Source organism: Vicia villosa, unplaced genomic scaffold (assembly GCF_029867415.1).
Source record: "Vicia villosa cultivar HV-30 ecotype Madison, WI unplaced genomic scaffold, Vvil1.0 ctg.006028F_1_1, whole genome shotgun sequence".
NCBI lineage: Eukaryota > Viridiplantae > Streptophyta > Magnoliopsida > Fabales > Fabaceae > Vicia > Vicia villosa.
Genome location: NW_026706718.1, coordinates 832 through 72920, shown reverse-complemented (window position 1 = coordinate 72920; position 72089 = coordinate 832). Strand labels below are relative to the sequence as shown.

General features: G+C 36.7%; 2 protein-coding genes and 1 non-coding gene across 3 annotated transcripts; all 3 read right to left on the bottom strand.

Moving 5' to 3' along the window:
* Positions 1-30188: 30188 nt before the first annotated feature.
* On the bottom strand, positions 30189-30270 carry TRNAS-CGA (transfer RNA serine (anticodon CGA)). Its single transcript has one exon. It is a non-coding gene; the product is annotated as a tRNA-Ser (tRNA).
* Positions 30271-30951: 681 nt separating this feature from the next.
* LOC131642887 (gamma-interferon-responsive lysosomal thiol protein-like) lies at positions 30952-33687 on the bottom strand. Its single transcript, XM_058913053.1, has 5 exons — positions 33389-33687; positions 33253-33318; positions 31843-31983; positions 31443-31535; positions 30952-31343 (listed from the first exon to the last, which is right to left on the bottom strand). Exons 1-5 carry the CDS (start codon positions 33632-33634, stop codon positions 31128-31130), a joined length of 762 nt encoding a protein of 253 aa, XP_058769036.1. The 5' UTR covers positions 33635-33687; the 3' UTR covers positions 30952-31127.
* Positions 33688-39165: 5478 nt separating this feature from the next.
* Positions 39166-41392, bottom strand: LOC131642888 (gamma-interferon-responsive lysosomal thiol protein-like). The gene is made up of 5 exons (XM_058913054.1): positions 41110-41392; positions 40955-41020; positions 40453-40593; positions 39726-39818; positions 39166-39506 (listed from the first exon to the last, which is right to left on the bottom strand). The coding sequence occupies exons 1-5, from the start codon at positions 41362-41364 to the stop codon at positions 39297-39299; spliced, it is 765 nt and encodes a 254-aa protein (XP_058769037.1). The 5' UTR covers positions 41365-41392; the 3' UTR covers positions 39166-39296.
* Between the last annotated feature and the right edge of the window lie 30697 nt (positions 41393-72089).

The following is a 72089-nucleotide window of genomic DNA, read 5'->3' as shown; positions in this document are numbered from 1 at the left end:
ACCCCCGGTGCTATCCCGACCAGACAGCAACGAGGTTCTCTATCTCTACTTGGCCGTTTCAGGCGAGGCGGCCAGCGCAGCCCTGATCCGAGAAACGGAAGACGGGCAGAAGCCAGTGTATTTCACTAGCAAAGCCCTACAAGGGCCCGAGGTCCGATATCAACAGATAGAAAAAATCGCACTGGCCCTAATAACGGCCGCCAGAAGACTGAGGTACTACTTCCTCGCCCACACTATCATCGTCCGGACAGACCAACCGATCAAGCAACTTCTCAGCCGACCAGACATGGCCGGGAGAATGCTGAAATGGTCTCTCGAACTGTCCGAATTTGATATACAATACGAGGGCAGGAAAGCGTTAAAAGCCCAAGCGCTCGCCGACTTCGTGGCCGAAATGACGACGATCTCCAACTCCCCAACACCCACCGAGAAAAAGTGGACCATCTACGTCGATGGCGCCTCAAGCCACGCGGGCAGCGGGGCCGGTATCATCTTGGAAAACGACGATGGACTCGTCATCGAAGTATCCTTAGTCCTATCCTTCACCACATCGAACAACCAGGCCGAGTACGAAGCCCTCCTAGCGGGCCTACGCCTCGCCGAGGACGTGGGCGCTCGGGAAGTCATGATTTATACCGACTCTCAACTGGTCGCGTCCCAAGTTAGCGGCGATTACCAAGCCAAAAACGACACGCTAGCCGAATATCTATCGCTCGTCAAAGAAAAGATGAAAGGATTCACAAAGGCAGGCGTCGCACACATCCCTCGGGAACACAACTCGAGGGCCGACCTCTTATCCAAGCTCGCAAGCACAAGAAAGAAGGGAGGGAACAAGTCGGTGATACAAGAAATCTTGTCCGATCCAAGCGTAGGCAAAAACGCGCAGACCATACAAGTATTTGCCATCGGAGACGCCCATTGCTGGATGACTCCGGTATACAAATACCTCATGAACGACGAGCTCCCCGATGATCCGAAGGAAGCTTCAGCCATTAAGAGGAGAGCCTGCTCGTACACGGTCATCGAAAATAAACTCTATCGGCGCGGCTTCTCCATTCCCCTTCTCAAATGCATCGACGGCTCGCAGGCAATGGAAGTACTGCAAGAGCTTCACGAAGGGATTAACGGCCAGCATCTCGGCGGCCGATCTCTGGCGAGGAAAGCCCTCAGAGCCGGCTATTATTGGCCGACCATGCAGCAGGACGCCAAGGAGCATGTTCAGAAATGCGACAGATGTCAGCGGCATGCCGACATGCACCTAGCTCCCCCCAACGAGCTAAAATCCCTCTCCTCCCCTTGGCCTTTCTCCACCTGGGGAATGGACCTCCTCGGACCGTTCCCGGTCGGCTCGTACCAAAATAAATATCTCGTGGTCGCCGTCGATTACTTCACGAAATGGATAGAAGCCGAGGCGCTTGCCAAGATCACATCTCAAAACGTGCTCCGTTTCTACAAACGAAACATACTTGCCCGGTTCGGGGTCCCTCAGGCCATAATCACCGACAATGGCACCCAGTTCACTGACAAAAAATTCCAAGAGTTTGTGGCCAAGCTTGGCACGAAGCAACACTTCACCTCAGTCGAGCACCCTCAGACGAACGGGCAGGCCGAGGCAGCCAACCGAGTCATCCTCCGAGGATTAAAGAGAATACTCGGCGAAGCCAAAAAAGCTTGGGTCGAAGAGCTACATAGTGTACTCTGGGCGTATAGGACGACGCCCCATTCGAGCACAGGCGAGACTCCTTTCCGACTAACCTACGGCACCGAAGCCGTAATTCCTGTAGAAATCCGAGAGCCTTCTCGGCGCACCGAATTCCCCCTCGAGGAAGAACTTAACGACGAGGCCATGAGGGAAGAACTCGATATGGTAGAAGAGATCCGAGCAGGGTCGGCCCTCCGAGAAGCTAAACTAAAACAGCAAATAGCTCTTCGCCATAACACCAAAGTTATAAAGCGCGAATTCGAAATCGGCGCCCTAGTGCTTCGCAGAAACATGAAAGACTCGCGCGAGGGCAAACTAGCCCCAAACTGGGAAGGCCCGTACCGAGTTTACGACAAAACCGAGAACGGCGCCTACTACCTCGAGAATCTTCTCGGGGAGAAACTTGCTCGACCCTGGAATGCTGAAAAACTCAGACGTTATTATAGCTAAACATAAGCTAAAACGCCCGACCTATGGCCCAAACTCAGGTAACAGACGGGCACGGATCCACGTCGTCGGTACGGACGTGAGTATTCCACGACAGCAACGGTCGATTCCTCCCGTCGGATGGATGGACCGACCCCTCGGCGGATTCTACACCTAGACCCCCCGAGGAAGTACCTGCATGGCAGAACCCCAGCTCGCGATGGGATCGTTCACGCCGCGAACGCTTGGCCACAACCGCGGTCTCGCGCTCGCTAAAAGCGCATACCTGCTCTGCGCACCCGGCCCGTACTCAACACGCCCGGGCAATCAATCTAGGCCGAGCACAGTCCACAAAATCAATAATATCACAAGTATACAGGTGACTATCCGGCGTACCCGAGCATAAGTCGTCAATTACCTAGAACAGTCGCAAAATACTCTAAGTATAGGGGAAATACCTCGTCATACGAGCACAGCAGGAAAGTTATCAAAAAGAACAAGCATACAACGATAACACCGAAAGTGCAGATAAACAGATATAAGCAAGCAGAATTATAAAACATTAAAATTGCCGACCAACTTGGTCGACGATATCCAAAGGTTACAAACAAAATGACGGGCACGCAGGCCCCCAAAAGTAATCCGGGCATAGCCCAACAAAAAGAATGGCACGCAGGCCGAGAAAGACGGACACACAGGCCCGGAACTACACTTTCTACTCTTCGCTCCCCGGGGACTCAGGCACCAACACGCCATCCACGATCCTCGAAGAGAGCCCGACATTATCCTCCTTCAGACCAGGGTTCAGAAGCCTCAGCTGGTTAAGAGCACGCTCGAAACCGACGTCGGCCATGTCGGCCAGGCTTATCTTCAGGCTTTCTATCTTCTCCACAAACTCAGCCCTAGACTTTAGAGCTGCCACATCCGGCGACTCGTCAGCCGAGGGAGCCCATTCAAGTCGAAGGTCAGCCAGCTTCTTCTTCTCAGCCGCAACCTCCGCGTCTTTCTGCTTCAGGGCCGCGTCGACCTTCTTCCTCAACTCCTTGCGCTCGGTCTCCATGGCCTTCACCTTGTCCTCGGCCACCTTCTTAGCCGCCTCGGCCTCCTTCAGGGCCTCGGTCGAGCCCGAACCTCCACTGGCCAACACTTGGGCCATCTCCAAGACCCTCACCACGGCGGCACTGTCGCACGCCAACTGTTTCTGAAGGGACGGGGGGTCCATATCACTGATCCGACGAGCTTCGTCCGGTGAGGTAACCAAGGGGAACTTCTCGAAATAGCCTCCATCCTTGTAGCAAGAAGGCAACACGAAGGCACGCCCGGGACCTAGGTTCGACTGATCTGGACGTCCCCCCTCGGAAGGACGAGATCTCTTGGATAACCTCTCGTCGACATGAATCTTGTGAGGAGAGCCTGCCGAGCCTGAGTTCTCTCCAGCTCCGGTTCCCTGGTTCTTCTTCTTCTGATTCTTCCTCGCATCCAATGCCTGTTTCAGGATATTATCCTCCTTCTCCGGCATAGCCTCTGCAAAGAAAAATAAACAAGTTAGCAAAATACCGGACAGAGATCACAAAGCAAGGGGAATGGACACAACCTAACAACGCCCAGGTCTCCTCGGGAGTCCGACAAGCTAGCAAAGCCTTGGTATTAATAGGCCGCTGCTCCGTGATCGGCACCCCGTCCTCGTTCAATATGGGATCTCCATTCCTCGTCACCCAACGAGACATGGTAAAGCTATCTACGTATTTGCAGAGGACTGAGTATGACTCCCGGTCTTGATCATCCAAATCATCGTCCTCCCAAGCGTAGTATTTCGGAGGAGACGCAAAATGACCCTTCCACCAGAAAAACGGAAACGTCGTGCAGAACTCCCTTACTTCCTGCCCATATTCATCCCTCACTATCTCCCCCTCGGCATCCCGCTCGGCCACCATATCCGACACCGAAGAGTAGGCCGTTGGACTTAGGGGGCGGACAACGAAGTATCGATCCTTAAAACCCTTCACGGAATCAGTATACATTCCGAAGAGTTTACGCTCGGCGTTCCTGAACGAAACCCAGCTGTACCGCCCGTTTGACGCCTGCCGTTGAACACGAAAACATCTTCCGAACAACGCAGACATTGCGCCTATACCCAAATAATCACAAACAATCTCAAATGCCCGCATAAAAGCAAAAGCATTCGGATGAATTTGGGACGGCGCCAGAGATAGAAACGCCATAACTGAAACCTGAAAATCAGAGAAAGGTAACCGGAAGCCGAGCTCCCTAAATACGTAATCGTACATCGCAAATCCGTCCCCGGCAAACCGAGAGCATATGCGTTCGTCCGGAGACGGGCAACCTATTTGATAATTGGGCGGATCTCCTTCCCCCAGAACCTCAATTTCTGTAAACGCCCCATCCAGAGACCCGGTGTACCGAGAAACAACGGACAGAGCCTCCTCGGCTATCCAATCGGGCGCAACGATATGTTCATAACTGAATAACGGCATAGGGGAAACCCCTCCCTCGGCATCCGAACCAGGAGATCCCGTGTGAGCGCCTTCGGCCGAGGGAGTGCCACCTTCCTCAATAATTTCGACGTCGGAACTAGTTGCCGTCGAGCTGTCGGAGTCACTGGTCGTCGAGTCGGTGTCCGAGCCGGATCTTGAGGTAGCACTCGAATCTGATTCACCTGCACGCAGAAGGGAGAAGTGAATTCGATAGTCCATCAAATCCACCCTTCCACCGCAAGGCAAGCGAAAGGGTAGAGCAGGAGCAGCAGAGCCCCCGGCCAAACCCCCATCGAGGAACAACGCTCGTCAGCCGAGGACTCACAGATGACACGACAACGGGAAAGCTTATCTTAAGCAGTTTAACGCCAACGTACTCCGGCCTGCCAACCCACGCTGACCCCCGGGCATCGCTTAGATAACCCGGGGAGGATGACGATGGCGAAGACCTCGAAAGCGAAACACAAATCCTATGAAAAATAGTAAAGCAACGACAGGCTAAACGAACTTACTTGCAGACATGATGTGGATGGCCGGGGAGAATCCTTCGCTAAGCAACGATCTTGATATGATGAACGAGCTGGGAAATTATTCTCCGAGGAACCCTTGATCGAAGCCGAGCAGATAAACAGAGAAAGGAAAACTCCCTTATGAGAGAATTCGCCCCCTTTTATAGGAAAAAGGCTCGGAAGGCGAAGCGTCACCTCTCCTGACAGGCGCCGCCTCCTAGACCCTAGGCCATCAATGCCTATGCCACGTCAGCGCGTGGTTCCCACGCGCTGACGTTTCGCCCACCACTGGATTTTCCTCCGAGCGCGTATATGTAACGAGGACCGATCCACCGAGCAACCACGAGAAATGGGGGTCCGAGCGTAGAAGCAAAGTCACAGCTTCTTAACCAGAAAACTCCGACTTGGGGGGCTCCTGTTCTGGACTGGGCCAAGGCTAGGCCCAACACCGCTTTCGGCCCAATAAGCCTCGGAGGCCCATGAATAGTTCATGGCCTTCCGACACGCCTTGCTCGGCACTAACACCCTACCCGGAGCAGACGACCGCGCTCGGCGTTAACTCTCCCCCGGACGTCATCCTTGCCGAGGACCCTGCTCCGCGCAGGGCTCTTTCATATCCAACCCTCCGAGTAACTAGGATCCCACGTGGCTCCTAAAAGACCGCGTCTTCCCTTGGACTTCGGAGCGGTTAACCAGGACAGAGGGCGTACACGCACCTCCGATATTTCCGCTCAGGAAACCTGGCAGTCTCCTAGTTGGGCTTGGGAATCCAACCCAATAGCGAGATCATGGCCCAGCGCTGGGGGCTATATATACCCTCTTTGACTAGAGGGTCAGGTATTCAATTCTTACTCACTCTTAGCTAATACTTGCGCTCCTTTGCTCGTCAACTTATTTTGGCATTGGAGTACCTTGCAGGTACACCCCCCCTCCTCCTCCTTCCTAGAAGATCCAGTCCGAGCAGCCTACGACGATTCTTCTGATCAGGTACGATCAATTCTATAGGAATGAAATTAGGTTAAGTTGCCAAGTTAAGGGATAAGGATGGACAAAATTTGCCAAAAGGATTGTGTTATCTCACATGTGCAATGTATTATCCTAGTACGTGTATTATCAAAGATAATATCCTTAATTCTTGGGCCAATGTTAATGAATAATTTTAAAAGTCCCAAGGACGGAAAATGAGAGCTTTTATAGCATGAGAAACCCCAATATTTATGAAACATGCATTGGAACGTTTCTAAGGTTTGAATGCTGGAAATTATGCAATGAAGAAGAAGAATATTAAACCAGAGCTCCTATTTCTATTTTCTTCCTCGAGTCAGCTCTGTAGGAATCCAAAGCTGAAAGATGTGATACTAAAGGTCATTTGCACTTGACAAATTGCAAGTGATTGGAGTGCTTCGTTAGTTTAAATTAAGATCTCAATTTTTTTATTTACTTTTCTTACTGTGAGCTAGATATTGCTTGTTGGATAATGTGAAATTTTATGAAATAATAGTCTTTTGAATTTTAATGAATGTAATGTTGTGTTATGTTTACTTCTTGTTATTTACTCTTTACTCTTATATGTTTAATTATGATATCGATCATGTTACAGTTAGATGCAAGTCTGTTAGGTTGCAGTAACATTTAACAAATATATTTTATGAACTAATGTGGTAAAGTAACAAGTAGACATGCAACGTTTATTTAGTCAATTTAGGTATGAAGGATTAAGGCCATATGGGTAAGCAAACAAAATTTGATATAAACAATACTGGTGTTATCGTGCGGCTTAGATATAAGATCTATATTTACTTACTACATATTATTATGTTATTGGAAAACACTATAAGATTTAATTATGACCTCACATGACACGACGCCACACTTCATATATCATTAAATGAATTTATGAAATGGATTATTGTCCAACCTATTCTCACACTTTATTTTACACCTCTGTTATAGCTCTCATATTTTTATAATTCCAACTATGTGATACACACTATAATTTATTAACATACTCCTTTAATGAATATGGACGAGAGGAAGAAATCAACAAAGTTTACCTCTCCTATAACTCACTACGAAGTAGATGAGGTAAACTTTGCAAGTTCAAAACAAATTAATATCAATAGATGTTGAAAGTACTATGTCGCCCTCGGATTTTTGCCATACCTCTCGCGGAGAGATACGCGAACTGACTCTTTTTTGTTTCTGCTTTTGTATTTTTGAAAATCAGAGAGTCGCCACCGACCTTTTATTTTATCCAATTAAGGAAAGGTTTATAAAAGAAACAGAAAAAAGACCTTTAAGAAATTCTGGGTAAGGGGGTAGGTTATACAAAGGGAAGGTGTTAGCACCCTTTGTATCCATGGTTATCCATGGGCTCTTTAATTTGCTTAGCTCATTTGTTTTCAATTACTTTTCTATTGCCTTGAAATGCTCGTATGTGGTTTCAAATACCTTTGTAAATTGACTTTGTAATGATCCTTGTGCGGATGTATACAAAGTGTTTTTATCTTTCAAAAGATGTTTTGAAAAAAGAACGTTAACTTCGTAATGATCCTTGTTTGGATATATACAAAGTATTGTCTTTTTGAAAGTTTTATTTTGAAAAACAATGATATATGAGAGATTTGTTTGTTTTGATTTGAGCAAGCAAATTAGGAGGTCTACCCTGAGTTGTAAGGTCTTTATCCTATTTCCTTTAAAAATCTATCCTTTCACCGGATATAAACAAAAGTTCGGTTTTGTACTCGAAACAGTAGAATTTGATTTTTTGATTTTGAAAAGAATGAGAAAAGGGATTACCTTAAGAGGTGCAAGTGTGATTGTGTTTAGATTCAGATATTTTATCTTTGAAGTTAGTGATCTAACGATTCAATTTTTATCTTTGACATACACGCAGTTTATATGTGCTGGAATTTAAAATGCGGAAATGTAAAATGCGGAAAGTAAATCTACGCTATTACATCGATTGTGCAGGAAATGTAAACTACGCTATTTACATGGATTTGACAACCTATACACTTGATCTAGGAATTTAAAGTGCAAGAAAATAAAGAAATGTTTTTTATTTTTTATGATTGATTTTAATTATAATTAATGCATGATTAATTTAATTAAAATGAGGAAAAGATGGAAATAAAATTTAAACCTAAAAAATTAAGTTCAAAATATGTTCAAAATGCTTGCTAATTAATTTTGAAACAAAACTAATTTTTTTGGAATTTTTGAAATTGATTTTGAAATTTATTAAGTTAATTAACACATAATTATACAAATAATTACAAAAATAATTAAAACTTAAAGAGAAAATTATTCTAAATATGTATAAAATTAGCCTATGATATATAAACTATATTTAATATAAAGAACAATTTTTTTTATAATTTTTTTGATTGGTTGAAATAATTAAATAGCAAACATATAAATATATATACTAATTAATTATGCAAAATAGCCTTAATTTAAATAAAATATTAATATTTTTATGTCTAAAAATAAATAAATATTTTATCAGATTAAAACTAAACAATAAAATATTTTTGGTGTTTTGTGATTTGTTGATTTTAATTAAAATGCAAAGTATAGAGATTATTAATTAAAATATGCAGGGGGGTGTATTAAGTGAATCTGAAAAAGAACTGAGTTTAGTTCAAAAGATGCATTTGGGCCAGAAACCAGGGGTGTAGAAATCACTTCGTATAGGCCCAGTCCACTTGTTTCTTTTTTTTTCTGAATTTGAATTATGTGGGGTCCACGTTTTTAAACCAAAACCAATCATGTTATAACATTTTGCCACGCGAGCCATAGACTTATTGACCAGCCAATAGGAGCGAGGGAGGAAGCCACGCATGCAGTCAACCATGCCCTAGCCTTGCTGACCACCGGAACAGTGTTTTCCGGTTGTCTTCTCCGGCGAGGTGGTTTTCAAAACCTGCGAAATCGTTAGTTTAAACACCAAATGAAGACCCTACCCCCCTAAATCGAGGTCTGGGAATCCAATGGTGAGGTTAGTTTGGACTGAAAGTGCTTGTGTTAAGAGATTCGAAGAGAAACATAAACTCACGGTTGACAATGGCAACCTACGTTCTGGACGTTAGAACTCTCATGCTAGGGTTCAAACCTGACCTAATGATTGTTACAAACTCAACCATAACCATTAGACATGATAACAACACATAAAATGAGAGTTTGAAATTAATGAAAGTTTACCAAATCGGAGAGTGAGAGAACTCGAGTTTCAGGCCTCTATGAACTTGGTTATGGATCTGAACTTGCTCAAATAAGTTCCAGGAAGTGATTTATGGACTTAGTTTGCTTTGAAACTAGCTGCAAATTTAAATACGAATTTTGAAGTTTCTTTGATTATTTTTGAAATGTGAAGTGAGTTTATGCTATATCTTGCTCTATTTCGTGTCTCTCTCTTACATTGATGAAGTATGCTACCTAATTTATAAGCTACATGGTGCTTAAAAACTAAGCTAAAAGCATTGATGAGCTTTGTTGAAACTTTGATTTTTAAATTTTAAAAATCTTTGAAAATTTGACCAAGTCTTGCTCCTCTTCACTTCTCTTGCCTTGTACTTCCTCTTGTTGCAGAAAGTTGAAGATTCTTTGGTGAGTCATGCTTAGAAATTAAGCTATGCATTATCCTTCCATTTTCCTTTTTCAATTTAATCTTAATTATGATAAAATTAAATCAAAAATGGAACAAAAATGATGTGGGCTTTGTATTGGTCGTGGGAGGCCCATTATATCATGGTAAACATGTTTGAACTATGAAAACTTGGCCCCATTTGGAAAAAATACATTTTTGATCAATGTTGGTTTTATGCATTTTCCCAAAATTTAGCCAACTTCAACAAGGTGTAAATCCCCCAATTTTTGTCATATGAAGGAGATCTTGCACTTTTTGGAAACCTCAAAGAGTCCTTTAACCAATGTCTTTGGTCTCATGTCAAAATGATTTTTGATGCTCCTTGTGTGTCCTTTTGAAAAAAAGTGTCTTTTTGTTGACTTTGAAAATGACCTGTAATGTTTTGGTTCATATTTTTCAAATGGTGAATTAAATGGTCATGGGACCAATTGCATTTGAAAGATAATTGAATTTCCTTCACAATGAGATTTGGTTTGAATTTTTTGGATGAAGGATGAGAGAGTTATGACCAGTCAAAGTTCAGTTGACTTTTTACGAGAAAACCCTAATTTTGAATCTTAGGGTTTTGTTGATTTTTGATCTTTTCTTGATGAATTATGATCATCCAATAATCAAATGATGAATCCTTTGACAAAATATGGATGTTGACAAAAAATTTCATTTTTGACTGTCTGTTGACTTTTTGGGTCAAACGGGTCGTCTGTTGACTGTTTGAGTTGCTGACTGTGCGTCTGAGCGAATTGAAGTTTGAAAATTTGTATGGTGGTACTTTGAGATATATGGAGGTCCATGAAATCCATTTGAGGTCTCAAAAACGTGTTTCTCCTGAAAAAACAATAAACCCTAATTAGGGACTGTTTGTGTATGAGACAGTTAAGCGTACCTGATTTTTGTGCAGTGTTGAGTCTCTGCTAATCATGTGATATTCATAAGACTTCTAGGACAAAAATCTTGGAATTTTGAAATGCAAAAGTTTGATTTGATTGATGGCACAAAACACGGAGAATTGCACTGTTAGTGGTTTGACTGTCAACTGACTGTTCAGGTATTAATGTAGCAGTTAGAGTGAAAAATAAACAGTCAAAGTTAATTTTCTTTTTGTTGTTTTTGTTTTATTTGAAAGATGAAAGTTTATTTACATGACTTGTTAAAAACACAGACATAATAAATAACTAATATTTACTGTACGCGAGCAAAATTACCGATAACCCTGAAAATCATTTAATGCACAGAAAAATAAATATTTGACTGGCAGAAAACACACAAAATATTATCTGAATAATTAAGCAACAGTATGACAAATAGTACAACATTTCATACTGACAGTACAAACATTACATACTATAATGAACGGTACGACGAGTAAACGGTACATTTAAGAAAATAAGAGATACGGCAAACTTTAAGAATGACGATTAATAACCAATGCTATGAACAATAACATGTAGATGATTGGGAGTGTCAACATCCCAGGTCCACATTTTTCAGGACTATGCAGACAGAAGAAGGACATGATCACCGTAGCAATGGTGATGACCATAAGAAAACACGTTTCCATCCGCTTCGCCATTTTGCCGGGGAAGAAGAGAGAATGAATATGAAGTAGAAATTTGAGAGATGAGTTAGAATTTGATGTGAGATTTTATGGAAAAAATGAGAGGTATTTATAGAATGAAAAGAAGGATAGAGACGTTGGGGAATGAAGTGATTCCGTACAAAAGGAAAATTTGAGTGGAAGTAAGATTTGAAAGAAAGTGTATGATAGTGTTGGGAAAAAGAGAGATGTATAGAATAAAGTTAAGATTTGATTTTTGAAAAAGAGATTTGAAAAGAGATTTTGAAAATAACGTAATATAGTACAAAAGTTAGTGGGAAACAAAAATTAATAATAATTTACTTGTTACCAGTACAGTCTGAATCCCGGAATCTGCGCCTGCAAAAGATTTATCTCTGTACCAATTGCGTCAGTACTACTTATCTGTAAATAAATATCAAATAAATAGCGTGTGTGAAGTAATAAACAGTAACTGGCGTTTGCGTAAGAATAAATTCAACAGCGAGCCAAAATAATGTATAAGAAAAATTCTAAAAATCAAGTATTCATAAATCAGGATGTGAAAATCCAAGATTATATGAAACTCTTAATTTTTAGATTGAAGTTTTCTTGAAAAAAGATGCGGGCAAATTTTGGGGTATAACAGTTGCCCCTATTCAATCTTCTTAAACCTGAAGAGATTGTCTGAAATCTAAAGGTGGAAGATGATTGAATATTTTAGATGCCCTGAAAATTTGCACTTACCTCCATCGGGAGTGATGCTGGAATTTGTCTTTGAATGTTGTCTGAGAAATGTGGTTGGAAGATTGAAACATTACCTGAGATGGGCTTTCAGATGCCATCTGGCAATTGTGTTGATGGTTTGTTCACCAGAATGAATCCATTGATTATATCTTGATGAAGGATTTGAGAACCTCTGCGTCGACCATTTCGGAACCGTCCAAGGTTACCGCTTTAAGTCTAGGAGGATGATCGTTACGGAACTGTCCAAAGTTTTTCCGCTTTAGATTTTGAAAGTTGATCGTTGTGGAACCGTCTGAGGTATCAGCTTTAGATATTTGATGGTCGATCGTTCTTGAACCGTCTGAGGTATCAGCTTTAGATCTTCGATGGTAGATCGTTCTGGAACCGTCTGAGGTATCAGCTTTAGATCTTTGTTGCTTGTTTTTGAGTTGATAAGTGATTTGAAAGGAGAGATCTCTTCAGAATGAATCCTTGGCTTGATTATATCTGAGAGGACTGCTTATTTGAATAGAGTTCAAGGGGAACACTGTATGTGATTGAGAACATCTTTGTTGAAGACATCTGTCTGCCTGAAAAATTAAGTTAGTGATATGCAATGGCATGATGTATGTAATGCATGATATTCTCTAACTAAAGGAGAAATATGCGTGTTATGTATGCGTTTGTCATGAAACATTATATGCTGTGTATGTATGACGTATGATGTATGATGTATGATGTATGATGTATGATGTATAATGTATGATGTATGATGTATGATGTATGATGTATGATGTATGGTTGGGAAAATAAATCCCAACCAGTCAGTCATCTGGAGATGAAGGTATTGTGATCTTTGATGATCTTTTGTCGTCTTGTTTGAGTACCCTCGGCTGGGAACCCTTTTTTGAGAACCATGGTACTCTGTTGAAGGATCTTTGACTACTGTTCGGGGATGAAAGGTAATTTGAAAGTTCTGATTTTGATGCCCTTTAAAGTGGGAATGAGGAAGATGCATAATCCTCCGATGCACTATCTGACCAAGTCCTGGTGTAGAGATCACACCTTCTGGGGATAACAATATGGAACAGCCCTGCTGGGGAATAAGATTTCTCGAATCACTTTGTTGGAGAGAAAAATCTTATTGAGGAATTTGCTGAGAAATGCATCTCTGTTGGAGATTTTTCTTCTGATGCGGTTTCGGGATGATGTCCAAATGATTGGGACATTACTTGAATGCTATTCCTATTTTTCCTGGTAAACATCAATCATATTCAAATGCACGTGTTCATTCAAAATTATCATTGGGACGTTTACGTATTCAAAACAGAAAAAGTGAAAATGTTGATTTTGAGCCTAAGTTGCATTGATTTTTGAAAAAGAGCCATGATAGGCTGATTAGTACAGGGAGACAACAATCCTAGTAGTAGGAAATTGTCATAAAGCTTTTGAAAAATATTTATAACGAAAATAGCTATGTGAAAACAATCCAGTCAAGTTTCAATTCTGCTATTGCCAATCTGTCTTCGAGCATCTCATCCCTCACTTGTTGGAAGAAAGTAATTGGACTGATCGGTGTCTTTGATGTGTTGAATCTTGAAGGTGAGTAGGCAACTGAACGGAACATAGTTGTACGCTTTATTCCCTAACTTTTGCCTAGGCTGCCTTTTCAGGTTTTCAGCCTACCGGGATAGTATTATTTAGTCTCTCATTTTTGCCTGGACCGCCCTTTCGGGTTTTCAATCCACCGAGACGCTCATTTTTTTTCCTAAGTTGCCCTTCCAGGTTTTCAACTTAGCGAGCTTTTCTTTTCAAGCGAAGTATTTTTTGACTATGTCCGCATTTACAGGGTGTGGGAAATCCTCGCCATCCATGGTGGTAAGCAACATGGCACCGCCGGAGAATATTTTCTTGATTACGAATGGTCCCTCATAAGTGGGAGTCCACTTGCCCCTGGGGTCACCTTGTGGTAAGATGATGCGTTTGACAACCAAGCCACTAGTTTGATATGCCTGACTTTTGACTTTCTTGTTGAAGGCTTTAATCATACGCTTTTGGTATAATTGACCATGACAAATAGCTGCGAGCCTTTTCTCATCAATCAAGTTTATCTGGTCCAACCGAGTCTGAATCCAATCGTCTTCGTCTAGATCGGCTTCTTTCATAATCCTTAGGGAAGGAATCTGAATTTCAATTGGAAGAACTGCCTCCATACCATAGACTAAGGAGAATGGAGTTGCCCCTGTTGAAGTACGCGTAGATGTGCGATAACCATGAAGAGCAAAAGGTAACATCTCATGCCAGTCTTTGTAGGTTACTGTCATCTTTTGTATGATTTTCTTGATGTTTTTATTGGCAGCTTCCACCGCGCCATTCATCTTTGGTCGATATGGAGAAGAATTATGATGTTTGATCTTGAACTGTGTGCAAAGTTCAGTAATCATTCTGTTGTTTAGATTTGTGCCATTGTCTGTGATGATCCGTTCAGGGATGCCATACCGACAAATGAGATTGTGCTTGATAAATCGGGCCACAACATTTTTGGTGACAGAAGCAAAAGAAGCTGCTTCTACCCATTTAGTGAAGTAATCAATAGCGACCAGGATAAAGCGATGTCCGTTGGAGGCAGTAGGCTTGATTTCTCCAATCATATCAATACCCCACATTGCAAAAGGCCAACGAGCCGTCAGGACGTTTAACGGAACTGGAGGTACATGTACCTTGTCAGCATATATCTGACATTTGTGATAGGTTCTGGAATGATGATGACAGTCTGTCTCCATGGTAGACCAGTAATAACTTGCTCTGAGGATCTTTTTAGCCATTGTGTGTCCACTTGAATGAGTACCAAAGGCATCATCATGTATGTATTCCATAATCTGTTCCGTTTCCTTCTTGTTTACACAACGAAGTAAAGTCGAGTCATGGTTGCGTTTGTATAGGGTTCCATTACTTAGGAAGAATTTGGCAGCAAACCTCCTTAGAAACTTTCTGTCGTTAATGGACGCCCCTTCAGGGTACTCCTGAGCTTCGAGATATCTTTTTACTTCATGGAACCATGGTTTTTCTTCCGTTCCTTCGGCATCGATCTCATTGCAATAGGATGGTTCATCTTGTCTGTAAATGGTGATCATCGGCGCCTCATTGTCCCACCTGACTTTGAACATGGATGACATGGTAGCTAAGGCATCAGCTAGTTGATTTTCCTCGCGTGGGATGTGTTCAAAAGTGATTTCTTCGAAATAAGGAATCAGAATCAGCACATATTCTTTGTAAGGAATTAGATTCGGGTGCTTCGTGTCCCATTCCTCTTTGACTTGGTAAATTACCAAGGCCGAGTCTCCGTAGACCTTCAGGAACTTGATTCTTAAATCAATTGCAGCTTTGAGACCCAGAATACATGCTTCGTACTCGGCTATATTGTTAGTGCAGTTGAAGCATAATCTGGCAGTGAATGGTGTATAACCTCCTGCAGAATAAATGATCACAGCTCCGATGCCATTGCCAAGCGCATTAGAAGCTCCATCAAAAACCATAGTCCATCGGGATCCTGGCTCGGATCCTTCTTCCGGTCTTGGTTGTTCATAGTCAGTGACTAGCATAATGTCTTCGTCTGGGAAGTCAAAGTTCAATGCTTGATAATCATCCACTGCTTGATGAGCCAGATGATCAGCTACCACACTTCCTTTGATTAATTTTTGTGAAGTGTACTGGATGTCATACTCTGTTAAGATCATTTGCCATCTTGCTATTCTTCCAGAGAGAGCAGGTTTTTCGAACACGTACTTGATAGGATCCATTTTCGAGATTAGGAAAGTGGTGTGATTTAGCATATACTGTCTTAGTCGGCGAGCCGCCCATGCTAAGGCACAGCAAGTTTTTTCGAGTAGTGAGTATCTTGTTTCACAATCAGTAAACTTTTTGCTAAGATAGTAGATTGCATGCTCCTTTCGGCCGGACTCGTCATGTTGCCCCAGTACACACCCCATTGAATCTTCTAACACAGTTAGGTACATTATCAGAGGTCTTCCTTCCACGGGTGGTAACAAGATTGGCGGTTTTTGGAGATACTCTTTGATTTTGTCAAAGGCTAACTGGCATTTGTCATTCCACCTTTCCACTTGATCTTTCTTCAACAGTTTGAAGATCGGCACACAAGTAGTAGTCATGTGGGCAATAAATCGGGCGATGTAATTCAGACGTCTCAAGAATCCTCTGACTTGTTTCTCGGTATGGGGTATAGGCATTTCTTGAATGGCTTTGACCTTGGCAGGATCAACCTCAATACCTTTGCTACTGACGATGAAACCTAAGAGTTTGCCGGATCTTACTCCAAAGGTACACTTATTTGGATTCAGTCGCAACCTGTATTTCTTGAGTCTGTCAAACAGCTTGTGTAGATGACCCAGATGTTCTTCTTCGGTGTTGGACTTTGCAATCATATCATCGACATACACCTCTATCTCCTGATGAATCATATCATGAAATAGAGCTACCATTGCACGTTGATAGGTTGCTCCTGCGTTTTTTAAACCAAAGGGCATTACTTTGTAACAAAAGGTTCCCCAGGGTGTTGTGAAGGTTGTTTTTTCCATGTCTTCGGGTGCCATCTTGATTTGATTGTACCCTGAGAATCCATCCATAAAGGAGAATACCTTGCATTGTGCGGTATTATCAACCAGTACATCGATGTGAGGTAAAGGGAAATCATCTTTGGGGCTTTCCCGGTTCAGATCTCTGTAGTCTACACACATTCCGACTTTCCCGTCTTTTTTATGTACGGGCACGATGTTAGCTATCCAAGGAGGATAACTTACAACTTTCAGGAAGCCGGCATTGAATTGCTTTTCAACCTCGTCTTTGATCTTTTTTGACATATCAGGCCTACTCCTTCGTAGTTTCTGCTTGACTGGAGTGCTACCTTCTTTGATTGGCAGGCGATGAACCACAATGTCTGTGTCAAGGCCAGGCATATCTTCATAGGACCAGGCGAATATCTCGACGTAGTTTTGCAACATTTGAATCAGTCTTTGCTTGACACTATTTTCTAAATCAGCCCCTATCTTGACTTCTTTCTTTTCTTCGTTGCTGCCCAAGTTGATAACCTCAATTGGTTCCTCATGAGGCTGTATAGCCTTCTCTTCTTGTTCTAGCAGCCTTGCAAGTTCTCTTGGTACTTCACAATCTTCCTCACTTTCGTCCTCAGTTTGGTAGATCGGATTTTCAAAGTCATGACGGGCAATAGCAGAATCGTTATTGATTGGATCCAAAGTGAATGTGAATCTGCATTTTATTTATGTGAGTGTGTGTGAGAAAACATAGCTATTTGAAAAGCAAAGAAAGAAAGAAAAAGGATCACAAAATTTGAATATGCAAACGTCCCATGATTTTATTGAATGCACATGCTCATGATATGATAAACCCTTATAAAAGGACCAGTGTGCTTCGGGCAAGGCACACGGCTTTCAAGCTCATGGTTCGATAGTACAGGAACCATTTTTATCTTTGCACAATATACACAAAGAAAACAGGGAATTGCATTTACTCCTGATCAAAGGAGATCACATCCTCAGCTTTCCAGTTGTTCAATCCATTGTTGTGAGCCGGGAGTATCCAGCTGCTCCAGTTGCAGTTGTCTTCTTCATCTCCCACAGCATTGATTTCCTTAGTGGGGAAATGAGCCGGTGATCTTTCGGGATAAGTGATATACTCTGCTGGATACGAGAGCCCAGGCTGAGATATCTCTGTTGGCTGAGCGAGATGCTCGATAAGGCCGTCCCATCCAGTCGGGATGATGTTTTGGATAGAGACTTGTGTATCCTGGTGAGGGGTGTATTCTGACAGAAAGTAACCCTCGTTATTTGGTGTTTCCCTGGTGTTTTCAGGAGTAAAATTGTCGTCATAATGTTCATCCCATCCAGTTGGGACAATGTCTTCCATGGCGATTTGTGAGCTCGGAGGAGCGGAATATTTCACCATAAAGTCATATTTGCCACTTGGCTCTCCTAGCGTATCCCAAACTTCTTTAGGTGAATTTTGATATTGTTGAGTGCTGGGACTTGTGAGACTTTTGTCATTTTCAAATTGATCACCCCATCCAGTCGGGGTAATATCTTCCATAGCAATAAAAGAATTCTGAGGTGCGGTATATTGATAATTATACCCGCTGCTTGGTTCTCCCAAAGTATCCCACATTCCCATGGGAAGGGGTGGAATTTCATCTGGATATGGCTGAATGATATGGTTCAAGAACACTCCATCGTCTTCAATAGCATTCACTCCTTGGCTGATGAAATGTGACATTAGTCCTCTAGAACAAGGACTTTGATCATTCTTTTGATTTCCACTATCATAGCCCAGGCCTAGCTTGTCGGACTTGTAAGGTATATCGAGGAGCTGTCCCCATACTGTGCAATCACCTTTTTCGATCACAGCTTTGGCATCTTTGAGAGAAGCCATAGTTGTAGTTGGAGTAGCAGAAATATGCTTGGTAGTAGAGACATCTGGAGAGACCACCTCAAAAGATTGGCAGGGAGTTTCGATGAATTCGTCATCCAACTCAACATATTTGGAATTGCTCAGGTGACTAACCACATATTCCTCTTCGCCATAAACTGTGACAATCTTTCCTTTTACTGGATATTTCAACTTCTGATGCAGGGTAGAAGTTACATCATTTGCCCCATGTATCCAAGGGCGTCCTAGTAAGCAGGAATATGCTGGATGAATTTCCATTACGTAAAAGGTAGAATCAAAGATCTGAGAGCCCACTCTGATTGGGAGATTCACCTTTCCGTACACTGTTCTTGTTGACCCATCAAAGGCTCTTACCACAACATCGCTTGGTTGTAACACAACTCCTTCGAAGTCAAGCTTTTCCAGTACTATTTTTGGTAACACGTTCAAAGAAGAACCGTTATCTACCAGCACATGAGATAGAGTGGTGCCATTACATTCAATGGAGATATGTAGGGCTTTATTGTGATTCTTTCCAGCAGGGGTTAGATCAACATCAGAGAAACCGAGGCCATTATTCACTGTTAGATTGGCAACACAATTTTCAAATTGATCGACTGAAATCTCTTGTGGCACATGCGCAGCTTTCAGGAACTTCATCAGTGCTCTGGCATGAGCTTCTGAATACTTTAGCAGAGACAACATTGAGATTTTTGAAGCAGTGTTCCCCAGTTGTTCGACAATATTGTAATCACTCTTGCAGATGATTTTCAATATTTCCTCCATTTCTTGCTTTGATGGATCCTCAACAGTGACTTCCACCGGTATTTGAACTGGTTCAACTTGTGGCTCTTCGCCTCGAGCGTTGACATCTTGATTAGGAACTGGGACCTGGACTGGACCAGTAGCAACATTTGGAGAAATTTTTGGTGAAAAGATCCTTCCACTTCTCGTAATCTTGCTGGTACCCACAATATTATCAACAGTTGGAGCAGTAAAATTCAGGGCCTCTTTGGTCAAGGTATCCTGTTTAACTCCATGGACATAAACACTAGCAATGATTACTGATGCCACTTTGAGTGTAGCAGAAATTTTGAAAGGAGCCTTGGCAGAGATTTTGAATGGTAAGTTGGAAACCACTGAGACATCCTCTATTCTCATCCCGTTTGCAAAGACTTCGCATAAAACGTCCATAGAAGGGAGCCTCTCAAACATAATGATACGGCGATCCATCCATTTTTGAATTCCCATTCTTAGATTTTCACAATCATTGGGCAGGTATGAGCAATAAAAGCAATCAGGGTCACAACCTGGAAAGTAACCAGCTTGGATTAGCTTTCCTTTGACTTCGAGGAGAGGAGTTGACAATTCGGTCACATCATAGATGTAAACAGTGTCTAGGATAGCGTTAACAGTTTTGTCATGCTTCGGCATAGGTGCCGTGATGACATTTGGAGTTTCTGGAGGATCGAACTCAATTTCCTCAGCATCTATCATGTCTTGTATTTTATTTTTCAGGGCCCAACAGTGATTTGCGTCATGTCCTGGACAGTTTGAGTGATACGCTCACGTTGCATCGGGGCGATAACTCGGAGAGGAAGTGTTGACATTCTTTGGAGGATCTTTTAATGTGATCAGATCTGCTTTTAGCAAATGCTGCAATGCCTGAGAGATCGGCATATTGATTCTGGTGAAATTTCTTCTTGGCGCATCTGGTCGACGCGTATATTTTGGTTGTTGATCTTTTTGAGGTGCAGATGCGGAGATCAGAACTGCCCCCACAGATTGGTGATGCTCATTCTTGCGACCTTTCTGAATTTGCATTGTATTGACCTCATTCTTCCCACTGATGGGCCTTTTTGTAGTACCAGAGGAAGAGCCTATTTGAATTTTTCCATTTTGGATGCCACTTTCGACACGTTTTCCAGTCAATATCAGGTCAGTGAAACCTGATGATGAGCTTCCTAGCAAATGACTATAGAAAGGGCCAGTTAAAGTGCCCATGAACATGTCGACCAGCTCGCGATCAGATAAGGGTGGTTGAACCCTTCCAGCCATATCTCTCCACTTTTGTGTATATCCTTTGAAACTTTCTTTTGGTGCCATGGACATGCCCCTTAGTTGAGTACGGGTTGGTGCAAGATCAGCATTGTATTGATACTGTTTGTAAAAAGCAGCAGCTAGATCTTCCCAGGTATGAACTTTGGTACTTTCCAGCTGGTAGTACCACTCGAGTTGTGTACCCGACAGACTTTCTTGGAAGAAGTGAATCCACAATTTGTTATCTGTTGTGTGAGGTTGTATCTTCCTTACATAGGACCTTAGATGTAGTTTTTGGCAAGAAGCTCCATCATATTTTGCAAAGACAGGAACTTTGAACTTTGGAGGGATAACAACATCTGAGACGAGTCCCAGATCATCGAAATCTAAACCAGGTATTTTTTGTATCTCCATAGCTTTCATGCGTTCCTCCAACTGCTGGTATTTGTCATCATCCTGTTCGTCTCCAGAATGATAATCCTCTTCATTAGAAGAGAGAGAGGGTTTGGCAGAACCCTGGTTGCTGTGATTGTCTCCTTGTTCACCATCACCGACTATTTCAGGGATCGGTGGTTTTTTGGACTTTTTGACTGGGATTTTGATCTTCCTTTTCAGGTGACTCAAGCCTACAGATCCTTTGGGCTTCTTTTTCTTTTTGATTATCAGGGCTTTCAGTTCTTGTTGCCCCTTTGCCAATTCTAGAATTGCCACTTGAACTTGGGCGTTCTGTGCTTCGAGATTCTTGATGCTTGTTTCAGATTCCATCTCTTCTGACTGAAATAAACAGCGAGGAGATGAGAAATCCGTCATGTGAACCTGTTATGCAATGTGTATGAATGCAATGTATATGCAATGAATGAAATGTATATGCAATGAATGAAATGTATATGCAATGTTTTCAAGGATCTTAGAGTTTAGATTTGTTAAAACAAAAGAAAAACAAACATTTGTTAGTTAAACAATTTACTATTATTTTTTTCTTCTTTTTCTTTTTCTTTGCCTCATTCGGGCTTACAAAACAGAAATAAATAAAGAAAATGAAGGATCCCTCAGGTCTCCCATGGACGCTTTCTCTTTGCACCCAGAAATGTGTTGATCTGCTGCTCTTCTTGGAGTTGTCCGGTGAGCTCCAATAATCTTCTCTCATAATCTTGACAGTGTGCTTTGAAGGTGTCTCTTTCCTCTCTTAGTTGAACCCAAGATTTTTGCAACTCTTCCAGGTCAGTTGGCATATCCGGATGTAGAATAACTTGAGGTTCGTCTCCTTCGACTTCTGGCTCAATAGTCACAGGTAGAATAGCGGGATATGGCATGATGAGTTTCTGAGCATGAGCCCAAACCCATCTGAGGTAAGGTTCCATAGGAATAGAATTCCATTGTCCCAAAGTTTTGCTTTCTATTCTATAGACACTGCCCCACGCATGTATGAACCTTCGTCGATGTCTGTGGGAATCATCCTCGTAATCAAACACAATGCCACGGATAATCATGTCGTGAGGACCGTTTCCCCTTGCATATCCGAATTGGCGTAAAGCTAAAGAGGGATTGTAAGTGATGCCCCCTTTGATGCCAAGTAGTGGCACATTAGGGTACTCTCCACAATGATCAATGATAGTAATGTCTCTTTGAAAGAAGTTGTTCCACCAGATATCTGAATGAGACAAAGACATAATCCTGCGAGACCATTGCATTCTTTGTTCATTTCTTAACACTGATCGGGGAAGATGAAATGTAAACCACCTAGCCAGTAGTGGTATACAGCACATGAGAGTTCCTTGTTTCTTCATGGTACGAGTGTGTAGAGAATGTAGAATGTCTCCCAGCAATGTTGGTACCGGGTTACGGGTTAGGAAAAGGTTGATGATGTGCACACTTATGAATTGGTCGGGATTAGGGAATAAAACCAACCCATAGATCAAAAGAGCCACAACCTCCTCAAAAGCTGGGTAACTTTTGTTTTCTAGTAGTAATCGAGCCTTTTCCATTAAGAACTTAGCAAGCAAACCCTTAACTCCACTCTTTGTTTCCCAATTGGACTCGATTTCTGACTTTCGCAAATGTAAAGCAGCAACAATGATTTCAGGTTTTGGAATCCTTTCTAAACCAGTGAAAGGTAGTTGATTTCGAACAGGTAATCCAATTAGTTCAGAGAACTCTTCCAAGGTGGGTACCAACTGGTAATCAGGAAAGGTGAAGCAATGATGTTCGGGATCAAAGAACTGGAACAGGATCCGTATCATGTCTTCTTCAAATTTTGAGGTAACCAAATGGAGTAGGTGACCGTGCTTTTCGGTGAATTGAACATTCCTGGGGAATTCTGATACTAAGTTTTTCAGTTCAGATGGCACCGTTGAGATGTTGATTCGGATGTAATCTCTGGTGGCGGGAGCCATTACCTGCAATAACAAAACAAAGGTAAACTCTTTGATCCTTGAAATGATTAGTGAAAAAATGATATGCTTATGATGCTTATGATGTTTATGATGTTATGATGTCAAACATGTGGCACACACAAACAAATCAAACAAAAGCCTTAAGTTTGCATGAAGCTGATAGGTGATACCCTCCCCACTGAAGTTGAGATGGTTAAAACCTGTCCTAGAATAGTATTCGAGTTCTATGATCCTTGGAGGTAACATCTTAATACGGCGCTCGGACGGCCGATCAAAATATTCCTCGAGGATAACTAACTTCGATCAATTTCAAAGCTAGCCACTTAATAGGCCACAAGTCAAGTTCAACTAAAAGGTTCTAAGACAAATTAGTGTTTAATGATATTTCGGAAGCCTAATATACTCCTTGATCGTTTTCAAGGGACATCAGTATAAACCAAAGTATCGCACTAACGGTGACTACCAGATCAACCGTATCGGTACATGCCGTACAGTTTCCTTGGTCTATTGTCACATACTTAAGGTATCTCAAGATTCGGGTTAGAATCTTTCACACAAGCAAAATACCCAAACAAACCTTTGAAAAATAGAGCAATCAAGCCAAACAATTGAAAACATCGAAGTGATCTATTCTCTACAGGTAACCCCTTTTGAAAACATTTTGTTTTTAGAAAGTAAATCCCCAGCAGAGTCGCCAGTTCTGTCGTCCTCGGTTTTTTGCCATACCTCTCGCAGAGAGATACGCGAACTGACTCTTTTTTGTTTCTGCTTTTGTATTTTTGAAAATCAGAGAGTCGCCACCGACCTTTTATTTTATCCAATTAAGGAAAGGTTTATAAAAGAAACAGAAAAAAGACCTTTAAGAAATTCTGGGTAAGGGGGTAGGTTATACAAAGGGAAGATGTTAGCACCCTTTGTATCCATGGTTATCCATGGGCTCTTTAATTTGCTTAGCTCATTTGTTTTCAATTACTTTTCTATTGCCTTGAAATGCTCGTATGTGGTTTCAAATACCTTTGTAAATTGACTTTGTAATGATCCTTGTGCGGATGTATACAAAGTGTTTTTATCTTTCAAAAGATGTTTTGAAAAAAGAACGTTAACTTCGTAATGATCCTTGTTTGGATATATACAAAGTATTGTCTTTTTGAAAGTTTTATTTTGAAAAACAATGATATATGAGAGATTTGTTTGTTTTGATTTGAGCAAGCAAATTAGGAGGTCTACCCTGAGTTGTAAGGTCTTTATCCTATTTCCTTTAAAAATCTATCCTTTCACCGGATATAAACAAAAGTTCGGTTTTGTACTCGAAACAGTAGAATTTGATTTTTTGATTTTGAAAAGAATGAGAAAAGGGATTACCTTAAGAGGTGCAAGTGTGATTGTGTTTAGATTCAGATATTTTATCTTTGAAGTTAGTGATCTAACGATTCAATTTTTATCTTTGACATACACGCAGTTTATATGTGCTGGAATTTAAAATGCGGAAATGTAAAATGCGGAAAGTAAATCTACGCTATTACATTGATTGTGCAGGAAATGTAAACTACGCTATTTACATGGATTTGACAACCTATACACTTGATCTAGGAATTTAAAGTGCAAGAAAATAAAGAAATGTTTTTTATTTTTTATGATTGATTTTAATTATAATTAATGCATGATTAATTTAATTAAAATGAGGAAAAGATGGAAATAAAATTTAAACCTAAAAAATTAAGTTCAAAATATGTTCAAAATGCTTGCTAATTAATTTTAAAACAAAACTAATTTTTTTGGAATTTTTGAAATTTATTAAGTTAATTAACACATAATTACACAAATAATTAAAACTTAAAGAGAAAATTATTCTAAATATGTATAAAATTAGCCTATGATATATAAACTATATTTAATATAAAGAACAATTTTTTTTATAATTTTTTTGATTGGTTGAAATAATTAAATAGCAAACATATAAATATATATATACTAATTAATTATGCAAAATAGCCTTAATTTAAATAAAATATTAATATTTTTATGTCTAAAAATAAATAAATATTTTATCAGATTAAAACTAAACAATAAAATATTTTTGGTGTTTTGTGATTTGTTGATTTTAATTAAAATGCAAAGTATAGAGATTATTAATTAAAATATGCAGGGGGTGTATTAAGTGAATCTGAAAAAGAACTGAGTTTAGTTCAAAAGATGCATTTGGGCCAGAAACCAGGGGTGTAGAAATCACTTCGTATAGGCCCAGTCCACTTGTTTCTTTTTTTTCTGAATTTGAATTATGTGGGGTCCACGTTTTTAAACCAAAACCAATCATGTTATAACATTTTGCCACGCGAGCCATAGACTTATTGACCAGCCAATAGGAGCGAGGGAGGAAGCCACGCATGCAGTCAACCATGCCCTAGCCTTGTTGACCACCGGAACAGTGTTTTCCGGTTGTCTTCTCCGGCGAGGTGGTTTTCAAAACCTGCGAAATCGTTAGTTTAAACACCAAATGAAGACCCTACCCCCCTAAATCGAGGTCTGGGAATCCATTGGTGAGGTTAGTTTGGACTGAAAGTGCTTGTGTTAAGAGATTCGAAGAGAAACATAAACTCACGGTTGACAATGGCAACCTACGTTCTGGACGTTAGAACTCTCATGCTAGGGTTCAAACCTGACCTAATGATTGTTACAAACTCAACCATAACCATTAGACATGATAACAACACATAAAATGAGAGTTTGAAATTAATGAAAGTTTACCAAATCGGAGAGTGAGAGAACTCGAGTTTCAGGCCTCTATGAACTTGGTTATGGATCTGAACTTGCTCAAATAAGTTCCAGGAAGTGATTTATGGACTTAGTTTGCTTTGAAACTAGCTGCAAATTTAAATACGGATTTTGAAGTTTCTTTGATTATTTTTGAAATGTGAAGTGAGTTTATGCTATATCTTGCTCTATTTCGTGTCTCTCTCTTACATTGATGAAGTATGCTACCTAATTTATAAGCTACATGGTGCTTAAAAACAAAGCTAAAAGCATTGATGAGCTTTGTTGAAACTTTGATTTTTAAATATTAAAAATCTTTGAAAATTTGACCAAGTCTTGCTCCTCTTCACTTCTCTTGCCTTGTACTTCCTCTTGTTGCAGAAAGTTGAAGATTCTTTGGTGAGTCATGCTTAGAAATTAAGCTATGCATTATCCTTCCATTTTCCTTTTTCAATTTAATCTTAATTATGATAAAATCAAATCAAAAATGGAACAAAAATGATGTGGGCTTTGTATTGGTCGTGGGAGGCCCATTATATCATGGTAAACATGTTTGAACTATGAAAACTTGGCCCCATTTGGAAAAAATACATTTTTGATCAATGTTGGTTTTATGCATTTTCCCAAAATTTAGCCAACTTCAACAAGGTGTAAATCCCTCAATTTTTGTCATATGAAGGAGATCTTGCACTTTTTGGAAACCTCAAAGAGTCCTCTAACCAATGTCTTTGGTCTCATGTCAAAATGATTTTTGATGCTCCTTGTGTGTCCTTTTGAAAAAAAGTGTCTTTTTGTTGACTTTGAAAATGACCTGTAATGTTTTGGTTCATATTTTTCAAATGGTGAATCAAATGGTCATGGGACCAATTGCATTTGAAAGATAATTGAATTTCCTTCACAATGAGATTTGGTTTGAATTTTTTGGATGAAGGATGAGAGAGTTATGACCAGTCAAAGTTCAGTTGACTTTTTACGAGAAAACCCTAATTTTGAATCTTAGGGTTTTGTTGATTTTTGATCTTTTCTTGATGAATTATGATCATCCAATAATCAAATGATGAATCCTTTGACAAAATATGGATGTTGACAAAAAATTTCATTTTTGACTGTCTGTTGACTTTTTGGGTCAAACGGGTCGTCTGTTGACTGTTTGAGTTGCTGACTGTGCGTCTGAGCGAATTGAAGTTTGAAAATTTGTATGGTGGTACTTTGAGATATATGGAGGTCCATGAAATCCATTTGAGGTCTCAAAAACTTGTTTCTCCTGAAAAAACAATAAACCCTAATTAGGGACTGTTTGTGTAGGAGACAGTTAAGCGTACCTGATTTTTGTGCAGTGTTGAGTCTCTGCTAATCATGTGATATTCAGAAGACTTCTAGGACAAAAATCTTGGAATTTTGAAATGCAGAAGTTTGATTTGATTGATGGCACAAAACACGGAGAATTGCACTGTCAGTGGTTTGACTGTCAACTGACTGTTCAGGTATTAATGTAGCAGTTCGAGTGAAAAATAAACAGTCAAAGTTAATTTTCTTTTTGTTGTTTTTGTTTTATGTGAAAGATGAAAGTTTATTTACATGACTTGTTAAAAACACAGACATAATAAATAACTAATATTTACTGTACGCGAGCAAAATTACCGATAACCCTGAAAATCATTTAATGCACAGAAAAATAAATATTTGACTGGAAGAAAACACACAAAATATTATCTGAATAATTAAGCAACAGTATGACAAATAGTACAACATTTAATACTGACATTACAAACATTACATACTATAATGAACGGTACGACGAGTAAACGGTACATTTAAGAAAATAAGAGATACGGCAAACTTTAAGAATGACGATTAATAACCCATGCTATGAACAATAACATGTAGATGATTGGGAGTGTCAACATCCCAGGTCCACATTTTTCAGGACTATGCAGACAGAAGAAGGACATGATCACCGTAGCAATGGTGATGACCATAAGAAAACACGTTTCCATCCGCTTCGCCATTTTGCCGGGGAAGAAGAGAGAATGAATATGAAGTAGAAATTTGAGAGATGAGTTAGAATTTGATGTGAGATTTTATGGAAAAAATGAGAGGTATTTATAGAATGAAAAGAAGGATAGAGACGTTGGGGAATGAAGTGATTCCGTACAAAAGCAAAATTTGAGTGGAAGTAAGATTTGAAAGAAAGTGTATGATAGTGTTGGGAAAAAGAGATATGTATAGAATAAAGTTAAAATTTGATTTTTGAAAAAGAGATTTGAAAAGAGATTTTGAAAATAACGGAATATAGTACAAAAGTTAGTGGGAAACAAAAATTAATAATAATTTACTTGTTACCAGTACAGTCTGAATCCCGGAATCTGCACCTGCAAAAGATTTATCTCTGTACCAATTGCGTCAGTACTACTTATCTGTAAATAAATATCAAATAAATAGCGTGTGTGAAGTAATAAACAGTAACTGGCGTTTGTGTAAGAATAAATTCAACAGCGAGCCAAAATACTGTATAAGAAAAATTCTAAAAATCAAGTATTCATAAATCAGGATGTGAAAATCCAAGATTATATGAAACTCTTAATTTTTAGATTGAAGTTTTCTTGAAAAAAGATGCGGGCAAATTTTGGGGTATAACATACTCTATCATAAATTTCTATCCTTAATTCCAAAAGGGACAGACAATGTCTCATATAGAGACATTTTCAAAAAAAATCTTAAAAGGAATGGAAGAACTTATAAATCTACTTTTATTTTCATTAAATTCAACACACCCCCTCAACTCTTGGTAATTCTCTTCTCACCACACTAATTATATAAAAATCATATTTTCATCCCAAAGTCTCAATTTCCTCTAATTCTCTATTAATTTAATTATTATAAAAATTCTAATAATTCTACTAAAACCCAATAATTTCCAAAAATCAAAAAATCAAAAAAAATCAAATAAAGCACCTCAACACTCAAATAAAATTAATAGAAATTAAAGCTGAGATGTTACAAAGATCGTTGCGGCAAAAATCTTGGAGCTCTTTGGTTCTGACAGGTGAACGGATTCAAAGTTGAGTGGAGATCGGGGAAATATGCATCCTAGTGACTTGTGTTCAATAGTAGAAGAATCAAGATTTAGATATGAGTTGCTTAATAGTTGAATTAAGTTTTTAGTTTGTCTATGATTATCTGTTGTAACTAAATGACACATGTGATTCTCAAAATTATGGAAGACTAACAATTTTCAATGATTCGTCATTTGAAACTGTATTAAGTGCAAGCGGGGACCACACACCAAACCTCGATATAAATATTGGTGCACAATTCTCATAATTGATTTCTTTTAAAGTTTTGTATAGTTTGCATGTTCATAGAATTTAACATTTTGTAGAATTATATGTTATTAGATTTATCGTTCATAGTACTTTGATGTTTAAACTTAAATTTACATTAGATCTTGTATGCTAAACATTCTTTCTATTAATTATATTTATATAAACTTATAATAGTATATTTGTAATTCAATTAATAAAATTTCATTCAAAAACATCTCTTAGTTATTTGAATTCAATAAATAATAGGTGAACTCCATTCCAAATACATACTTTTGTAAAATTTCCACTTTTGCAGATTTTGAAAATCTTTTTTATTTTTTCATTAAAGTCGGACTTTTTAAAAGAATTCTTTTATTACATTAAACATGCTTCTCATTTCTTTGAGATACTCGTCAAGGTATAAAGGTTTTGAAGTGTAATTCATGTGATGAAGGTGTCATTTAGGTTACTTGTGAACCAAATATAACCAATTAATTAAGTCGGTTAGGTTGTTGGACGTAAATAGTAGTTATAAGTTTGGTTAGTAATGCATAAATAATCTTCTTATGATCATTAACAATATAAGTTGATATGAAAAATACACAAATTAATTTCGATTTCTCTCTTACATGATGGAAGAAACGAGAATATTATGAAAAGATTGAGTTCACAACTTTGATTGCTATACATTAAAATTCAAGTTCAAATTTTAAATTCTAACAAGTAATATTTTTTATGTAAATCTCAAATTTTTAATGAATTTTAATTTACAAATAATGTAAGTTTTATTTTGTTGAATACCCTTTCGTAAAACTTTTACGAATTAGTTTTAAATTATGCAAATTTGTTGATTAACAATGATTCGACATAAGGTATGAAAAATAATATTTAGGATTCAATCAAAATAATAACAATATTTAAGAAAATTTAGAAATGTGTGGAAGTGAGAAGGTGAGGGCTATGTTTAGTTTTTTGTAAGTAAAGTATGAGATGATTTGTCTTTTCTCAACTAATTTTATCATCCCAATAAATTGAGTGCTTAAAAAAAATTAGAGAATATAAAACTAAGTAAATATGATATTGGAGCCCGTTAGATATTGGGCCAATCTTTAAAATAATAAGGGGGTTCGAAAATTAACATCACCAGAAAATGAAAGTTAAAAAATAATAAAAGTGGAAAATCGTCAACTGCAGGATTCGAACCTGCGCAGGCATAGCCCAACAGATTTCGAGTCTGTCTCCTTAACCACTCGGACAAATTGACGTTTTGATGTTAGTCGTGCTCAATATATTATCTTATACCATAAATACTTTATCTTCATTTAATAGACCAAATTATAGCAATACCACAATCTAATATTATTGGAGTTTCACTTTGCACAAATTTTTAACTTGTATTAGAGTTTCACATTGTTCAAAAATTGTTTACGTTTTCAGAAATTTTCGGCAGTTTTCGTTTTTGAAAGTTCAAGTTTTCGAATTGTTAGATGAGTAAATACAGTTTTCCGATGTTCAAGTTTTCGAATTGTTAGATGAGTAAATACAGTTTTCCGATGTTCAAGTTTTCGAATTGTTGGATATATAAATACAGCTGAAAACCATCAAACTTAACCAATCACAATTAACACTTGTATTATTTAAAATCTTTATTTTACATTTTCAAAAATTATCAGTTTAATCACTTCCAAGATCATATTCATATTATTCAATTAAAAGTTTCATATTTATATATTAAATTAAACTTTAATATTCCTAAAACTGACTTAACATCATTAATTATTTTTTTCTAAGTCCCGGATTATTTGGATTGTGTAAGCTTAATGAAGCATTTGTTAACTTAATTCCTCACAGAAATGGTTTCTTTCTTGTCAAGTAACAGCAGCTGGAATTCTTAGTAACTTATGTATCTAAATTTGTATTCCTTCTTATGAAACAACTCAATGTATTTTACCTTAGCCACCCTTATGTATCTTTCATATCCAAAATATAGAATTACACTTACAAACACACATCATAGACAACAATGTCTAACTCATTACAAGTTCTATTTGCAGTTTTTCAGGAATTATTACAACAGAATAGAAACAAACAGATTCTAAGTCACACATAGCATTGGCGCATTTACATTGCAACTAGAAAGTTCATCTGACTCGTCCATAAGGCAATGGTCGACTTTATTTTATTCCACGTTGACATCACTCTTTCCATATCGCAAAATGAATGTCTACCCTTCGCTTCCACCCGAACAGTACTAAGGTATGATGCTTTGGTGCAAATTTTGGGTGCATCAGTGCCTTGATAAGCTTTACAGATATAACTAATGAAGTTTTCAAAATCCTGCAACAAATGAAAGTTGTGAATTCATGTGTTTTCCATGACATTGCATCGTGAAAATGTCAAGCACAGAAATAAGGCGTATGTTAGACTCGGACTAACCTCGTAGAGTGGTTTTCCATCCACAACTACCCATGGAACATACTCGTGAGGAGGCTGTAGAGCATTTGTTTCATTTGCTAACTTTAGGTCCAACTGCATGAAAATCGTAATAGCTATTTGTGAGATAAAAAAGTTCGGCCAAATAATGGTTTATAGACTCAAAACTGACATTTTCGAGATTATCATAGTGATATAGACTCGTGTTAAGAAGCAATAATTTGGCAGATCTATAGTATCTTTTTGTACTAGTTGCAAACACTTATCACCAATGCCACACTGCTTTAGAATTCTTTCGGAAATTAAAACCAGAGAAAATTCTCTCATTGCACTTGGCATAAGTACCGAGACTCAATTATACATTATTCTTCTGGGTTCCAGACCCAGTGTCAATTATACTAACCTCGTTTCCGCGTTCACTACGATAACAATCATTGACAGATGATGAATCCAGACCCAGTTTCTCATAACAAGATTCCCATTGTTTGCGCTTACCCTGAAGCGCAAGATCCTCAATACAATAGATGAAAGAGAAATGCTTGTTCTGCAAAACGAAAAGAATCATATAAGTAAAACACTAATAACAAAGAAACACATTATAATGAACCAAAAGAAATATCAGATTAAGAAATCTCTGCAACATTAAATTAACCAGAAAAGTTATTTAAAAAGTATTCTTAAACAATTAACTACACATTAGTTTGCATGCAAAAGAAAAGATAGATAAAGTGACAAAGAACATATTCTAAAATCATTTCCAATATTTATCTGGCCGTGAATAGACAATAACCTACTATAAAAACCTAATTACGCTCTTATAATAGCTTATCATATAAGTGCTTATGTGGCCGCTTTTTCTATAACAAAAGATAAAATAAATAAAGTCAATCAGTTTTTTATGACCTATAATATGTTCTCCAAATAATAGTCTCACAAGTCCTTGTCACAATAGATAAATTCAAATAAGTTAACCCAAACAAGTCATAAGTTTATAGTTAAATATGTTTGGATTTCATCCCAAAAGCTATCTCAAAGAGCATATTTATATATTCAATAGCCTAAGTAATGTGGAACTCCAAACAAATATGTTTGGTTTAGTTTTTGGAAGAGGCAAAAGCAATTATAGGTGTAGAATTGATTTTAAGGTGTTTGGTTCTTTTAAAATAAAATTAGTATGTGTTTAGTTTGGCGGTAGACATAATTGATTTTGACATAATTGAGTTTGGTAGAATTTATTTTAACGAAATTAAGTTTAGCAAAATTGATTTATGTAAAAGTGAGATGAACAACAAATTTCACTGTAAAAATCAAGTTTAAATTCAAAAGCTACAAATTCCAGCTTTAATCAATTCTAAAGATAGAATCAATTCCACTTTAGAACCAAACACCTCAAAACCACTTTAGAATCAATTCTACACTTTTAGAATTGTTTTTGCCTCTTCCAAAAACCAAACCAAACATGTTATTAATTTTGTATCTAGAACTGATTCTACTTAAAGCTAAAATTTGTAGCTTTTGAATTTAAAAGCGATTTTTACATTGAAATTTATTAATCATCTCAATTTTGCATAAAGTTATCAAAACATAAACCACCTTACATTCAACTCACTTCTAACCAAAATCAATTTATCAGAATCAATTAACTTAAAATCAATTTTTTTCACCGCAGAACCAAACATAACTCAAATACAACTTCAACACAAATAAGTATAATTGAGAAAACAATACAAAAAGAAACATGCATGTTAATTTCCCGTTAATTTATTCCATCGTTTTCTTCAATAACAAAAGAGGCAAAGCAATAATTTGTTACCAATTGAGGCCAGATATCAATAGCACACGCTTCAACCGTATTCAGCAAACACTCATTTGGACCATGCTGCAATTTTTCATCAATTAATTAACAATCAAATCAGATATATAGAAAATTGAAGAAGATGGAAAATTACCTGGCAATCAAAGGTTTTGTCACCATTGAGTTTAGCATTACCCCAAGGAACGAGTTTAAGATCAACAATGGAGAGAAGATCGTGATGGAAGATTTGGGGAAGATAATTGACGATGAAATCAGCGCTGAAAGGGCACAAACTTTCGTAGTATAATTCAAGAGAAACCTTGTTGTTGTGAGATTGTGAGGGAGAAAAGAAGGAAAGGAATAAGATGAGAGAAAGAGAAAAGGTGTTGGAAGAAAGCATGGTTGCTGAATCTCAAAGGAAGTAAAGTAAGTAGTTGAGTTGGATTTAAGAACAATAAAGAAATGAAAGTATGATTTGCATGCGAGGTAGGACCCAGCATTAAACACCTGGACTAGATTTTTTTCTTGTTTTGTCGTGTTTATGAGGTGTGAACTGTGAACCACACGGGATACCGTTAGAACAAGTTAATATATTTTATTTTTAGTTTTTATGATATTTTTGCTCAACAGTTCTTTTGGTTCATAAATAAATTTATAAGAGAATGAAAATGATATTTGAATATCTAAGAAATGACGCGCCTTTCTTTTTAAATAATAGGAACGATTCTTAAAAGAAATCATGGAATGAGGCGTGAATTGCAGTCAACCATTAGATTACATCTAGATGATCAGCAAAATTCCAACAGGCAGAATTACTTGTTTCATGGAAAATAGAGATCTACATGTTCTGTGCGTTTTATTACTTTTGCTTTACCATTGGGCCTTTTGTCTTGGCCATGTGGCGAGTCTGGCGACCATGAACTGTTGCCTTCTAAGTCCTTTTCTCTACTTTGTAGGAGGATGATTTGTCATACGTGCTCTACCATCATCAAAGCTTGCTTGACTAGAGATCATCAAAGATTTCACTAAACGCTGCTTGACATTAGGTTTTGTCTTGAGATCGGTTTTGACATTTTGATCTCACAAACAAAACATTTTGATCTTGATAGCTGATGAAGACATCACATCATAGTGTTGCGGGGGTAGATTGGGGCGTCGATGAAAGGGTCTTTATGACACAATCAATAATTTAATTCATCAACATCAAAACCATCGTGGTTATCTCTCCGTTGCAGACAAATATATTTGTAAGCACATAGATCTACATCCAAGACTCAAAACATCAAGACTAATCATGTTAGGTCTGATTTCTTTAAGGTAAACCTCTAGATTCTTTGAGACATATTATGATAGCGTGAAGCATTTCAAGGATCGCTAATTTCTGGTTACTCTCTTTAATAAAGAAGCTCGTCTAAATATATGTAAAATAGAACTTGGGCCCTTATATATGTGTACAAATTTATTTTGCAAGTTTTTGAGTCAGAATCATTTCTTGACAGGGAATAAGTCTTATGTTTACATAGAGGATGACCTATGCCAAAAAGAGCTATACTTGAAGAAGTAGTTGGTGGCCTTTTACAAGGAGCTTGATTATGTCGACGATATCATTCATCCTCTTACAGCATCAATGAAACATATGAAAAATGTTCATTAAGACCTGATGGTTGGGGGATGTTAGAACTGAGAGGAAACCTATATCTCGTAAATGATATAGAAATCTTACTACTCTTCACTTTGCTTGAATAATTCCTTTTCTGAAGTCTCCTTTATTAGTTATGCAGATATGATGAAGAGTGAGAAAACAATGAGACAGATGAAAAAGGATTTTTCATATACCTATCCCCTGAGGGCATTTCAAATACTCTGTCTACTGAGGGAGCTTCTACTTCTAGAAATTGTATCAGACCGGTTGGTCTGATTATTCGTTCCCCAACACAAGTGGAAGTCGCTTGGGCCGTGATGGGCTATGCTCTAAACTCATTGCAGCCTAAGGGTAAGGAAATTATGGTTCCCAACTGTGAACTTCAAGGACTTTGGTTAGAAAGGTCGTTTATTAAGCGTCCCCAACTAAGGTTCGTTTTGGAGCATGTATCGCCTCTAATTAGGTTGCCTCACATGCTGCTGGCTTGCTTAGCCCATGGACGTTTAGGGAGTTTCAATTTCTATCTCCGACGAAGATTATTCTTATTTCTCAAAAAATGTCTAAATAAACTTGCATGGGGGAGTTATCGGATTTGGCATATCACACTTTTCTGGCATCTATCGTCTTGGCCTTTGTAGTTGTCAGGCAAGGGGAGTCTTCCTTCCCAACCGTCTTTAGAGGAAGAAGGAGATGCTCAAAGGGAAATTCAATGTCCTTACCGTTTGTTAGGCAAGTGATTTCAAACACAACAGGGGGTGTTCTGGTATTCAAAATTCGTGATTAAATTTAAAGTTTTGTTACTTAAAAAATGAATTGTGTTAGTATTTTTTTTTTAAATCTGAGTAAAACGAATAGCGGAAAATAAAAATGGTAACTTAAATAGAAAAAAATTAAGAGATAAGGGTTTACAAAGATGGCACCAGTGATTTATCCAGGTTCGACCCAACATTGGCCTACTCTTGTCCCCAAGAGATCTTCTTGAGATTTTGACTATAAACTTTATCTTTTACAGGTTATGCCCGTGAACCTTCGATACAAATAGATCTAGAGATTTTACAATGGCTTATCCCCAACCAAAAAGAAAGCTTTTACCTAGTTTGAGCTAAAGAATCGATTAGAGATTTTTCAGGCTAATCTTAATAAACAAATAAAAATTTTCTAAGCTAAGTTCTAGAACTAAACAGGGACTTTAAGATTGGTTAATCTCGAGCACCAAACTCGATTTCGCAAGAATATCACACTCTTGAGATTAATAACAAATGCATGACACCAATATAAATTCTTCCTCACAATTAGTTTTCACTCACAAGGCACCAAGGCAACTTTGGTGAAAAGAAAATAATTTTAGAGAGATAAATTCTAAAGAAATAGATAAATTCAGAATTCTAGTGTGAAATGAAGAGGAGAGACGCCTCCTTTATTTAGGAGCTGAATTGGCTAAAAAAAGAAATGATACATGGGCAAAATTAATTGTCAAATCGATTATATGACCTACATAATCAATTATTTGAGCCCACTTTGGAAAGTTTTGATAAAGATCCATTACCAATCATTAGGACATTGTCATAATATATTATATAATCGATTTTTATTCTTCCAATAGATTGGCTATAGGACCCAATTGATTAGATAGTTCAAAAAAACTTTAAATGAAACTGATAGTTTCCTTATCAACTGGATAAGGTTTGCAAACATTTTTTAGGTGTTTTGTTAGTTAAGAAAGATGTTTAAAAAGTCTTTTAAGTCCTTGCGTGAGAGTTATCTTAGTATCTTAGGAGTTATTATCCTACTTTCACAAGGCTTTGGTCACTCAGACAGACACGGTCAAATGGGCTTTCACACTTCCTCTCTTTCACAAATTCGAGGCTTTCAAGATTATTTGTCAGATACATCGATCACATAGTCTCTTACTTGATGAGGCTTGAGATGTCTTCAAGTTCGGTCACCATCATCAAAGAGCTGGAAAATCATTACCACTGAGTTTAGTAATCATTGGTGTTATCATCATCAAAACTTTAGGAAGGTTCTCAGCAGGATCATCAGTTGCATACATGTAAGCACATAAATCCACATTGTAAGGGAAAATAGCTGTTTAGAACATATTCGGGCATAAAATTCCCCATTTGCGTGTATATAGGTTATTGTGGAACCTATCGGATATTTCAACACTTTGATCGAGAAGGTGAAGCCATTTGCTCAAGAAGTGATTGGGATATGCAAAATTATTAGAAGAGAGTTACTCTATTACTCGGGATTCTTTCAAGAGTGCCTTGAAGCAGGTGGATCCTTTTTATCCCATTGGGTCAATCTCTCGAGACTAATTTCGTCTTAACCATGCAATTGAATACGATAAAGTGGTTTCCTTGGTGGATTATCTAGATAGTTTTTTTAATTGACCATTATGCTGGTACCCAACATGTGGCTTTATTGTTCCTGTCTTGCAATGTATATTTCAATTTTATTACTTACCATTGTTTTTACCTACTTAAGTGATATTGCTTTTGGTCCCGAGTTCGTTCCTCTAGGACACCTTGTCCTCTAAGATCATGCTTGAAGTTTTATTTGAAATATCTAGGGACCATGCCCAACCAAGGGTCGATACTCTTCTCTGCCCCAAGGTGAAAACATGATTTATGCTCGACATATTATGAACTCTTCGCTGCCTCTAGAGTGGTTAGCTACCAAGAGAGGGGTGATTCTGTATTTGCCACTTTGTGGCCCGCTTTCTTTGTGTGTGTGTGTGTGTGTGTGTGTGTGTGTGTGTGTGTGTGTGTGTGTGTGTGTGTTGGCATTGTCGATAATCCTTCTGGGAGGTCAGTCTTTCTGGTGTTGGACGAGAGGATATGCAACTTTTTTGACAACTGCACGGTTCCGTTCTATGAGTGTTTGTTCACAAGAATAGGATTCTGACTGTCTTTTTCTGAATTTTAGGTAGCAGTCCTAAAACATTTAAAAGTTGTTCCTTCCCAGATTCATCCGAGATCTTTGATGTATATACGGGAATTTCAATTGTGTCGACGCATATTTCCTTGGATAACTTCCGTAATCAGGGACTCATTTACTTTTATTCGGTCCACCAGTGGTTCTACTCCTTTACTCAAGATTTGGGCAATTTTTTGTGACGGTTTTTATTGGTGAAGCCCATTACTTTCACGACTCTCTTTTTTTTTTACTTCTACAACACAAGAAACTTGATATTCTTACTCGTTTTTTCTTATCCACTCTCTTAGAAATAGTTTCATGTGATTAAAACTATTTTTGTGTTGAACGAGCGAAATACTAAAGTAAGAGTTATGTAATTATTGTTTCAATTAGATTGTGCTATAATTGTAACTCAAGAGTATCATTCTCTCGTAACATTGATGTTGCTTGCAAGCTAAACCTGAATAAAAGTTTGGTGTAAGAAGATTTTGTAAGTTTGGTGTAAGAAGGTTTTGTATTCAACCCGAAATAAAAGCTCAAGTTGATAAATGAACTCTCAATGGGCAATCCTTAGAAACTAAAGTAGACTGTATGGTTTAAGGCCAAATTAGTACAAATTCTAGTGTGCACTTTCCTACCGGTTCGCTTTTACTTTTCTTTTTTATTTATTTTTTTACGTTTAAATCTCTGTTTCATCTCTCTTCTTAAAATTGATCAAGTAAAATCGATTATTTTTCATTGAAAAATTTTAAAAACCATTTTTCACAATTCATTCTTCCTCGTCCTCATGTCTTTGAATTCACTTGATAACAATGTACAGTGATGGTGAAGTAAAATTTGATTAGGCTAAAAAATTTGTTGCCAAAACTAACTATAGTCTATAGTTACTGATAATTTTTTTTATACAATATTTTTAATTTTTAATTATAGACAATATGAATTAGAGTCTGGCAATTTGATATATTTCAATCATACTATTAATTATTATATCTAAAATATTAAAAAAAATTCTAATTGAAATTGAACCAATTTATTTTACGGACACATATCTCATAAGACCGGCACACTTGGTGTGGGTTTTTTTTTTTGGCAACATGTGATGTGAAGGGGTTATACTATATCTCCCATAGATGTAGATGAATTAGGTATGTGAACCAAATAACATTGCACACTTAATAGCAAATTGTTGAATCTAACCATATAGCAAGCTTTGATTTGATGGTTGTGAACTTGGAAGATTTATGATTTAGTTTCCACTCATTGTAATTCTACAACACTACTAATTTTATTAGAATATTTTTTACTAGCAATTTAATAGTTGAAATTTCAACCTGTAAAGATATTAACAATTCTAAAGACAAAATCAATTTTAATCTAAATATCAATTTTTGTAAAAGATGTAACCAAATGTATACATAAAGCTAAGAAAGAACTACTAACTGGTAACAAGTTCTTATTACAGAATGTTCTTATTCTAAGTCACACAGCATTGACATGTTTAAATTGCACCTGCAAGATTCATCCATGAGGCAACGGTTGACCTTATTTGATTCCATGTTGGCATTACTTTTTCCATAACACAAAATGAATGCTTTGCTTTTGCTTCCACTTCTCCAACATTACTGATGTATGATGTTTGGGCGCAGCTTTTCGGTGCATCAGTGCCTTTATAAGCCTTACAGATATAACTTATGAAGTCTCTATAATCCTGCAGCAAGAGCAAAAGAAATTTGCAAATTCATGAGTTCCGGGACTTAAAACGTTCACACTTTATCATTTGCCTTGGATCTCCGTATGTGTTGGGCCGGCCCTGATTAGAGATATAAAATTTCTGTGTTGGACCAGCCTGGCCCTGATTAGAGGTATAACATTTTGAAAATTTAAAACCAGGTATAAGTTAAGCTGGAAACTGAATTGCAAGACTTACATCGTAGAGAGGTTCTCCATCGACAACTACCCATGGAACGTAAGTGTGAGGAGGCTGTAGAGCATTTGTTTCATCTGCATGCTTTAGATGCAACTGCATAGATGATATTCGTTACGTGTGAGAGAGAAAAATCGGCCAAACAATGGTATATAGACTCAAAAGCTTATCTGTCATATGACTTGATCATCTCTATTTACCATCAAGATAGACTTTGTTATCATTTTTCATAAATACTGAAAAGGACTTTTCAAGATTATCATGAAAAAAGAGTCGGGTTATCACACGGATTTGGAATTACGAGGAAAATCAAAACCAGAGGAAGTTCAGTTATGCAGGCTTTAGAATTGGATTAAATGCTACTTCATTAGCTAGGCATGATTTGCAGTAGACAAAGCATCATAATGCTAGATAAAAGCATTGTCCCTAGCAAAAGATTAACTGTCACAATTTTGCTTGAGATGGTAATTGTTCCTGAAAAAATTTCAATAGTGACATATAGACTTAACTTTGTTACTGTGTGTGGATAACATTTTGGCGAGAACGTGGTTTTTAAGGACAAAAGCTAAGTCCGTGTTTGGAAATGATGTATATCACCGCTACCGCACGTTTATACCTTCTCCAAGGTGACTTTTCAGAAGCTACAAAAGGTAGCTTTTATACAACGTGCGGTCACACCGTGAAAAACTGAAAATACCAAACATAGGCTAAATCAGAGAAAAAAACTAACCTCTTTTCCATGCTCACTGCGATAACAATCATTGACAGCTGATGAATCCAGACCCAGTTTCTCATAACAAGATTCCCACTCTGTGCGCCTACCCTGATGCGCCAGATTCTCAACACAATATATGAAAGGAAAATGCTTGTTCTGTAAAATGGCAAGAAACTTATAAGTAAAATACTTGTAACAATGAAATACATGCAAAGCATTGATATAATAAACCAAAAGTAAGATCAGATTAAGATATCTATAACATTAGAAAAAAAGTAATACTAATTGTCATATTAATCCTCATCCTAATTAAAAAAAAGTTCCCTTCATTTCAGAAAGCAACATGCATATTAATTTCCAGTAAGCTATAATCGATTCTAGTAAAAAACAATCAAACATATTAAAATCAATTCGAACACGTTCAAAATCAATTATGATGCTCCAAACTAAAACTAAACATTCACAATTTATATTATAGTTTTCCAAAATATTTCCAAAGGGACAAACAAATTATTACCGGTTGAGGCCACGTATCAATAGCACATCCTTCAACCGTATCTAGCAAGCACTCATCTTCACCATGCTGCAATTTTCATCAATCACCAAACTCAAACTAATCAATCAAATAACAAATTACATGCACAACTATAATCAAACAAGATTAAAAATTACCTGGCAAACAATAGTAGAGTTATCTCTGAGTTTAGCATTACCCCAAGGAACAAGCTTAAGGTCAACAATGGATAAAAGGTCCTCCTGTTCGAAGATTTGAGGAAGATAATTAACGATGAAATTGGCGCAGTAAGGGCACAAACTTTCATAGTACAATTCTAGAGAAACCTTGTTGTGAGATTGTGAGGGAGAGAAAAAGGAAGAGAAAGATAGGAATAAGATTAGAGAAAGCGACAAAGTGTTGAGAGAAACCATGGTTGCTGAATCTCAAAGTACTCTACTATGTTTATGTTTTTTATATTAGAGTATTCATTTTCTGTCTTGACTTGATCCATATTACGTGTCAAAGAATCTGGTTCATATTGAGGGTGGATACAATTTAATATTTTTTGGGATCTATTTGGTCCACATGATGTGAAACTAAAAATTATTTTGTTAGAAAATGAAATTATACATTGAATAATATGCCTTTTTATATGATAATTAGTGTAATAATGTTTCGTTCATGAGATATTTATTGGCTTTCAGATTTTTTAATAAAAGTTTTGTCATTTTGCAAAAGTTTTTTTTTTACTCAGTTCTAGGGTCAAATTCCTTCCCGATTGTAATTGTGAAAAATCAAATTGTGGTTCTTCCTACCAAGTTCAGCGTTAATCACCCTAATAAATTTTTAGTTGTTAAGTAATATTGTTCTATAAGATAATAGAAATGTCAACTTTTGGAGAATCTTGGAGAAGAGCGATATATTTAAGGGTGTTTAAAACAGAACCAATTCAATAAAAAATTGTAAATCAAATTTAATAGAAATTACAAAAAAATGCATTTGGTTCGGATACGTTTGGATTAATTTTTAATAAAATTGTGGGGTTCTGTCGGTTTGCGGTTTGTATTTTACAAGTCAAACTAAAACGCATTAAATTACAACAAAAACTTCACTTATCCCACATCCAACCCAAAATCCAAACTTATTACATTTTAACTTTATAATTAAGAACGATTTTCTCTTACTCACACTTAGGGTTTCAGTTTCAACCTTCTCAAATCTCTCCTAGTAGTATCACACATTTTTCTCAACTTCTTTGCCATGTATGTCGCGTCTCTTCTACTATAATCTCTCCCCTCTTATGTTCTTTCATTTTCATCTTCTTATTTTTATGTTATTTTTCTCTCTTCAAAATACATTTTTATCACACCTTTCTTCTCTAAACTCGCATCTTTTCTGTTCTTTCTTTTTCATCTTCTATACTCTCTCTTCTCCTTCATTTTTATGTTTTATTATAATGTTTTAGATATTATTTTATGTTATTATTTTATTTTTTATTTTATTTTTGTCTAATCTGAATTTTGTATATTGAATTAGAAGTTTTTATCTAAATATGATGAGTGTTAGTATTTGGCAAATTTTGTTATTATCTATATATGTATGTATGACTCAATAAAAATCTTATAAAAAATCGAACCAAATTAAAATGTATTGGTTTGGTATGGGTTGGTTCAGTTTTATATCTAAAAGCTAACCGAACTAAACCGGATCTTATATTGAAGTCCTTGATAATTCAAATGCATTGTAGAAGCTTTTGAGACTATTTTGTGAAAAGTAGCTTATTTGAAAAGCACTTCTGAAAATCTAGAAATTCAAAGCTGCGAAGGGAAAATCGATTACCCCTATATGAAAAATTGATTTCCTGAGACATGAAGTGAGCCTTAAAATCTAATTCATCTATATTTTATTCAGGTTGATTTCATGTGGTGAATTCTTGTGAAATATTTGTCATTTTTCTATCCAAATTAGAAAATAATTATGGTATTTTCTTTTGTGTTAAAATTGTTAAGCATGTTATATGTGCTTAATTAACTTGGTAAGACATCATGATTGTCTTAGTGACTTCTTGCGTGTTTCGTTTTAATACACAAATTTTTTTTTTTTGACAGAAACAAACTTAAGGAAACAAAAATATTTAAACTACACATATTTTTTAATGTTATATCTAATTTTGAAGTTCATAATTTAAAGTTTGTATGTTTCTCGTTGGAGTTAGTATAGTTATGTGAGCTTACTTGAGTCTCACTTAATTATTAGATGATAATTAAGATTTTTTTTTTTTTTACTTTTGTGATTTTATTAAACCTTTTGTTTTGAGTTGTTATAAGGTTTAAAATATGTATTCATGAGATCTACTGAATATTCTTGATTTTATTATAATTTTAGTTATTATAGTAAGTTTTAGATAATACAGAGTGAGATTCGTAAACACATAATCACAAGACACAAAAATTAGATGAATAATACATCTGAATGAAAGTTTAGAGATATTTGACCAAATATGACTTAAATTAGGGGTGTTCATTGGTTCGGGTAAATCCGAACCAAATCAGAATCCGAACCAAACCATAGTGTTTGGGTTGAATATTTTTTCAGTTCGGGCAAGAACCGAACCAAACCAATGAAAATTCAATGACAATTGGTTTGGGCATCGGATTTTCAATTTTCTACCCGCAAGCCCACCCAAACCAACCATAATTAATTATCATGAAAATTACTACGAAGCATTCAACTTCAATAAGAAAACAATAAAATGTTGTATGTGGACAAGTTATGCTATTTTAATTTGTTATTAGAAAATTGATAGTGTAATATGATAAATGAACATAAAGTTATGAAACACATTAATTATAATATTAATTCAAGTGACTAGTTATAGATTCAAAAGTCTTAATCTTAGATATTTTTGAATCGATTAGAAAAAAATTTCTAGTATAATATTTAAATTTGAACATTATTAATATTATATTTTTTGTAAAAATAATCCATTTAATTTTAATCAGTTTGGGTATCGGATTCTCTCAAAACCGAAATAAACCGGCAAATAAGATTTGAACCATGGACCTCTTGCTCACACCAATTATGCATTTTCATTAAGCCACTTGTTTTCTTTGTCTCATGATTGCAATGCATATGTATATAATGCATACTGTCAGAAATATTTAAACTTCTGTTTTCTTTTTTATGTAGTATTGTTAACTTTTGATTAAAATTCTAAATAGTAATCTTAAATATAATTAATGAATGATTAAAATATTTGTGTTGATAAAAATTGTGTTGATTATTTTTTGAGATGAAAATTTTTAAAATATTTAAACATATTTTTAAAACGTGATTGGATATTTTAACTATTAATATTTGAAATATTAATAATTGATAAATTCAATAGTTAAAATATGAATAGTATATATATTTAATTATTATTTTTTAAATTTTTAATAAAATAAATAGTTAAAATATTTAATTAACTAATTATTTAATAAACAAAAATGTTGAACTGAGCTATTTATTTTAACTATTTAATAATTAAAATAATTATATGAAATTTAAAATAAATATTTTAACTATTTAATAAACTAATATTTAAATTTTAAAATACTTATTTTAACTATCTAATAAACTATTTAATAAGTATTTTAATAATTATTTAACTATCTAATTAATGTGTAATTGAAATGCTACAATAAATAATATGTTTAATTTTATGTATAGATAATATGTTAAATAATTGAAATGTTTATATTTATGTTAAATAAATAATATAATTAATAGTGTAACTGAAATATTATAAGTATTACAATAAATAACATGTTCAAATATAAAGATATGCAATGCAATTGTGAAGAAAGATATGAAGTGGGTGAGTGGAAAGGATTTTATGGTATGACTAGAAGAGTTGGGGTTCAATACCCTTTGGGTCTAATTTTGTACAATCCCTTTTGGGTCTAATTTTTAAAAAGTGAAAATATGGAAGTTATATGAGAATATGATAATGAGTTTTAACCATTAGATTTTAAAATAAATATTTTCAAATAAATGATGGAAGAGAGAGATAAAAATATTAACACTTAATTTCCATCATTTATTTTAAATTTTACTGGTTCAGATTTATTTTCATATTCTCATATAAAAATGTCTTACCACATAAAATCTAATAATATTTATATTAATATTTATAATATAAAGTGATCATATGATATTATATTTAAGGATACCAATAAGTAGTGTATCATTGATGTTAAAAGTTAGTTAGTGTTATGAATGTAATTTAGTTTTATGATGTTAATAATGTCGTTTAGTTATTTTATGGTGTTATTTAGTTTCTATAAGTAGTTATTTAATTATTTTAATCATCTTAAAATAATTGTATTTTAGTGTGATTATTTTAGAGATAATATTTGGAAAAAAAAGGAGTATATGTATTTATATTATTGAAATGAGATTTTTTTTGTTTACTGAAATGAGATATTTTTAGTAAAGAAGAAGGTGAGAAAGAAAGAAGAGCAAATGTGTGGATCATAATTGAGATAGGCTTATTTAGGAGACAAAGTTAAAACTGGTCAAAATCACTTAAAATCTAAAAATTTACCGTAGCAACTCTTAAAAACACACGGACGTGTTAAAAAAAAGGTAATAATTTTGCTCTAGTGACAAACAGTTGTGCAAAACAATTTTTCTAATTCATCTCAAATTTCAACATGAGTTTTTTAACTTTAAATTAGTTATTATTTTATATTCATTTCAATTTTAGTTATTCTATTACCTTTTTAAAAATATTGTTTTCTTCCCTTGTTGAACCTCACAATTTTAATTTGTTCTTCTTCATCATAACTCTGATTTGAGTGGAACCAATGTCAAAACGAACATAAAAATATTATCAATATTATCCATCAATTTAATATTTGATTTAGGATAAGTTATTTAACCTAAATTTTGAAATTGATATTTTTAGAGTTAATTCTCGTATTTAATTTTTAATATCTAACCATAAACTATCAAATTTGACCGATTAGAAGATGATGAGTCAAACAAACGGAAGATCCTTGCCGGTGGATAGAGATTCGTGTGAGAAAGCATCAAAATAAGGTACAAGATGAGAGTGCATTTGAATCATGATTATAAAATAAGTGAGATGAATGCGAGAGTCGTATTTCTTAAATTTCATCTAGCGTTCACTACGATAGCTAAAGTGATAATTAAATAAACGTGCAAATCTGAAAGTGTGAGGTTAAAAGAGAAACTAGAAACTTTATTTGTGAGGGCAAGGTGTAGTTTTCATGATGTTAAAACATTGTGAATCAACTACAACTTAAGTGGAATCATAGAAATCGAGCAAATGCAACCAAGACAAGCACTTCTGGCCACAAGACACCAATAGGTCGACTCACATATTATAGGTCGACCTACTGCAAGCCCTTTGTGAAGGAATTCAGGTAAAAGCTGAATGCGTCGACGCATTGCTTCCTTAGGTCGACGCATTGGTATTTTGAGGAACTCACGGGAATGCGCACGCCGACCCTTCAGGTCGACGCATTAAATTTTGGTTACTCAAGTGCAAGAACAAAATGCGTCGACACATTGCTTCCTTAGGTCGACGCATGGTAGTTTGAGGAACTCACGGGAATGCGCACGCCGACCCTTCAGGTCGACGCAAGTGTTACACATTGCTCATTTTCAGGTGCAATACACTCAATAGGTCGACCTATGCAGAGAGCATGTCGACTTGTCGCTAATAAATCTGATTTTCTGCTGTTTTCAAGTTGGCCTATGCATTGTATGTGGTATAAATACTCAAGTGATCATTCTCAAGCATTTTAACAAGAAACGTGAAATATTGACTCAGCTTCTTTTCATCTTCAACCTTTCGCTTATTGATCGAGAATCACACATAATCATCTTTCTCGATCGAAGTAAGGAACGTGTGTTGATAAGGTTCGACGGTAGATATTTGTCTTGTTCGAGATTCGACGGTAGATATTCATCTTGTTCGAGTGAAGATTGTTGAGGGTGTTTCTTGTATAAAACCTTAGGGTTTTTCCTTCTTCATCAAAGATTTTGTTCGAAGGTTTTTGACAATTGATTTGCTTTGGTAATCAATTCAGTCGTGCATAAGGGATTGAGGGATTGAAGATCCGCTCCACAAACTTGCTACAACCGGAGGATTGAGAAAGGAACAATCGGGGTCTTGATCGGTGAAGATCATAGACATTGACTTGATTCAACTTGAATCAAGGGGAGGATCGAATTGTATTAAATTTTACTGCATGTGTGTAGTTGGTGATTGGTACTTTCTATCCTTGTTAAACATTTTGCAATCTAATAAAACTTTCCTAATTTCATTTGAAATTAGGGGCAGACGTTTTCCTGCAAGGACGATAGAGGAACTGCCTAAACAAATATCGTGTTCTTTATCGTTTTTACTTTATCTTGTTTCCATTTGTTTTCGTTTATTTCCATTGTTGAACAAAAACTAAGGTTAGGTAAATTATCGATCACCAAGTGTTCGATAAAATTACTCAATCAAATTTTTGTTCAAATTTTAGTGAAAACGTTCATTGTGAGTAATATACCATATAGTGTGCAATTGATACAATTGATATATTTGTTAAAACGTAATTCATTACTTGACATTTTCATCCGTTCGGTTTAGTGCACATATCCGGTCCCCGATAACATAATCGCTCTTAGACGATTAAGTGATTCAGGGAAGTCACGTTTCAAAAGCTAAAATTTTCTTAAGTCGGAAAAAGGTGGTCTATTCACCCCCTCTAAATCATTCCTATCGTCTAACATTATTAAGGTTTTGATAGATTAGTTTATGTTGAACATGTTATCATTCATGTTATAGTTATCTAATTATCATATTTATTTGATAATCGATAAAATACTGAGTTGGGCACACGTGATGAATTAGTTGATGTGATAATTTATTATAATAATGTACTCGTGATGATATTGAGTTTACAATTGACTTTTGGCATCAAGTGGTTCCTGTAACACCCCATATTTTACAGTTATTAATTTAATGGGAGTTTAAATTAATTTCTTGGATTATTGGTATTTTAATTGGACTTAAGTTGGAAATTGTGTAAAATAAGCTATTGGGCCAAGTTGTGGTTAGTAATGGAGGGGGTGTAATTGATAGGCCTTATTACTAAAGTAATTTTGCTTTATTTTCATAAAATAAGAAAAAAGAAAGAAATTGGAAATTAGAAGAAGAAAACCTAAGAGGAAGAAGGAGAGAGCTCATGGAGAAAAGAGATTTTCGTATTCATGGTGCAGCCCTCACAAAATGGGTCATAACTCTCTGCTCGTAACTCCAAACCAGGTAATTGAGTCGTATGACATAGGACTGATATAGATATATTATTTCATGTCAATTGAGTCGTATGATATAGTTGGGATTTTGGGGATGTTTGTTGATAATTATCTGTTTTGATGAATTTCCGTGAATTTGGTGTCGTATGATGTTTGATGATGCATAATATATGTTATATGTGTGTATGATATATGTTGTGTGGCTGTTTTGTGGTGTTTTATCAACTTGAATCGATTTGGTCGAGGTGGTGGAATTTGGGATTCAGGTTCGTATGCTGTCAATTGCGATGGGAATCTCTGATTTGGTCAGTTCGCGTCGCGTCCAATTGTTGGCGCCGCGAACTGCTTGGCAGAAAGCTTGAGGAGAATTATTTCACTCAGTTCACGCCGCGTACCTTGTTGGCGCCGCGAAGGCATCGTTTCCTGGCAGCGCATAGCGAACAATGTGTGGCGCCGCGTGTTGCTAGTAAATTTTGAAAAGTTTAAAGATGCGCATCTTTTGAACCCTTGGCCTGTTTTAAGTGCCGTTTCGAGAAGGATGAAGTTTATAAAGTATTCTTTAATGTTAGGATGATGAAATGAGCAGTAGCTCGAGATTATTTTTAAATCACAATTTTGCTTGTTTTGATGAATGTTGTGTTGTGGACATATATGATGAGATGTAACGATACAAGCTATGTTTAAAACATGATTCCTGTGATGATTTGTTTGTTGGTATGATGAATCCTATGAGATAGTTTTGTGATGATGTGAGTATGATGTGAATATCTTGTCTGTTGGATGGATGACGTATTGTTGACATATATGATGAAATGTGACAATATAAGATGTTGTTTTTGAAAAACATTATGATGTGATGATTTGTTGAGAATTATATGATGATGATTGCTTTGTTTTAGAATGATATGGATACATGTATGTTCTTCCTTATTGATGATGATGATTGATGTGGATACATGTATGTTCTTTAATGATGATGATAATGATTGATTGTATTTGAATGATGCTAATGTATATAAACATACTTTGATGATGATGATGATAATGTTGATGATGATGATGATGATGATGATGATGAAATGAGTATTTGATGATGTTAATCATAGACTTGACGATGGTATAAGTATATTCATGTATGTTTGCATCCATTCATATTCATTGATGATGCTGTATCCATGATGATGTGTTGGATCAGTAAAGGGCATGATTCCCATTGTGTGGAATCTGTGCTGGCAGGGCCGTATCTTGATGATGTTGGATCGGTCATGGGTTATTCCCATTTGATGATGTTGGTACCACATGCATAGTGTCAGTTCATACATATGCATACTTTTATAACATGATTGGATGTATTCTAGTGTTATAATTATTAATGATGTGTTGGTTGATTGTTTTGTGATGATAAAACTTGTCTGAATTCTGAATATGTTTTCAATTGGGTGAATGATGTAACTATGATGTGTTATTATTTATGATTCAATAACATTTGTTAATTTGAATGAGACTCACCCTTACTGTTGACATTTTCAGATTGGCGAGTAGCGGCTTTGGCTTTGGTGAGTGTAGCGGGGAAAATCTGATATCGAAGCCATGGAGTTGACTCGAATCTATATTTCATTTGAAATCGCCACCGCGCTTTATTTTTTCAAAGGAAAAGGGAAAAGAACGAAAAACCCCAAAGTTTTGTTTTTAAAACAAGAAAGAGAACTCAGGTTCGGGTGTTGATTATATGAGGGGAAGGTTTAAAGCACCCCTCATATCTGTGGTATTCCACAGGAACCTTTTTGAAAATCTGTGTCGTGTGTGCTAAAAAACGGTTTATTTTAGTTTTAAAATAAGCTCGGCAAAGCGTTAAGCTTTGGGCCTACATACCTCCTCGGTGCAATGGAGAAGTCAGAGCTAATGTAGTTCCGCTTAAAGGGAAAACATTTTTAAAACGAATAAACACTTTATCATCGTTGGAGAGAAATACTCAGCCACTGATCTTGAGCATGAGAACAAACGAGTTCTTTGCATCGCAAATGAAAGAAGGGCTCCAACTCGGATAAAATCAACGAGTATGCCACTAGCTCTCTCACGCGGAAAAGATCTCATTATATCAATCAATTTCAAAATCGTGGGGTATAACCACTCGTTTCGACGATTAATAGTGTCTAAACTTTCGAAGAAAAGGCCACTAAGGGCAAAAGATATTTTTAAGAAAAAGGTTTTGAAAAGATTTGCAAACATAAGAATATTTTGAAAAAGGGAGAAGATTTTGAAAATTTAAGAATGGGAGGAGATTAAGAGGCTATCCTATTGCGTAAAATAAAAGCTAAAGAAAGAAACGGTCTAACCGAAATAAGAAGCCAACACTTGACATTATGAGTCAAGGTAGATTTCCCATCCTTTGGAATATCAATACTAAACCATCACATTACCACTTGGGGATCCAGATGAATTTATTATCTTAGCACCACTTTGCATTAGGCACATTAAAATTCTGACGAAAATCGGGCAGAGTAACGGCTGTTTTCGGGTAAAATCCTTATTTCAATGCCTTGGAATTAACCATCAAGGGCTTTCAAGGAAATACCTGCACACATAAACAGACAACAATCCAATGCCAGACAGACAGAATAACAGCAGAGTAACAACAGAATAAGGGTGTAGAGGCACTAAGTCCATAAGTCCGAATCTCCAAAATGCTAGGGATAGTAACCAATAGTCCAAAAGAGAGCCTTAGGTGTTTTTTAGATTTTTTGTTATTTATTAGTGTTTTAGCATAAAAGTAAAGTATGGTCCAAGTGGACAAAGGGAAAATGGCGGAAACATAAACATATGTCCAAATGGACAAAGAGAAAATAGCGGAATATAAAACGTCCAAATGGACAAAGAAAAAATAGCAGAATGTAAATATGATGAAATGATAAAGCATAAAGCAAAATATAAAGAGCAATATAATAAATTGCGGAAAGTAAAGTCAATTGTTAGATGTTAAAGATAACCATCTTGAAACTTGTCAAGTATGTTATCAAAGTTAGTAATGAAGATCGATGGTGAGTGAAGGATGTTCTCGGATTTAAATTCAATGGAACTTTATCAGAAGCTTGATAAAATCATAGCGACTACACGATAAATTTCCATAAGTCTTAAATCAACCGCATACAATTCTCTTCCATATTTGATCTTTTTTATTCGGGACACGAAATATTGCGCTATGTTAAGCAGATCGCCAAGTGATTTATGTAGAAATCACCCTACAACGAGGCCGGTCAAAACTTTATGTGCTAATGCATGCGAGAGAAGCGATATGTAGATCACTCTCCGAAAGCAATACCGCACGAAAAGAAAAATGGTGAGTGATCTAGTCTTTACCAAGAATCCATAAGAATTCTCAAGGTATTAAGACTTTCATCGATCAAAACAAAGAGAAACAAAAGATGGAACCACATTAAAAGCTCCTTTCATCCATAATTTCAATCACATAATTTTGCGGATTTGGATTCTCATCCTATCGACGCCCTAAGTCCATTGAAATTAGAGAGAAATTAGGCCTCTAACTTGTGATTCAAAGAAAATATCAAAAGAATGGAGTAGAAGAAGAGTTAGAACCAAAAACAAGTCAAAAATAGCAAAAACAAGCATTCTGCCTCACTGGAAATCGATTTACCTCTGTAGGAAATCGATTTCCTGCCTGCAGAATTCAGATCTGGTGCAAAAAACAGAGTGGAAATCGATTTCCCTCTGTAGGAAATCGATTTCCTGCGCACAATTTTCAAAAAAACAGCATTATGAACTTTGAAACTTGATTTAGGCAAACATACAAACACGTTATGATCACATATCCATTGGAGCACGAATTTTCCATCAAATCACCATCAAATAGGACCAATATAGCATCAAAGATGCATTGAACACAAGCAACAAAGAATCACATTATGGTAGATGGAAAGGGATGATGAAAATTACCAATTCTTGAACAAAACTTAGATCCACTTCAACAATCACCAACACAAAACTTGATCTCTCAACAATTGAAGAAAAAAGAGTGAAATGGATGGTGGTTTAGCTCAAAGTTTGTGAGGTTCAAGGTGTGACTCACAAACTTTATGAAAGAATAAAGAGCTTTGGTGAATTTGGTAGGGATGAGGAGAGAAATTGCAAGGGGTTTTTTGGCTCTCAAAGCTTGAGAAATGAGAGAGTAGAGGTCTCTATTTATAGAATTGGAGCAAGAGTAGTGGCAAATTGGTCTTTTTGTGTTTGGTAATTAATTTGTGGTTAATTGGTAATTAAAGTGGGATTTAAATGGTAAAATGATGTTTAAGTGGGTTTAATGAAGGAGATAATTTTGATGAGGTGGAAAATTGGTAAAATGATCAAATAAAAAGGTGCCAAAATGATGTCAAGCTTCCCTCCTTATATTTTTTTTTGAATTTTGCGCACAGGAAATCGATTCCCCACAGGGGTAAATCGATTTCCACCTTCAAATTTTCAAAAATTGTTTTCTTGCACTGTTTTGACTTTTGCCCGATCTTTCACCTGTAAAATATAAACAAAAGAGACAAAACACATATTTTTTGATTTTTGGTTAGCACTAAAGAAATAAAAATCTAAAAGTGCTTGATGATTCCCCTCAGAGATAATCACAGTATCAAAGACAAAGCCTCACAATGGTGCTTTTGATTGATGATTGAATGCAATTGATGTATGATCTTAGGGTCAAAAATTGGGGTATGACAGATGCCCCTATTTAAGTTTCTTTGATCCGGAAATACGATGATTGAAAATCTTCGTTTTGACGAGATTGAAGAGACTTAAATATATAAAACACGCAATTTTTGAACCTAAGATGCAATGCAATTTTTAATGAATGCATATGATGATGAAACAACACTGGGGAGAAAAAGAACTCCACTGGGGAAAGCACATGTCTTGTGGGAAGAACTCCAATGGGAAACAAGACTTTGTTGGAGAAACGAAACTTTTCTGGGAAAAGAAACTTCACTGGGGAAAATATTTCGCACCAGAGAGATTAAAGCATCACCTTTTACTAGGGCGAGAAAAGGGGGCATCCTCTTTCACTGGGGATGAGAACATATGCATCCTCTTTCACTGGGGAATCATAAGATATGCATTCTCTTTCACTGGGGATGAGAAAGTATATCACCTTTCACTAGAGAATCAGAATACCCATCTTTCATTAACAGAGAACACACCATCGTTCCACTGAAGATAAAAATGCATCGACGTACCACTGACGATGAAGATATAATTGAAGGATAGAAAAACACTTAGAAAGGGGGGGTTTGAATAAGTGTAGCTTTAAAAAACTTGACAGATAAAAATAAATTGCACAGTTATTTTTATCCTGGTTCGTTGTTAACTAAACTACTCCAGTCCACCCCCGCAGAGATGATTTACCTCAACTGAGGATTTAATCCACTAATCGCACGGATTACAATGGTTATCCACTTAGTCAGCAACTAAGTCTTCCAGAGTCTTCTGATCACACACTGATCACTCCAGGAACAACTGCTTAGATACCCTCTAAGACTTTCTAGAGTATACTGATCCACACGATCACTCTAGTTACAACCTGCTTAGATAACCTCTAAGACTTCCTAGAGTATTCTGATCCACACGATCACTCTAGTTCCTTACAACTTAATGTAATCAATTCTAAGAGTATTACAATTGCTTCTTAAAAGCTATAATCACAAACTGTGATATTTCTCTTAACGTTTAAGCTTAATCTCACTAATATATTACAACAGCAATGTAGTGAGCTTTGGTGAAGATGAAGATTCTGAGCTTTGAGAAGAACAGAGTTTCAGCAAGTTAATATGAATTGTTTTGGTGCAGAATCGTTAACCTCGCTTCTCATCAGAACTTCATATTTATAGGCGTTGGAGAAGATGACCGTTGAGTGCATTTAATGCTTTGCGTGTTCCGTACAGCATCGCATTTAATGTTATACGCTTTTGTCAACTACCTCGAGCCTTGTTCACGCTGTGTCTACTGACGTAGCCTTTAGTAGCTTTTAACGTTCCTTTTGTCAGTCAGCGTAGCTTGCCACTTGTACTTCCTTCTGATCTGATGTTTGTGAATACAACGTTTGAATATCATCAGAGTCAAACAGCTTGGTGCAAAGCATCTTCTGATCTTCTGACCTTGAAGTGCTTCTGAGCGTGATACCATCAGAACTTCAGTGCTTCTGATCTCATGTTCTTCTGATGCTTCCATAGACCCATGTTCTGATTCTGCTTCGACCATCTTCTGATGTCTTGCCAGACCATGTTCTGATGTTGCATGCTGAACCCTTTGAGACAAAGCTTCTGAGCGCTGAATTATGCATACTCTTTATATATTTCCTGAAAAGGAAATTGCATTGGATTAGAGTACCATATTATCTTAAGCAAAATTCATATTATTGTTATCATCAAAACTAAGATAATTGATCAGAACAAATCTTGTTCTAACAATCTCCCCCTTTTTTATGATGACAAAAACATATATAAATGATATGAATTTGCGATCAGAAAGAGCAGACGGCAAAAGACAAATTACACAGCTATAGCATAAGCATATGAATATGTCTCCCCCTGAGATTAACAATCTCCCCCTGAGATAAATAATCTCCCCCTGAAATAAATACTCGAAGAACTTTAATAAAAGACTTCCCTGATTATTTCGGTAGAGACGATCACATAAGCTTCTGTCTTTAGAGAATTCATAGCTTCTGACTTCTGCTTCCATTGGACAGCTTCAGAACTTGAATTTCTTTAGATCCCTAGAACACTCACAGCTTCTGATTCCTGCTTCCATCTAGGACAGCTTCAGAACTTGAATTTCTTTGATCTTCTGAACATTCACAACTTCTGATTTCTGCTTCCATTTAGGACAGCTTCAGAACTTGAGTTTTCTGGATCTTTAGAACATTCACAGCTTCTGATTTCTGCTTCCCTCGGATAGCTTCAGAGCTTGAATTTCTACCAACCTCACTTCATGCTAGATTTGTATCAGAACATTGTTGAATGTACCAGAGCATCATCAGAGCATCTCTACATCCTGAAATGTTACAGAACAAAAACTAAACGACAAAAGTCAGCATGAACGAGTCAGAACATAAAATGTATATTAGAACACATGATATGTATCAGAGCCATATAGGCTAAAATAATGTATCAGAGAAAATAGAATTTTGTCAGAGCAAATAGACAAATATGGATCAAATTCTATTATCAGTGCTTCTGATTTATTCTTCTTTCTTGCTTCTGATTTCTGAAGCTTGACAGCACTCAGCTTGCTTCAGTTTCCATGAGCTTATTCTTTTTACAGAATAACACTTCTTATGGTTTTGCTTCTTGTGTTTGCTTTGAAGATTCTCTTCACTTCTTTATACCTGCAAAACACTTAAACCATATAGAACTTGCAGTTCTTGTTAGTAAATGTGTGGGAGCTATACCCAGCAACTGATAGATTAATCAAATCATTTATCATTTATCTTCTCCCCCTTTTTGTCATAACATCAAAAAGAATATTTCAAAAGATTCAGATGAATAAAACGACAAATAAAATCACTGGAATGTAAAAACAAAGAAACTTTTCATTGATAATCAAAAGAAATTACAAAAGGTTCCTATGTTTAACAAGATGAGAAACATTCCTAGCAAATACATAAAAAGTCATCCCAAGAGGAAATGACTACAAAAATTAAAAACAAGACCCTAGCAAGACACATTCTGTGTCAACCCATCAAGAATCCCGGTGGTCTTCTTGTCTTCCAGACTAGAACCTCCACTGTAGGAGAGATTCCAGAGACCAAAGAGGAAGAGAGGGACAGTTCACAGACAGAGAGCTACTGTTGCAAACGGGGCTTTCCCTTAACATAGAAGTTAAGAATATCATTCTTAACCTCTTCCCATAACTCAAGAAAGTCTTCTGTCTTTGGGTGAAAGTTGATAACAACATCAAAGAAGAGGTCTGACTTGAGAGGTATTAGGAGAGCCATCCCGAGATATGCAGAGATCTGCCGCCTTTGAGTCATAGATCTTCAACAGGCTTAGAGCATGATTAAGAGATCCAGACAAAGGATTCAAGATGAACGCTAGGTTTGAACTAGGATTTTTAAAAGAAAGAAAAACTTTGTTTGAGCAAGAGAAGAAAACGGAAGAGAGAGAGAAAAACTTGATGAGGAATGCAAAGAGATAGAGAAGGAGAACACAGACAGAGTGTAAAAGAGAAAATATAAGAGAGAAGGAGAAGCGTTTGAAGAGTATTTTAAAAAAAAACGAAACAAATGATGGATAGCATTTAATGTTACGTGACATGAGGAGAGATAATAAAGTCAAATGAGGTGACTAGCACAGTTACCTATGGTCGGCGTCCCTTCAACTGCATGCGCGCTTATCCATGAACAGTAACGACAGGTTTACCATCCCGAGATAAAACGTTACAGCTGTTTTGCTTTAAAAGAGATTTCTCATATATCTGATAATCTTCTAACTGACTCTTCATCCAGAGCATCTGTGTACTGCAACCAGCAGCAGCGACATATTCTGCTTCTGTTGTTGATAGAGCAATAGTTGCTTGCTTCTTGCTATACCAGGAGATCAAATGACTTCCAAGAAATTGGCAACTTCCTGAAGTACTCTTTCTTTCAATTCTGTCTCCAGCATAGTCAGCATCGCAGAATCCTACTAAGTTGTATTCTTTAGATTTTCTGTAAACTAAGCCAACATTAGTAGTACCTTTCAGATACCTTAGAATTCTCTTAACAGCAGTTAAATGAGATTCTCTAGGATCTGATTGGAATCTAGCACACAAACAAACACTGAACAGAATGTCAGGTCTAGAAGCAGTCAAATATAGAAGAGATCCAATCATACCTCTGTATAACTTCTGATCTACCTTCTTACTTACCTCATCCTTACCTAGGATGCATGTTGGATGCATAGGAGTTTTGGCTTCTTTGCAGTCTAGAAGATTAAACTTCTTCAGAAGTTCCTTCACATACTTGGTTTGGTGAACATACGTTCCTTCTGATGTTTGATTTATTTGTATTCCAAGGAAATACTTGAGTTCTCCCATCATGCTCATTTCAAACTTAGCCTGCATAGACTCAGCAAACTCCTTTCCAAGTGTAGCATTAGATGTTCCAAAAATAATATCATCTACATATATTTGACAAATTAAAATATCCCTTTTAAAGGTTTTACAAAAGAGAGTAGTGTCCACTTTTCCTCTAGTGAAACCATTATCCAGAAGGAAAGAACTTAAGCGTTCATACCAAGCTCTGGGAGCTTGTTTCAATCCATACAACGATTTCTTTAGTTTAAAAACATGATTAGGAGACATAGAGTCTTCAAAACCAGGAGGTTGATGGACATAAACTTCTTCATCTATATAACCATTTAAGAAGGCACTCTTAACATCCATTTGATAGAGAGTGATGTTATGTTGAGTGGCAAATGAAATTAATAGACGAATAGATTCTAACCTGGCCACTGGTGCAAAGGTTTCTGTATAGTCAATCCCTTCTTGCTGACTATAACCCTGAGCCACCAGTCTGGCTTTGTTCCTTACCACTTCACCTTTCTCACTGAGCTTGTTTCTGAAGACCCATTTTGTACCGATTATATTGAATCCATCTGGTCTAGGAACAAGATCCCAAACATCATTCCTTGTAAACTGATTCAGTTCTTCTTGCATAGCAATTATCCAGTCTGGATCTTCTAGAGCATGATCAACAGAAGTTGGCTCGATCAAAGATACAAGACCTAATTGACAGTCTGCATTGTTCTTAAGGAATGCTCTTGTTCTGATAGGATCATCCTTCTTTCCAAGAATGACATCTTCTGAATGACCAGAGATGAGTCTGGATGATCTTCTGACAGATGGTTCTTCAGAAATGCTTAGATTCTCCAGAGAAGCTGATACTTGATCTTCAGATTCTTTGCTTCTGAGAAGCTCTGCTTCTGATGCGTTGCTTCTTGGCTCAACAACTTCTGATATATCAATATCCCAATCTGCAAAATTATCAAACTGCTTTGGTTTTTCAGAACCAAGCTTATCATCAAACCTGATATTGATTGATTCTTCTACAATCAATGTTTCAGTATTGTATACTCTGTAGCCTTTTGAGCGTTCAGAATATCCAAGAAGGAAACATTTTTGTGCTTTGGAATCAAACTTACCAAGATGATCTTTAGTGTTCAGAATAAAGCATACACATCCAAAAGGATGGAAATATGAAATGTTGGGCTTTTTATTCTTCCACAATTCATAAGGAGTCTTATTTAGAATAGGTCTGATAGAGATTCTATTCTGAATATAGCATGCAGTGTTTATTGCTTCTGCCCAGAAATGCTTAGCCATATTGGTTTCATTGATCATGGTTCTGGCCATTTCTTGCAGAGTCCTATTCTTTCGTTCTACAACTCCATTTTGCTGTGGAGTTCTAGGACAAGAGAAATCATGGGCAATACCATTTTCTTTGAAGAATTCTTCAAAGGATCTGTTCTCAAATTCACCACCATGATCACTTCTGACCTTTATGATTTTACACTCTTTTTCAGATTGAATCTGAATGCAGAAATCAAAGAACACTGAATGAGACTCATCCTTGTGTTTCAAGAATTTTACCCACGTCCAGCGGCTATAATCATCTACGATGACTAATCCATATTTCTTCCCTCTGACAGATGCTGTTTTGACTGGGCCAAACAGATCAATGTGCAAGAGTTCTAATGGCCTTGAGGTAGAAACAACATTCTTGGACTTGAATGCAGGTTTGGAGAACTTGCCCTTCTGACATGCTTCACAAAGAGCATCTGATTTGAATTTCAGATTAGGGAGTCCTCTGACAAGATCCAGTTTGTTAATCTGAGAAATCTTTCTCAAACTAGCATGACCTAATCTTCTGTGCCAGACCCACTGCTCTTCAGAAACAGACATAAGACAAGTCACCTTCTGACTCATAAGATCTTGCAGATCTGTCTTATAAATGTTGTTCTTCCTCTTGCCTGTAAATAGGATTGAGCCATCCTTCTGATTTACAGCCTTGCAAGACTTTATAGTTCCAGAGCCAATTATCTTGCCCTTCTGATCTCCTCCAAACTTGACTTCTCCTCCAGACTTAAGCACCACGTCTTGGAACATAGACCTTCTTCCTGTCATGTGTCGTGAGCATCCAGAGTCCAGGTACCACGACATGTTGTGCTTTGTCCTTTTTGCAGCCAAGGATATCTGCAATAGGAATAATCTTATCCTTAGGTACCCACATCTTCTTGGGTCCTTTCTTGTTAGATTTTCTCAAGTTCTGATTGAACTTGGGTTTAACATTGTAAGCAATAGGAGGAACAGCATGATAATTTTTAATGTGAGTTTCATGATATTTCCTAGGTTGTGTCACATGCTTTTTGGTGTGTGTTATGTGAAAACTTTGAGCATGTGAAGTGTGCCTAATATCATGGGAGTGGCCATACTTGAACTGATCATACAATGGCTTGTATGTAAATTTCATTTCATCAACAGGTTCAAGTTTGTATGGGGTTTCACCCTCAAAACCAATGCCGACTCTTTTGTTTCCAGACACAGCATATATCATAGAAGCTAGCTGACTTCTGCCAATACTTCTAGATAAGAACTTCCTGAAACTTAAATCATATTCTTTCAGAATATGGTTTAGACTAGGAGTGGATTTTTCTGAATCAGAAGGAGATCCAACATTATTGGATAATTTTAAAAGTTTTTCTTTTAATTCAGAATTCTCCAACTCAAGCTTCTTTGTTTCAAATTCAAATAGCTTTTTCAGCTCTTTGTATTTGAGACTAATCTGAGACTTGAATTCCAGAAGTTCAGTTAGACCGGAAACTAACTCATCTCTAGTAAGTTCAGAAAATACCTCTTCAGAATCTGATTCTGATGTAGATTTTGATCCGTCATCTTCTGTCGCCATCAGTGCACAGTTAGCCTGCTCATCTTCAGAGTCTGAATCATCTTCTGACTCATCCCAGGTTGCCATAAGACCTTTCTTCTTATGAAACTTCTTCTTGGGATTTTCCTTCTGAAGTTTTGGACATTCATTCTTGAAGTGTCCAGGCTCATTGCATTCATAGCACATGACCTTCTTCTTGTCAAATCTTCTGTCATCAGAAGATTCTCCACGTTCAAATTTCTTTGAACTTCTGACGCCTCTGAACTTCCTTTGCTTGTTCTTCCAGAGTTGATTTAGCCTTCTGGAGATCAAGGACAGTTCATCTTCTTCTTCAGATTCTGATTCTTCAGGATCTTCTTCTCTAGCCTGAAAAGCGTTAGTGCATTTCTTGATATTGGATTTTAATGCAATAGACTTACCTTTCTTTTGAGGCTCATTTGCGTCCAGCTCTATTTCATGACTCCTCAAGGCACTGATAAGCTCTTCCAGAGAAACTTCATTCAGATTCTTTGCAATCTTGAATGCAGTCACCATAGGACCCCATCTTCTGGGTAAGCTTCTGATGATCTTCTTTACGTGATCAGCCTTGGTGTATCCCTTGTCAAGAACTCTCAATCCAGCAGTAAGAGTTTGAAATCTTGAAAACATCTTTTCAATGTCTTCATCATCCTCCATCTTGAAGGCTTCATACTTCTGGATTAAAGCGAGAGCTTTAGTCTCCTTGACTTGAGCATTTCCTTCATGAGTCATTTTCAAGGACTCATATATGTCATAGGCCGTTTCCCTGTTAGATATCTTCTCATACTCAGCATGAGAGATAGCATTCAGCAAAACAGTTCTGCATTTATGATGATTCCTGAAAAGCTTCTTCTGATCATCGTTCATTTCTTGCCTTGTCAGCTTTACGCCACTGGCATTTACTGGATGTTTGTAACCATCCATCAGAAGATCCCATAGATCACCATCTAGACCAAGAAAGTAACTTTCCAGTTTATCTTTCCAGTATTCAAAGTTTTCACCATCAAATACCGGCGGTCTAGTATAACCATTGTTACCGTTGTGTTGCTCAGCAGAGCCAGATGTAGATGCAGGTGTAGACTTTGCAGTTTCATCAGCCATCTTTTACTGAAGCGTTTTTCTCTTCCTGAATCTTTTCTAAACACGGTTAAGTGTTTGCACCTTAGAACCGGCGCTCTGATGCCAATTGAAGGATAGAAAAACACTTAGAAAGGGGGGGTTTGAATAAGTGTAGCTTTAAAAAACTTGACAGATAAAAATAAATTGCACAGTTATTTTTATCCTGGTTCGTTGTTAACTAAACTACTCCAGTCCACCCCCGCAGAGATGATTTACCTCAACTGAGGATTTAATCCACTAATCGCACGGATTACAATGGTTCTCCACTTAGTCAGCAACTAAGTCTTCCAGAGTCTTCTGATCACACACTGATCACTCCAAGAACAACTGCTTAGATACCCTCTAAGACTTTCTAGAGTATACTGATCCACACGATCACTCTAGTTACAACCTGCTTAGATAACCTCTAAGACTTCCTAGAGTATTCTGATCCACACGATCACTCTAGTTCCTTACAACTTAATGTAATCAATTCTAAGAGTATTACAATTGCTTCTTAAAAGCTATAATCACAAACTGTGATATTTCTCTTAACGTTTAAGCTTAATCTCACTAATATATTACAACAGCAATGTAGTGAGCTTTGGTGAAGATGAAGATTCTGAGCTTTGAGAAGAACAGAGTTTCAGCAAGTTAATATGAATTGTTTTGGTGCAGAATCGTTAACCTCGCTTCTCATCAGAACTTCATATTTATAGGCGTTGGAGAAGATGACCGTTGAGTGCATTTAATGCTTTGCGTGTTCCGTACAGCATCGCATTTAATGTTATACGCTTTTGTCAACTACCTCGAGCCTTGTTCACGCTGTGTCTACTGACGTAGCCTTTAGTAGCTTTTAACGTTCCTTTTGTCAGTCAGCGTAGCTTGCCACTTGTACTTCCTTCTGATCTGATGTTTGTGAATACAACGTTTGAATATCATCAGAGTCAAACAGCTTGGTGCAAAGCATCTTCTGATCTTCTGACCTTGAAGTGCTTCTGAGCGTGATACCATCAGAACTTCAGTGCTTCTGATCTCATGTTCTTCTGATGCTTCCATAGACCCATGTTCTGATTCTGCTTCGACCATCTTCTGATGTCTTGCCAGATCATGTTCTGATGTTGCATGCTGAACCCTTTGAGACAAAGCTTCTGAGCGCTGAATTATGCATACTCTTTATATATTTCCTGAAAAGGAAATTGCATTGGATTAGAGTACCATATTATCTTAAGCAAAATTCATATTATTGTTATCATCAAAACTAAGATAATTGATCAGAACAAATCTTGTTCTAACAATAATAACATACACCAACGTTCCACTGAAGGTGAACTACCAACGTTCCACTGGAGGTAGAAAAGAGATATATCGCCGTGCCATTGACGATAAAACATACCAACGTTCCACTGAAGATATGAAGAGATATACATCGACGTACCACTGACGATGAAGATAACAAGATACACCATCGTTCCACTGAAGGTGAGCTACCAACGTTCCACTGGAGGTAGAAAAGAGAAATACATCGACGTACCATTGACGATGAAACAAGATAACAAGATACACCATCGTTTCACTGATGGTGAACTACCAACGTTCCACTGGAGGTAGAAAAGAGAAATACATCGACGTACCATTGACGATAACACATACCAACGTTCCACTGAAGATATGAAGAGATATACATCGACGTACCACTGACGATGAAAGAGATGTACCGCTGTACCAATGACGGTGAAGAGCAATCAATAATATTTTTTCAATGATTTGAGGATGCAAACACAAATTCATAATCTCAACATTCATCATCCAGCGACCAAAGTTCAATCCATGACCAGATGGAAAGAAGCTGCCAAAAAGACTGGACCAAGTGAGGGAGAAACTCACTGGTCTTCTGTTCGTAGACATCTGAACTGAAACATATCATCCACCTAGAAACAAATTCAGTGGGGATTTTCAAGGAAAGTGAGCTTTTTCTGCTTAAGATACTCTAAATGACAGAGCAATTTGTTTGACAGTAAACTTCATGATAGCAAATGTGAATGTATGACTGTTTTTGATGCATGTTAATGATGCATATGCTGCCAAAACTTAGCACAAGAAATGAACTCAAGAGATGGAGTACGAAAATAGCATAATCAAGCGTGTCTCAAGCTGAACACCAGAGCAGAAACTGCTATAACAATCTTTTGATGGCATCAGAATAAATGCTACCCAACACTGAGGGAACATTGGAGCTGAGAGAACAAAAATAACTGAGTTCTACATTATGTTCGGACCAAGCCAAAAGTTCATTAAGTGGGATATATTCTTCCCCTTTTGTATATGAATACATCAACCTATCCGTTCCTTGTAATGCACTCATGAATCAAAACAAAACTTCTTTTATATTTTTCAAAAAAAGATTTTGTTGAAATCAATTTTCTCTCTGTTTTAAAAAGTATTATCAACAATAAATGCCATTTTGAGAGATATGAAAGAAATAAGATTGCCAATAAAAGGTAAAGGCTCAAACTTTTTTTAATAGAATGGAAGCCTGCAAAAGGCAAGACCCCATGGATTATTACAAAGTTTGGAAAGTGGTAATTTTGTGGAAAAGGTACATTGAAATGTAATGACCCTATCCTCTCTCTCAACTTGGAATTCCTGAGCAAAGGCTTCCGTTGAAATATGTTGAACTTCTCATGATAAACAGATGACTGCTGATGATCAAGTCTTGTCTGATGTAGTTACTTGCCATGAATCCCTAACTTTTGCCTGGACCGCCCTTTCGGGTTTTCAGTCCACCGGGTATTTTATTCTGTTTATGTCTCTAATTTTTGCCTGGACTGCCCTTTCGGGTTTTCAATCCACCGAGACGCTCTTTTTTGCCTAAGCCGCCCTTTCGGGTTTTCAACTTAGTGAGCTGTTCTTTTATTATTTTAGGCGAAGTATTTCTTGACTACATCAGCATTCACGGGACGTGGGAGCTCTTCTTCGTCCATAGTTACAAGAATTAATGCACCGCCAGAGAAGGCTTTCTTAACAACATATGGTCCTTCAAAATTAGGAGTCCACTTGCCCCTTGAATCGGAGGTGAAAGACAAGTTCCTTTTGAGCACGAGGTCGCCTTCTCTGAATACACGAGGTCGAACCTTCTTATCAAATGCTTTCTTCATTCTTTTCTGGTACAACTGACCATGGCATAAAGCTGTCATTCTCTTTTCTTCTATCAAATTCAATTGATCAAACCTGCTCTGACACCACTCAGTCTCAGATAACTTGGTTTCCATTAAGACTCTCAATGATGGAATCTCAACCTCAATGGGGAGCACTGCTTCCATACCGTAAACCAAAGAAAAGGGAGTTGCCCCGGTTGAAGTACGAACAGATGTACGGTACCCATGCAAAGCAAATGGGAGCATCTCATGCCAGTCCTTGTACGTAACAACCATCTTTTGTACAATCTTCTTAATATTCTTATTTGCTGCTTCAACAGCTCCATTCATCTTTGGCCTATAAGGCGAAGAGTTGTGGTGTTCAATTTTGAAACTTTCACACAATTCTCTCATCATGTTGTTATTCAGATTCGAGCCATTATCAGTAATGATCTTGCTCGGTACACCATATCTGCAGATGATATTGTTCTTGATAAATCTGACCACAACTTGCTTTGTTACATTAGCATATGAAGCAGCTTCTACCCACTTGGTAAAGTAATCGATTGCTACCAGGATGAATCGATGTCCGTTCGAAGCCTTGGGTTCAATCATGCCAATCATATCGATACCCCACATGGAGAAAGGCCATGGAGAGGAGATGACATTGAGAAGTGTCGGGGGCACATGAATCTTGTCAGCATACACCTGACACTTGTGACACTTCTTTACAAACTTGTAGCAATCTGTGGACCTCCGATTTTTTTTAATACCGGGCCATACCTCTGATCTGTAGAGATACGTGAACTGACTCTTTTTTGTCGCTTAATGCTTTCGCATTTTTTTGAAAATTCACAGAGTCGCCACCGACCTTTTATTTTATCCAATTAAGGAAAGGTTTATAAAAGAAACAGAAAAAAGACCTTTAAGAAATTCTGGGTAAGGGGGTAGGTTATACAAAGGGAAGGTGTTAGCACCCTTTGTATCCATGGTTATCCATGGGCTCTTAAGTTTGCTTAGCTCACTTGTTTTTCGATCACTTTTCAATTGCTCTGAAATTGCTCATATGTGGTTTCAAATACCTTTGTAATTTGAATTTTGTAATGATCCGTGTGTGGATGTATACAAAATGCTTGTTTATCTTTCGAAAGATGTTTTGAAAAGAACGTTAACTTTGTAATAACCCGTGTTTGGATGTATACAAAGTATTGTCTTTTTTGAAAGTTTTGAAAAATCAACAGTGTATGAGAATTTTGTTTGTTTTGATTTGAGCAAGCAAACTAGGAGGTCTACCCTAAGTTATAAGGTCTTTATCCTATTTCCTTTAAAAATCTATCCTTTCACCGGATATAAAAGCAAGGTTCGATTTTGTACTCAAAACAGTGGAATTTTGACTTTGATTTTGAAAGGAATGAGAAGGGATTACCTTAAGAGGTGCAAGTGTGATTGTGATTGGATTCAGATATTTATCTTTGAAGTTAGTGATCTAACGGTTCAATTTTATCTTTGACATACACGCAGTTTATATGTGCTGGAAATTAAAATGCGGAAATGTAAAGTGCGGAAAGTAAATCTACGCTATTACATCGATTGTGCAGGAAATGTAAACTAGCCTATTTACATGAATTTGACATCCTATACATTTATCTAGGAATTTAAATTGCAAGAAAAATAAAAGGCATGTTTTTTGGATTTTTTATGATTGGTTTTAATTATAATTAATGCATGATTAATTAAATTAAAATGAAGAAAAAAGATGAAAATAGATTTAAACCTAGAAATTAAGTTTAAAATATGTACAAAATATTTGTTAATTAATTTTAAAACAAAACTAATTTTTTTTGGAATTTTTGGAATTGATTTAAGTTAATTAAAACATAATTATGTAAATAATTATACAGATAATTAAAACTTGAAAAGAAAATTATTCAAAATATGTACAAAATTAGTTTATAATATATAAACAATATTTTATATAAAGAACAATTTTTTTTATGATTTTTTGATTGGTTAGAATAATTAAAAAGCAAATATATAAATATATACTAATTAATTATGCAAAATATTAAAATTTTGAAGAAAATAAAATATTTTTATTTCAGAAAATAATATATTATTTTAGAAGTCTAAAAATATTTTTTTGTGTATTTTTTGGATTTTTAAAACTATTTTTAATTAATTTAACAAAGAAATTAAAATAGAATAGAAAATAAAATAGAAAATAAAAGGGATACTTATCAGGTGTGATGGGCTGGAAAGTGCATGGTATGGACTGCTTATCTGATGCGTTGGATTGGCTTTGAGATTGATCATGTGGCTCAGATTGAAGAGAACATGGTATGATGGGATTGAGTGAAGCATTGAATTAGTGGGGAGACCAAAGTCAGATTGGGCCCACCACTGACTGCGTGAACCAATGGAAGCTGAGGGAGAGAGGTTTGAAAAGTTGACCGGCCAATCAGGGATGCACGCGTGGAAGTCAATAGGTCTCGGTTACTATTCATCATCTTCTTCACAGCTATGGCAACGGTTTTTTAGGGCTTTTGGCAACAGTTTTGATGTCCGATTTCCTCCTTCTTTAAACCTGCAAAAAACGTAAAATAAATACCAAAGGAGGACCCTACCCCCCTAAATTTAGGTCTGGGAATCCATTGGTGAGGTTAGTTTGGACTAAAAGTTCATGGATTTTGAGTTTCGAAGAAACTAAGCTCCACGGCCCAAGAATGGTGAATGATGAATTAGGGACTTAGAGCTTCATGTGATACGTCCAGTTTCCTCTAAATGGTGTCAGAGATGAATTAGAGTGATTATATTATATTAACACAAGCATTAATATAGAAAATGAAAGCTTGTACATGTATGTTCATGGAAAACATTAGGCACGTGCTACGACTCTCATGGGACCACACAAAGAATTTATTCTTACTCTATATGATCTCAGAAGATGATTGAAAGTGTTTGTTTGTATTAATATTGATTGGAATATGGAAATTGAAAATTACAAAGTTTGGAAATTTTTGTGAGGATTATGATGTTTCTATGCTATGCTTGAGCTATAATTTCGTGGTGTGTTCGCTCCTTTTGCTTATGAAATATGCAGCTTCATTTATAGGCCTTGGAGTGCTTAAATTTGAAGCTAAAAGCAATGATTGCTTTTGTTGAATTTTGACTTTCAAGCTTGGAACTCAAGCAACCTTGGCTTGCTCTTTCCTTAGCCTTTCCTTGCAGCTTTCTTGCTGCATAATTAAGCCACATGTGTGAGCTTTTAGCTTAGAAAATAAGCTATGATTTATCCTTCCTTTTTTTCCTTTTTAATTTAATCTTAAATGATAAAATTAAATCAAAAAATGGAGAAAAATGATGTGGGCTTTGTCTTGGTCGTGGGAGGCCCATAGTAACATGGAAATGATGTTTGAATGCTGAAAACTTGGCCCCATTTGGAAAAAATGCCATTTTGAACAATGTTGATTTCATGTATTTTCCCAAAATTTAGCCAACTTCAACAAGGTGTAAATCCTTCATTTTTTGTCATATGAAGGAGATCTTGCACTTTTTGGAAAGCTCAAAGAGTCCTCTAACCAATGCCTTTGGTATCATGTCAAAATGTTTTTTGAAGCTCCTTGTGTGTCCTTTTGAAAAAAGTGTCTTTTTGTTGACTTTGAAAATGACCTGTAATGTCTTTGATCATATTTTTCAAATGGTGAATCCAATGACCATGGGATCAATGGCATTTGAAAGATAATTGAATTTCCTTCAAAACAAGCTTTGGTTTGAATTTTTTGGATGAAGGATGAGAGAGTTATGATCAGTCAAAGTTGAGTTGACTTTTCAGGCAAAAACCCTAATTTTGAATCTTAGGGTTTTGTTGATTTTTGATCTTTCCTTGATGAATTATGATCATCCAATGATCAAATGATGAATCCTTTGACAAAATATGGACTTTGACAAAAAATTTCATTTTTGACTGTCTGTTGACTTTTTTGGTCAAACGGGTCGTCTGTTGATTGTTTGAGCTGCTGACGGTGCGTCTGAGTGAATTGAAGTTTGAAAATTTGTATGATGGTACTTTGAGATATATGGATGTGTATGAAATCCATTTGAGCTCTCAAAAACTTGTTTCTCCTGTAAAAACAAGAAAACCCTAGTCAGGGACTGTTTATGTAGGAGACAGTTAAGCGTACCTGATTTTTGTGCAGTGTTGAGTCTCTGCTAATCGCATGATATTCAGAAGACTTCTAGAACAAAAATCTTGGAATTTTGAATTGTGAAAGATTGATTTGATTGATGGTACAAAACACTGAGAATTGTACTGCCAGCAGTTTGGCTGTCAACTGACTGTTCAGGTATTGATGTAGCAGTTAGAGTGAAAAATCAACAGTCAAAGTTAATTTTCTTTTTTGTTGTTTTTGTTTTTGTTTTATGTGAAAAATGAAAGTTTATTTACATGACTTGTTAAAAAAACAGACATAATAAATAACTAATATACTGTTACCAGTACAGTCTGAGTTTCCTGATTCTGCGCCTGCAAAAAGATTTAACTCTGTACCAATTGTGTCAGTACTATTTATCTGTAAATAAATAAATAGCATGTGTGAAGTAATAAACAGTATTTGGCGTTTGCGTAAGAATAAATTCAACTGCAAGCCAAATTACTGTATAAGAAAAATTCTAAAAACTAAGTATTTCATATATCAGAATATTTGTTGAAATAAAAATCCATGATTATATGAGACTCTTAATTTTCAGATTGGAGTTTTCTTGAAAAATAATGCGGGCAAATTTTGGGGTATAACAGTTGCCCCTATTCAATCTTCTTAAACCTGAAGAGATTGTCTGAAATCTGAAGGTAGAAGATGATTGAATATTTAGATGCCCTGAAAATTTGCACTTACCTTGATCAGAAGAGATGTTGGAAGTTGCATTTGAATGTCGTCTGCGAAATGTTGTTGGCAGATTGAAACATTACCTGAGATGGGCTTTCAGATGCCACCTGGTAAATGTGTTGATGGTTTGTTCATCAGAATGAATCCATTGATTATATCTTGATGAAGGATTTGAAAGTCTTTGTGTTGACTGTTTCGGAACCGTCCAAGGTTACCGCTTTAAGTCTTGGAGGATGATTGCTACGGAACTTGTCCAAAGTTTTTTCTGCTTTAGATTTTGAAAGTTGATCATTGTGGAACCGTTTGAGGTATCAGCTTTAGATCTTTGATGTTAGATCATTCTTGAACCGTCTGAGGTATCGACTTTAGATCTTCAATGTTAGATCGTTCTGGAACCGTCTGAGGTATCGCTTTAGATCTTTGATGTTAGATCGTTCTTGAACCGTTTGAGGTATTGACTTTAGATCTGCAATGTTAGATCGTTCTGGAACCGTCTGAGGTATCAACTTTAGATCTGTGATGCTAGATCGTTCTGGAACCGTCTGAGGTATCAACTTTAGATCTGCGATGTTAGATCGTTCTGGAACCGTCTGAGGTATCAACTTTAGATCTGCGATGTTAGATCGTTCTGGAACCGTCTGAGGTATCGACTTTGATCTGCAATGTCTGTTTTTGAGTTGGTAAGTGATCAGAATGAATCTTCGGCTTGATTATATCTGAGAGAACCGTTCATGGAATTCAGGTGAACACTGCATGTGATTGAGAACATCTTTGTTGAAGATATCCGTCTACCTGAAAAATCAAGTTAGTGATATGCAATGTTTATGATGCATGTAAATGTGAGATATTCCCGGAGAAATATGCATGTTATGTTGTGTATGAATATGCGTATGAATATGCGCATGATGCATGATGTATGATGTATGAATATGAAGTATGAATATGAGATGTCAAGCTTCTATTTGGGAAAATAAATTTCCGTCAGTCATCTGAATATGACTATATTGTGATCGTTGATGATCTTTTGTCTTGTTTGAGTACCCTCGGCTGGGGAAATTCTTTGAGAACCCTGGTACCCTGTTGAAGGATCTTTGAATATCTCTTGGGAATGAAAGGTAGCTGGAAGTTCTGATGCCCTTTCAAATGGGAATGAGGAAGATGCATAATCCTCCGATGCACTATCTGACCAAGTCCGGGTGCGGGGATCACACCTTCTGAAGATAGTAATCTGGAACAACCCTGCTGGGGGATAAGACTTCTTTTGAAGAGAAAATCTTTTTGAGGAATTTGCTGAGAAATGCGTTTCTCTTGGGGATTTTCTTCTGATGGGATGATGTCCAGATAATTAGGACATTTCCTGAATGCTATTCCTGTTTTTCCTGGTAAACATCAATCATATTCAAATGCACATGTTCATTCAAAATTATCATTGGGACGCTTACGTATTTAAAACAGAAAAAGTGAAAATGGTGATTTTTGAGCCTAAGCTGCATTGATTTTTGAAAAAGAGCCATGATAGGCTGGTTAGCACAGGGAGACAACAATCCTAGAAGTAGGAAACTGTCAGAAAGTTTTGGAAAATATTTATAGAGATAAATAGCTATGTGAAAACAATCCAGTCAAGTTTCAACTCTGCTATTGCCAATCTGTCTTCGAGCATCTCATCCCTCACTTGTTGGAAGAAAGTGATTGGACTGATCGGTGTCTTTGAGGTGTTGAATCTTGATGGTGAGTAGGCAGCTGAACGGAACACTGTTGTATGCTTCATTCCCTAACTTTTGCCTAGGCTGCCCTTTCAGGTTTTCAGCCTACCGGGATAGTATTTGTTTAGTCTCTAATTTTTGCCTGGACCGCCCTTTCGGGTTTTCAATCCACCGAGACGCTCATTTTTGCCTAAGTTGCCCTTTCAGGTTTTCAACTTAGCGAGCTGTTTTTTTTTTTTTTTTTTTAAGAGAAGTATTTTTTGACTATGTCAGCATTCACAGGGTGTGGGAAATCCTCGCCATCCATGGTGGTAAGCAACATGGCGCCGCCGGAGAATATTTTCTTGATTATGAATGGTCCCTCGTAGGTGGGAGTCCATTTGCCTCTGGGATCACCTTGTGGTAAGATGATGCGTTTAACAACCAAGCCACCAATTTGGTATGCTTGACTTTTGACTTTTTTGTTGAATGCTTTGATCATACGCTTTTGGTATAGCTGACCATGACAAATAGCTGCGAGCCTTTTCTCATCAATCAAGTTTATCTGGTCCAACCGTGTTTGAATCCAATCGTCTTCGTCTAGATTGGCTTCTTTCATAATCCTTAGGGAAGGAATCTGAATTTCAATTGGAAGAACTGCCTCCATACCATAGACTAAGGAAAATGGAGTTGCCCCTGTTGAAGTACGCGCAGATGTGCGATAACCATGAAGAGCAAAAGGCAACATCTCATGCCAGTCTTTGTAGGTTACTGTCATTTTTTGTATGATTTTCTTGATGTTCTTGTTGGCAGCTTCCACCGCGCCGTTCATCTTTGGTCGATATGGAGAGGAATTATGATGCTTGATTTTGAACTGTGTGCAAAGTTCAGTAATCATTCTGTTGTTTAGATTTGTGCCATTGTCCGTGATAATCCGTTCAGGGATGCCATACCGACAAATGAGATTGTATTTGATGAACCGGGCCACCACATTTTTGGTGACAGAAGCAAATGAAGCTGCTTCTACCCACTTTGTGAAGTAGTCAATAGCGACCAGGATAAAACGATGTCCGTTGGAGGCAGTAGGTTTGATTTCTCCAA

What these genes read in the sequence shown, in the direction of transcription:
- LOC131642887 (XM_058913053.1), bottom strand. Translation starts at nt 33,634, where the DNA reads ATGCTTTCTTCCAACACCTTTTCTCTTTCTCTCATCTTATTCCTTTCC. An exon ending in ACAAAACCTTTGATTGCCAG is followed by an intron (nt 33,319 to 33,388) that starts GTAATTTTCCAT and finishes GAAAAATTGCAG; the next exon opens with CATGGTCCAAATGAGTGTTT. An exon ending in GTAGTGAACGCGGAAACGAG is followed by an intron (nt 31,536 to 31,842) that starts GTTAGTATAATT and finishes ATTTTCATGCAG; the next exon opens with TTGGACCTAAAGTTAGCAAA.
- LOC131642888 (XM_058913054.1), bottom strand. Translation starts at nt 41,364, where the DNA reads ATGGTTTCTCTCAACACTTTGTCGCTTTCTCTAATCTTATTCCTATCT. An exon ending in TTGATACGTGGCCTCAACCG is followed by an intron (nt 40,594 to 40,954) that starts GTAATAATTTGT and finishes GCCATTTTACAG; the next exon opens with AACAAGCATTTTCCTTTCAT. An exon ending in GCAGTGAGCATGGAAAAGAG is followed by an intron (nt 39,819 to 40,452) that starts GTTAGTTTTTTT and finishes TCATCTATGCAG; the next exon opens with TTGCATCTAAAGCATGCAGA.